The following is a 72,089-nucleotide window of genomic DNA, read 5'->3' on the forward strand; positions in this document are numbered from 1 at the left end:
ACGACGCGGAAAAGATTTGTCACAGATGTTACAGTTCTAAATAAATTTGGTATAGGGAGTGATCATAGAGCTGTAAGAGCAACTGTAAGAATAAACGCCAGAAATGAACGACAAAAAATGATAAGAAAGAAACAACAAATAAAGTGGGAGACCCCAGAAGATATTGATGCGTATAATACTTTCTTAACTGAATCCCTGAACACAAACCAGTCACTAGACATAAACATATTAAATGAAGAAATCACTGGAACAATATTAAAAGCACAACAAAAATACTGTAAAAGAGATGGAGATAAAGAAGAAAAAATAAGCAAAAATACAAAAGATGTAATTAGACAAAGAAGACTTCTAGTAGAACAACAAAAGGAAGATACAAGCGAAATAAGAACACTAAATAAGACTATTTCAAAAGAAATACGGAAAGATTTAAGGAAATATAACACAGAAAAAACCAGACAAGTAATCGAAGAAAATAAAAGTATGAAGGTGCTTAGAAGGAGACTAGCTGATGGGAAAAAGGAAATCATCAAACTCAAGGATAACAACAAAAAAGAAACAAACAATAGGAGAGAATTGGTAAAAATTGTAGAAGAATTCTACAAGGAACTATATAGGAGCAGAAGAGAAGAATTAAATATTACAGAAAATAAAATGAAAGTCGTAAACCAAGGTTCAGAACTTGTACCCGAAATAACAATTGAAGAGTCAAAAAATGCCCTAACGGAAATGAAAAACAAGAAAGCGGCAGGAGAAGACCAAATTGTGATAGAAGCTGTCAAAGTTGGGGGTGAGAAACTTTTAAAAGAAATAATCTCCCTCTTCAATCTATGTCTACAAAAGGGGGAAATCCCGGAAAAGTGGAGAAATGCGACGATAATTCTCATCCACAAAAAAGGGGATATAACGAACCTTGAAAACTATAGACCTATAAGCTTGCTTTCTCACCTTTATAAATGGTTCACTAAGATCGTAACGAAACGCTTGGAACGAAAGTTAGACTTTTATCAGCCCAGAGAACAGGCGGGGTTCAGAATAAGGTATGGAACAAACGACCATTTGCAAACGATTAAGATACTGATAGAAAAATCCATAGAATATAATAGGCCCCTCGTAATGATATTTGTCGATTTTAAAAAGGCGTTTGACACAGTTGAACTTCCAGCAATATTATCAGCCCTGCAACAATGTAGGATAGACTACAGATACGCAAAGCTCATTAAACACATATATGAAAACGCAACTCTAAATGTAAATCTCCACGAACCAACAAATAAGATACATGTAGGACGCGGGATTAGACAAGGAGACACTATCTCTCCTAAGCTCTTCACATGTGTGTTGGAATACTCTTTCAAAAAATTAAACTGGGAAGAGAAAGGTATAAATATCGACGGTGAGTATCTAAACCACCTGCGTTTCGCAGACGATATCGTCATAATCACCGACAATATGCAAGACGCTCGGCAGATGGCCACGGATTTGAAAAGAACCACAATGAATATTGGTCTAGAAATAAATTTAGACAAAACCAAATTTATGACAAATCTGGTAACAAATGATAACATAATTATCGATGGAGGTGCGATAGCGCAAGTATATGACTATAAATATCTAGGCCATGAAGAGAGGATAGGAAGAGATAACCAAACGTGTGAGATAAAGCGTCGAATACAGTTAGGATGGATAGCTTTTGGCAAGTTGAGTAGTACCTTGAAATCAGACTTACCAATAAGCCTAAAGAGAAAAGTATATGAGCAGTGTGTTATACCTGTGATGTCCTATGGGGCAGAGACGCTTACCCTCACGAGACAAACTGCAGGAAAGATGAGAGTGGCGCAACGGGCAATGGAAAGGGCAATATTGGGAATTACGAGAAGGGATAGAATTACAAATGAGAACATAAGAAGAAGAACAAACGTTAAGGACATTATTGAAATTATAGCCCAAAAGAAATGGAAATGGGCAGGCCATGTAGCCCGAATGACGGATAATAGATGGACGAAAAGAATATTGGAGTGGAGGCCAAGAATGGATAAGAGAAGTAGAGGCAGGCCGCCAACAAGATGGAGTGACGATGTAAAGAAAATTGTAGGAAATTGGATACATACAGCTCAAGATAGAGATAGATGGTTTAAACTAGAGGAGGCCTATATCCAGCAGTGGATGGAAGATGGCTGATAGATGATGATGATGATGATATGAGTTTACAAATTTCCCACTCTCCACTTTCAATTGATTAAAAGCTCTCCTTCGAAAAGTTCATATGATCCTCCTCCTTCACATCTTTTCTGTTTAGAACCTCGTTGGAATTGGCGTCGCTACAGTTCATTGGTGGTGACGAATCGAACTTATCTGCAGGAGTCACTATAATATTTTTAACGTTAGCATATTTTTCCTCCTTTGGAGCTTGGAATGATACCGTTGAGTTTTGGTTTTGATAAGTTTGGTTTTTCTTCTCCTTAACCAACTTCAACCAGTTATTGAACTTTGTCACTACCAAATTTTTGTAATACAAATTGGTTTCTGTACTCAAAGACGACGGCATTTTAAAACTTATATAATTTTAATATACAAAAAACACTTATTAACCGTCTTATTTTCATTCACTTGAAATAATATTTCTGACAATTGTTGACTTTTGAAATCAAACACATTCAAATGTTTATCTCGTTAACCAATCGAAATCATCAATTGATGATATCTTTACGTATCGGAAATGAAAAATAAGAAAAAAACGTATTTTCGCGTTGCACATCACGAAATAAAACCGCTATACTTACGATGATTTAACTATCTGAAACAAATAAAATTAAAAGATGTAGACATATATGTAATACCAACTGTCCATATAGGAGTCTTACCTTTATGAGTAATAATAGTATTACCATTGAATTAAGAATATTCTTTATTACAATGATATTACAGTATATGTAGACATCGTAATATAACCAAAATAATATTTTACAACGGTGCCTAGAATATTTTTTGTGTTGAAAGGGAAAACGGCAACATACCAGTACGTTGTGAAGTTGACATCTAGTGTGATTAGACAGCTTAGGTTATTGCGTATCTGTCATTATATTACGTTATAAACATAAAAAGGATAGAACAAAAAACTCTTTTCTGGAAACTGTAAAATAAGTGGAATAACTTTAAAAGCATATAGAATTATGGACTTGCTTATAAACCGTATACCAAGTAGTATTCATGATTATGATAATATCATAATTATATTATAAATATGGATTTGTCAACACATATTATGAGCTGTACTTGTAAATGATAAGGAAATATTTGAAAAATTGTCTAAGCTGTATGAAGGAGATACATGGGATTTTTTTTATAAAAAGCATTGGCCACATAACCAAACAGACTGAATACATTGTTCACGCCGATATAGATAGACGCGCCTTTCGATAACCAAGTTATAAGCTGTTTATTCTAAGTGCATTTAGGCCCTCGAAACCTCTCGCATAGATATCTGATTTTTCGAAAGCTTTGTCTGACTTTTGTATATGTTTATTTAATTTCTTATTTTTTAGACCTTTTAATATGTTTATACTTCTAAATTTTCTTGATTTTTGGAGTCTTTCGTTTTAAAAAAAAATTTTATTTGTATTTCAAAATTTACGAAAAAAAAACGGAATAGGCCTAGAATCAAGAAGAAGAAGAAAATTCAATGAAATAATGTCGAAAAAAAGACAAAAATGATACTAAATATGTAGTTAGTAGTAAAAATTTAATAAAAGAACGTCTAAAAACATACAAAAATATACAAAAACAAAAATAAAAGTAACGTGTAAGTCTTTCATTAAACGGATGTAAAAGCAGACATAATTTATTTGATGTATATGCAGCAAATGTCGCTGTTAGTTTTTTTGTTTATCACATGAAAACAACTCAAGTTTTAATACTACTCGGACCACCGAACGTCTATTTTCGTAAATTCCACTTATTTTACAGTTTCCAGAAAAGAGTTTTTTGTTCTAATGAATTTTCGTTTTTAATTTCGTAATCCGAATTATTTATTTATGCATTGAAAAGTCTCGGATGCATAACTTGTTGTTTTTGGTATTATTAGAATAAAAATATCCTTTTTATGTTTATAACGTAATATAATGACAGATACGCAATAACCTAAGCTGTCTAATCACACTAGATGTCAACTTCACAACGTACTGGTATGTTGCCGTTTTCCCTTTCAACACAAAAAATATTCTAGGCACCGTTGTAAAATATTATTTTGGTTATATTACGATGTCTACATATACTGTAATATCATTGTAATAAAGAATATTCTTAATTCAATGGTAATACTATTATTACTCATAAAGGTAAGACTCCTATATGGACAGTTGGTATTACATATATGTCTACATCTTTTAATTTTATTTGTTTCAGATAGTTAAATCATCGTAAGTATAGTGGTTTTATTTCGTGATGTGCAACGCGAAAATACGTTTTTTTCTTATTTTTCATTTCCGATACGTAAAGATATCATCAATTGATGATTTCGATTGGTTAACGAGATAAACATTTGAATGTGTTTGATTTCAAAAGTCAACAATTGTCAGAAATATTATTTCAAGTGAATGAAAATAAGACGGTTAATAAGTGTTTTTTGTATATTAAAATTATATAAGTTTTAAAATGCCGTCGTCTTTGAGTACAGAAACCAATTTGTATTACAAAAATTTGGTAGTGACAAAGTTCAATAACTGGTTGAAGTTGGTTAAGGAGAAGAAAAACCAAACTTATCAAAACCAAAACTCAACGGTATCATTCCAAGCTCCAAAGGAGGAAAAATATGCTAACGTTAAAAATATTATAGTGACTCCTGCAGATAAGTTCGATTCGTCACCACCAATGAACTGTAGCGACGCCAATTCCAACGAGGTTCTAAACAGAAAAGATGTGAAGGAGGAGGATCATATGAACTTTTCGAAGGAGAGCTTTTAATCAATTGAAAGTGGAGAGTGGGAAATTTGTAAACTCATATCATCATCATCATCATCTATCAGCCATCTTCCATCCACTGCTGGATATAGGCCTCCTCTAGTTTAAACCATCTATCTCTATCTTGAGCTGTATGTATCCAATTTCCTACAATTTTCTTTACATCGTCACTCCATCTTGTTGGCGGCCTGCCTCTACTTCTCTTATCCATTCTTGGCCTCCACTCCAATATTCTTTTCGTCCATCTATTATCCGTCATTCGGGCTACATGGCCTGCCCATTTCCATTTCTTTTGGGCTATAATTTCAATAATGTCCTTAACGTTTGTTCTTCTTCTTATGTTCTCATTTGTAATTCTATCCCTTCTCGTAATTCCCAATATTGCCCTTTCCATTGCCCGTTGCGCCACTCTCATCTTTCCTGCAGTTTGTCTCGTGAGGGTAAGCGTCTCTGCCCCATAGGACATCACAGGTATAACACACTGCTCATATACTTTTCTCTTTAGGCTTATTGGTAAGTCTGATTTCAAGGTACTACTCAACTTGCCAAAAGCTATCCATCCTAACTGTATTCGACGCTTTATCTCACACGTTTGGTTATCTCTTCCTATCCTCTCTTCATGGCCTAGATATTTATAGTCATATACTTGCGCTATCGCACCTCCAGCGATAATTATGTTATCATTTGTTACCAGATTTGTCATAAATTTGGTTTTGTCTAAATTTATTTCTAGACCAATATTCATTGTGGTTCTTTTCAAATCCGTGGCCATCTGCCGAGCGTCTTGCATATTGTCGGTGATTATGACGATATCGTCTGCGAAACGCAGGTGGTTTAGATACTCACCGTCGATATTTATACCTTTCTCTTCCCAGTTTAATTTTTTGAAAGAGTATTCCAACACACATGTGAAGAGCTTAGGAGAGATAGTGTCTCCTTGTCTAATCCCGCGTCCTACATGTATCTTATTTGTTGGTTCGTGGAGATTTACATTTAGAGTTGCGTTTTCATATATGTGTTTAATGAGCTTTGCGTATCTGTAGTCTATCCTACATTGTTGCAGGGCTGATAATATTGCTGGAAGTTCAACTGTGTCAAACGCCTTTTTAAAATCGACAAATATCATTACGAGGGGCCTATTATATTCTATGGATTTTTCTATCAGTATCTTAATCGTTTGCAAATGGTCGTTTGTTCCATACCTTATTCTGAACCCCGCCTGTTCTCTGGGCTGATAAAAGTCTAACTTTCGTTCCAAGCGTTTCGTTACGATCTTAGTGAACCATTTATAAAGGTGAGAAAGCAAGCTTATAGGTCTATAGTTTTCAAGGTTCGTTATATCCCCTTTTTTGTGGATGAGAATTATCGTCGCATTTCTCCACTTTTCCGGGATTTCCCCCTTTTGTAGACATAGATTGAAGAGGGAGATTATTTCTTTTAAAAGTTTCTCACCCCCAACTTTGACAGCTTCTATCACAATTTGGTCTTCTCCTGCCGCTTTCTTGTTTTTCATTTCCGTTAGGGCATTTTTTGACTCTTCAATTGTTATTTCGGGTACAAGTTCTGAACCTTGGTTTACGACTTTCATTTTATTTTCTGTAATATTTAATTCTTCTCTTCTGCTCCTATATAGTTCCTTGTAGAATTCTTCTACAATTTTTACCAATTCTCTCCTATTGTTTGTTTCTTTTTTGTTGTTATCCTTGAGTTTGATGATTTCCTTTTTCCCATCAGCTAGTCTCCTTCTAAGCACCTTCATACTTTTATTTTCTTCGATTACTTGTCTGGTTTTTTCTGTGTTATATTTCCTTAAATCTTTCCGTATTTCTTTTGAAATAGTCTTATTTAGTGTTCTTATTTCGCTTGTATCTTCCTTTTGTTGTTCTACTAGAAGTCTTCTTTGTCTAATTACATCTTTTGTATTTTTGCTTATTTTTTCTTCTTTATCTCCATCTCTTTTACAGTATTTTTGTTGTGCTTTTAATATTGTTCCAGTGATTTCTTCATTTAATATGTTTATGTCTAGTGACTGGTTTGTGTTCAGGGATTCAGTTAAGAAAGTATTATACGCATCAATATCTTCTGGGGTCTCCCACTTTATTTGTTGTTTCTTTCTTATCATTTTTTGTCGTTCATTTCTGGCGTTTATTCTTACAGTTGCTCTTACAGCTCTATGATCACTCCCTATACCAAATTTATTTAGAACTGTAACATCTGTGACAAATCTTTTCCGCGTCGTGATAAAGAAGTCTATTTCATTTTTTGTTCTTCCATTTGGGTTTACCCAAGTCCATCGTCTATGCAATTTCTTTTGAAAGAAGCTGTTCATTACTTATAACTTTTGATTGTGCAGGAAATCTATCAATGTCTGTCCTCTCTCATTTCGACCATCATATACAGGTTTATTATTTTTTATATTGAGTTTGTAAATTTTGATGGCTATATACAGTGTGATTAATCGACTTTTTTTCGTAATCTATCTTGATAAAATTCCTGAAACGACACAAGGTACTCGATAATGGAGTTAGTCAAACTGTGTATTGACGGATAACGATTATTTTCAGACGCAATACCACGTGGCATTTTTCGATTCCGATGCAATGAATAGATCTTGGGTGAAGGCCGAAAATTTGAAAACGTTCTTGAAAAATATCGACGATAACCTTGTGCTGGACGATAAATTCAATAAATTCAAACTCAGGATGGATGTAGCCGTTAAACAGGCTAAAAAAGCCGTCAAAATGAAGCTGCTCAACAGACTGAAAAAGTACAGCTTCATATATAGATATGCGAAATCTTCGAGAAAGACGAAGCGACAGAGATACGCGAGTGAGGATGGCGGCGGTAAACGGAAGAAACGTGAGAAGTTGGGTGATGAGACGGAATCTTCGGCGGATTTCAAGGAAAAATTTTCGTTCTAATTGTTGATAAAAACTTGTTAATTTTTTCAATAAAGTTTGTTAAAAAATCATCTTCATTAGCCATTCGAAGTATTATCCGATCTGGAAATGTTAGTATTGGTATTGCCATTCGTTTTCTCAATGCTCATTTGACCCTTCTTAATTTGCCACTATGCAATTCAATCAAACATTTATTGCACAATTCTATCCATTCCGGTTAAAGATCATTATTGGAGGTATCTTCGGCTCCATTTTCCAATTCTTCATACTTATACAATTCGAAATTATGTATGATTGTATCAATCAAATTCAGAAAGAAATCATTTTCATTTACGATTGAAACGATAAGCATTCTCACACCTTATTTCAACGTTTTAGCTAGTCATCATTATAATCTATAATTACTCAACCAAGTCACATACAATCAAAAGTTTTGAGGACATTACTCGTTTAGTTCGATTTGCACATATAATGTTGAATTTGTACAAAGTGATTAGATTGGTTAAATGGTAAGTGCCTTGAAAGTTCTTATTTAAAAACAAGTGATACGACAAAATTCATTTATCAATAATTTATAATAATAAACATCTCAATGCAAAACTTATTTCCATTAGGCTAGTTGAGAATTTTTAAAAGAAATCCCTAAGAAGGTAAAACCGAATCGTAAGTACATTGCTGATTATTTGAAATATGGTTTTTGTGGTTACTGGCACAGATGACGACCTGCTACTTCAGTGTGTTTTATGTTTCGAGGTATTTGCTGATGAGAGTATGAAACCTTCAAAACTGTAAAGACTTTTCACAAAAAAAAAACATTCAACAAAAAAGAATTCTTAAAGTCAAACTCGATAATGAAAACATTTTCTGGTGAGAAAAATAGACAAGCTACAATTGCATCAAATCGCCTATCCTTATTGATAGCTAAAAAAGGAACCCAACACTTTGTAGGGTAGAGTCTGAAGTTTCATTCACTGAAAAGGAAACAAATATCTTAAATATCTCGATGATTTAATTACAGATAACGAAATAAAACGGACAAAAAGTATTGGACGGACGACTGATGGTGATGGTGCTGTGAAGTGAAGGTTGTAACTTTCAAGTCACGGCCTGAGCAATCCCGACTTTTAACATTCTGTGCGATAAAATGAATGAAAGTGCTGTCAAAATTGTTTGAGCTTCTTAATGAATTATGATTGTTTTTGTTGTAAAATGACGCAACGGGGCATAATTTACCCGTTTTTATTTCCTTATTTCTTCATTTTACACTCTTGACTTTTCTGTTTCTTGTTTTATGTTTTCACCATCATTTTCCTCATCATGGCTCTTCTTCACTTCACTTTCGTCTTGTTTTTGACTTGAATTGACTAATAATTATAATAAATAAGCATATCCTCATTAAAATCCTAAATGTTTGCCTCATGAAGGCACGAAACGTCATATCGAAGATTTGTTGGTACATGTCTATAGTAAATTTGTATTCAAATAAAACTAGTATTTGATATTATTTCATCCAAACATTCTATGCTAGATAAAACAAAAGCATAAACGAATACAGTTACATAGCAATTTTACATAGCTTATATTTTTTCATAAACATTCTCGCCAAAATTATTTTCTTGATCTTTGTTTAGATCAATTGTGGGAAATATTGTGTATTAACCAAATTTAGTAAGAATTAGAGCCAGATTCTTATTGGTTTTTAATAATATTACGATGTATAAATAAATATTTTTGAAACGTAACATGCATCCAGATAATAATAATAATAATAGTTATAATAACGTTTATTCATAAATTTAACAAATACAGTAATAAAATACAATTAAAATTGAATAAAATTGAATAAACATCTAGACATCCACAGAAGTATTGTACATACTTGTATGTGGTGAATATAGGCTGGTGTGCCAAAATTAAAACATAAATACATTTTTACATGATTGTGTTTCAGACATACATTTCGTACATGAGTTTACTCTTCTCTGTTTTTGTTTCAGCATTCTATCATTTTGTGTATTTTTGTTTTGTCTGTTTCTTTAACAAATGTTACTAGTTGGGTTTTGAAGCGTTTAAAAGAAGTTTCATCGATAATTCTTTGAGGTAGTTGCCCGAATTATTTAAATGTCAAGTAGGAGTAACCTTTTTGACCTATTGTTTTAAGTGCTGTTGGTATACAGTATTGATTATTCGATCTTGTCGCGTATCTATGATTGTGGGTGGTAAGTTCGTATTTATTTTTATATTGATGGCATCCTATCTGAATAATGTATAGTTGTCTAACATCCAATATTTGCGTTTCAGTATAGAGTAGTGAGCTTGAATACCTTGTTGGTTTGTTGAGAATCATTCGGAGGAATCGCTTTTGAGTCACTTCGAGGGCATTTAGATAGCTCCTTGAAACTCCTCCCCAGCCAATAATGCCATAATTGAGGTGTGACTCAACCAAACTGTGATACAGTATTTTTTTACATTTAAAGCTCAAAAATTGGCTTACTTGCTTAAATCGAAATAGGATACTCCGAAGTTTTTTAGTTAAATATTCCATATGATGGTTCCATCGTAAGTGATTGTCAATGTAAATGCCCAAATATTTAATTTTTTTTGCAGGTTTTATTTTAAAATCTTGTTGGATATTAAGATTGTATTTTGGCAGAGACGTTTCATGACTACTGAATGGTAAATATACAGTTTTGTCAAAGTTTATTGAGAGTAATCTGCTGTCGAACCAGTCTTTGTGTTTTCCAAGATCACTCTCAATATTTATTTTGAGATTATACCAGTCATCATGTTTGTAGTAAATCACAGTATCGTCCGCGAAGCTGATTATTTTTCCAATTGTTTCCTGTTCAAATAGATTATTTAAGTAAATTACGAAAAGTACCGGCCCCAATACTGTTCCTTGAGGTACACCACATTTAATGTTGATCTCTTCACTCACATGATTTTTGAATTTAGTTTTTTGTGTTCTGTTTGTTAGATAACTTTTGAATAAATTATGAGCTAAACCCCTTACACCCATATCTTCTAGTGTATCTAAAAGCATGGAGTGGTCGACAGTATCGAAGGCCTTTTTTAGATCCAAAAAAAACCCAATAGATGGAGTGCTTGAATCCAAGGATTCGTAGATGGTTTTTGTCAAGGAATGGATTGCATCATTGGTGGATTTTTTTTCTCTAAAGCCATACTGGGATGTCGACAGCAGATTAAAATTTGATAGGTATGTCGTAAGTCTTGTTTTTATAATTTTTTCAAAGACTTTGCTTATTGAAGATAGAAGTGAAATAGGCCAATAGTTTGGAATATTTTCTGTATCCCCATTTTTGAAAATTGGACTTATAAGAGATTTCTTTAGAATCGAAGGAAATATGCCTGATTCGAAGGATTTATTTATGATGTCCGTCAAAGGTTCACATATGAATTTTGTAATAATCTTTAGAGTTTCAGCTTTCATTCCATCAAGCCCGGGAGCCTTTTTGTTTTTCAAGCTAATCATTGTATTTTCAACCTCAGTAGTATTCGTCGGTGTAAGAAAAAGTTAATTTTTATTTATATATTTTTTACTATTGTAATTGGGATTTTGTCGTATGTTCTTTGCCAAAGTTTTCCCCACATTCGCGAAGAAATTGTTAAATATATCAGCAGCATCTTTTGGATCTGTGACGATCTCATTTTTTTCATTCCTAATATTATTTATTATTTTTCCTGTCTTGATATTCAAAATTTCATTAACAGTATTCCAGAGTTTTTTACTTGCATTTTGTTCTTTTTCAACTAATTTTTTATAATAATTTTCTTTAGCAGTCTTTATTTTCTTTCCCGTTTCTTTTTTCTTCGTTAGATAATCATTTTTCAAGTTTACATTATTTGGATTTTTTTTCCATAATAAAAATGAATGATTTTTTTGGTTGATGTGTTTTATCAATGATTTTGTTATCCAATTTTTTCTTTTACGTTGACTATTTTTTAACCGGAAGTATTGAGTTGATTTTTCTACACATGTGTTTATGATGTTGATGAATTTTTCTGTTGTCGATTCGATATCATGCATTGGGTACAATTCATTTTTCCAATTTAAACTATTAATTGTTTTTTGTAATAGTTGTTCGTCTACTTTTTGAAAATATTTTTTGGTTATTGAATTGTTTTCAGTTTCATTCAGTACAATTTGTAACAACGTTATGTAGTGGCCCGTAATTGATGTTGATATAGTGAGAGGTAAGATGTTATTGTAGTTTTGTTGTTTGGTTTTAATGAATATATGGTCAAGACATGATTCAGATCCATTTCTTGCTCTTGTTGTAGTATTAATAGTTGATTGAAAGCCATGCTCACTCATCATATCAAGATAATTTCTTGAATCTTCAGTTATTTTCATCAAGTCGATATTTATGTCACCTACAAATAAGCTATAATAATGTTGATTACTTTCTTTATTTAGAATATCTCCAAGCTGGTCAAGAAAGTCGTCAATTCGACTTGCTGGAGATCTATAGCATGCTAAAATGCAAAAACGCAGTTTACCCATAACCATTACGATTTTCAATAATATACCTCCATTTATCTGAATATGTTCATGCGAATGGTACGAGTTTGTTTTTGCAAAGACGATAACTCCATCATTTTGGTTATAGCTACCTCCATTGTATAGGGTTGTGTAATTGGCCATGTTGAGGAAAGATGTATCTGGGACTCGCCAAGTTTCTGTTAAAACTATGCACTCGAAACATGTCTCAAGTTCCTCAAGATATATTTTTAATTCATCTATATTTTTTGAAACACTACAAATATTAGTATTAAGAATCTTGAAGTTATTCAATTTGTTATTCACAGACAAAACTTCTTTTGCTTCATTTATATCTTTTAGGGGATATGTTGTTATTTTTTCTAGCTTAAAATTTCTTATATATTCATTCATTTGAATGTACCAACCAGCAAACAGTTTTCAATTATTTGACAATCTTTACAATAATTATTTGGTTTTTATATGTATAATAACAAAGTATGGTGATATTAATAAAATTTTTGAAGAAGTTAATTAAGACAGAAAGTAATAATAGTAAATTAACATACATAAATTATTTGATGCTTTGCGTAGAACCTGTGCGTGCTCTAGTATTTATTTTTTTTCCTCCCACAGATGATTGTTCTTCTCTTTTTCCCGAACCGGTTGCCAATTCTTTGGGAATAAATGGTGTTTGCCCAGATGTTGTTTTGGTAATGTTTGCCACTGCTTTATCTCGCTTTGGGGTCCCAGGTTCGCTATTTGATTTCGGTCTGTTTATTTCAGTAGTTTCTATTACTTCTAATTCTTCAGGAGAATATATTTTTCCGTCCACAAATAGTTTGTTTCTTCGTATGTAGCAGTTTATATGTTTATTTGTTTTCGCCAGAATTAGGTGTTTTCTTAAGATCTTGTGCTCCTCTCGCTGGATGAGTGTTAGGTCATTTGCTACGCTTATGTTAGTACCTTTGAGATTCTTTGCGTTTTTAAGTACTTCTGACTTTTTCAAGTATGAAACAAATTCCACTTTGATAGGGGCTCGTTCTTTCCTACCCAAAGAGTAAATATTATTCAGGTCACTCTCATTTATTGTAACGTTTACTAGTCGCCCTAGCTCGTTACAAATATATTCAGGCGTTATTTCTTCGGGCTTGGTATCGAGTCCAAAAATCACTATATTATTCTCTTTCGCTTTCCTTTCAATGTTCTCAATCTTATTCGAAAGATGACGGTTTTCTGCTTCTACTTTATTCAGTTTTCTGTACAGATCTTCGATTTTTAGGGATAACCTAACCTCTACTGCTTCTATGAGTGATTTCAATTCCTCTTTACTTGATATGATTTCTTCTAGTATTATTTCTCCAGTTATCGACATTATCAGTTCTATCACAAAGGGTTTGTGTAGACTAGGTACTATCAAAATTAAAGTATGTTTTTGTTTTAGAATTCCGGTTTATATTATTGATTGATCCGCCACTGTTTATAAATTTACTGCATACAACAAAAGCGGATTCCAAATAGTTAATTGCTTATAAATTACACTAGTTTTTTGTTCATTCGACGATAATTTTGATCTTTCATAAATGCAATAAAAGACCACATATCTTTTTTAAATACAAAAAGATTGCAGATTCACCTCCATATATAGAAAGTTCAGTCAATTACCTTTAAAATGATGTATCACACAACACAACTGACGACCTTCCACCATCAAAAATTCACAAATCAGGAAAACAAAAAAAAATATGTCCACACTCAACGACAAACAATAAATTATAATAAACAAATAAATTGTAAAATTTGACAACATTGAGGTTTACTGTAAGTTGGCTTCAATTATATTCAAACATACCAGCTGGGTTCATCCTTTTTATTCGTTCAAGATCAAAGTAAACCAAAGTTTCAAAGGAACTTCGTAATTCATTATAATGATAGGAACGGAAATGGTATCTAGTTGGAAAAATTACTTATGTTTAAGTTTTATACGTGAAGATTAGGTGAATATAGTTTAAGTATTGAAGTAAATTTTGAAAAAAAATGTATATATTTTTTAAATATTGATTCTTATAGTAGGTATGTACAATTATTTTTCACATTTTCTACACCTTTGATTGATGTCAGAGGTTTGAACTTAATATACCTATACGTACTTGTGTATTTTAAAATGCTCACGTACACACCACAATGTTTTATTTTGATGAATATAATTTAAACAAGCTAAATGCTTTTAAGATGTTGGTAAGTATTTGATTATCTTTTTTAATAACAAGTATAAGCACTACACCAATACTGGAAGTAGTTTACAAATAATTTATTTTTAGTAAGTGAAGACTCACATAGTGAAGTAAAAAAGTAAATTGGAGAAATGAAAGTAATATTTGGTAGAAAATTTTAGCTGAATAAGTCAGTTGTAGTAAATATATTAAAGTTAATAAAGTCGTTATTAATATTAAATTAATTAATTTCTATGGCCTTTTCTGTTCTGAATGGTAACCAACAAACTAATATACCCAGAAGAGAAAATACTAAACATCCCAAATCCGTAAGCCACGAAATGATGTTTCCAATTCCGAATCGACTACTCTTCAAACCCAAGTAATCTCGCATCATTCAGAAGTACAAAGGAAGTACCTTTTCAAAGACGAAAATTCGGGTGTGACGTATGGAAATCATATCAGTTATTATTTTCAAACCACGTAATTTTCCTTTAGGAACTTTGATCGGTAAAGTAGCGAAATTCCATATAGAAAAAAAAATTATTCAAAACGTCTGTGCGTCGTTTCCACTCGAGATTCTTTTTCTATTATTTTTTACGTTCCGTCTCGAGTGGTAAGTGTACATGGTCATTAAGTCTCGCCGAGGGTCGAAATATGATGAAGTAATTGATACTACACTTAACAAAATGGAAAAATGACAATTGAAAAAATATTAATGATATATGAGGTTTCTAAATTAGTAATTGACAATTCAGAAATAAAGTGCGACAGTTTATGGTATCTAAATTTAAAGACAAAGGTCTTTAAGAACTTCTCGTAACAATTTATATCATATATAGATTTTTTTCGTATACGAAGTTTTATTGTCAATAACTTTATCATTATCGTTTGTGATTTTATAATTGATTTTCAAAACTATACAATGACAACGACGTTTTTCTCCTTTTGAATATACGAATAGGTCCTGTTAAGTGTATTTAGTGCACTAGCAGGGTACATGGATGTGCTTCTCAACTCAGATACAGAAAATTCAGGAAAAACGAGTCAACATTTGTCCATACTTTTTTTCTTTACATCTACAACTTTTCTTGAAATAGGGTGTCCAGTAAAAATCGTCGTCTTGTGTTCTTAGTGTCTGTTTATGGAAAAGAACCTTCTTTGTCCCACCAAATCCTATATGTACACAAAAAAAGACTGTTCGTTTTTAGTATGGAACTAGAAAAATCTAGTCTTTCTGAACGCGTTAGACCTCTTCAAACTACTATCATCGAATAAATCAAATCTGGTTTCGTCCAAAAAAGGATAATTAGTTTAGATCTAAAATCTGACGTTCGCGTTCTATAGCCAAGCTTCTGAGAAGTATCCTGGGTATATTTGATGGTGTCCTACATCGGTTCCAGCAAGTTTTGGCGATTTGGATCATTATTTTTATAATACTATCCATAAATGGGTGTTTGCGTTGAAATTTTTTTAATATTTCGTCTGTATTAACAACTTTATATCGTGTAGGTAGGTCCGTTGTTTGATATTTTGCAACCGATACATTTTTCTTTAAAAATAGATATTCTGGACACTTATTTTTATATATTCATCTGAAAATAGACGAAATTTAAGTCGTCTTGTGTTCTTAGTGTCTGTTTATGGAGAACAATCTTGTTTGTTCCACCAAATGCTATCTGTACCCAAAAAAAGACTATTCCTCTTTAGTATGGAAAGACGTTTTTTGGAAAAATCTAGTCTTTCTGAACGCGTTAGACTTCTCCAAACTACTATCATCGAATAAAACAAATCTGGTTTAGTTCAAAAAAGATAATTCTTTTAGAGCTATAATCCAGTGTCTGTGTTTTACAGGCAAGCTCCTGGGAAGTATCTTGGGGGTTAATGGTATCAATTAGGATAATGTTTAAGTCTTTTTGCTTTCGTAGTAAGGCGAGAAAACTTTTCCTCAATGGATAACCATTATCAATATTATTGAAGATTTTTCAAAAGCCAAACATTGATGAAATCTATGCTATAATATCTGATGTTTGAATTTACGAAAATAGACGTTCGGTGGTCCGAGTAGTTTTAAAATTTGAGTTGTTTTCATGTGATAAACAAATAAACTGACAGCGATATTTGCTGCATATACATCAAATAAATTATGTCTGCTTTTACATCCGTCTGCTCTTTGAAATGATATCGACTAAAGCACACGCTATTAATTAAAATGGTGTCATGCCGAATTTGAGATTAAAAGACATTCGCATAGTCTAATGACGTCCTCGACGCCGCCCGTCTCCGCCACCGGAGAAGTCCCTAATTGTTTTTTTTTTCGTTATAACCTAGACATCCGACTGTTGATAGTGAGAACTCCAATGTCGAAACGGTTGATTGTGCAAACGTGATTATTATACGAGGTTTCTTACAAAAGTTCTTATAGATATTTGGAGAATCGGAGGTTAAAAATTAAACTCGTAGATTGAATTATTTTACAATTTTCTTATTTTATTGTGCGACCAGTAAAAACCACTTGGAAGCTTAATTCTGTAGAATAAACTAAAGTCTCGTAATATATGTCCATTCGGTCAGAAATACCGAGCTCGAGTCTACAACTGCTTTTCTATATTTAACAACGACCGTCTGCCGTTTTTTATCCTATTCCTTTTGCCATCATTCTAGGTTATTATGGCCCATAAAACGTTAAACTCATTCTAAATAATCTCCATGTTTATTAGAGACGAAAAGCACAACGGGTGGTAGAGAGAGCTGCATAATCTCGACGTATTTATATATATTCCCTTAAGGGCTCACGGAGGTATTATCTTTATATTTTTCCGTATTTTGTGCTTTGCCATAACTTTTCTACGTCGGATTAGATGAATTAGTAGTTTAACAATGTTTGTATGTGTTTTTTTTTGGTTGTTTTTTACGATACAAGATGATCAATTAGATTACGTAAAATTTCTTTAACGAATTTTTCTAAAACTACTACTACTTGGAGATAAAAATGTCATCGAAAAATAAGTAACGAAAATGTTAGTCTCGTCAAATCCTAACGACGTCCACAAACTCCTTGTCTATAAAAGAAACAAAATTTTTCTATCTTTTTATTGGGGTGGTTTACTCCCCTTGTGGTTTTTGCTACAGTTTTTTCTTGGTCCTGTCTTCTCCTTCAATTCGATTTCTACAGGTATTTCCTCATCTGTCTTTCTTTCTTTCTAGACCATAGAGGTATCTATTATTCTTCTTACAAATTCTCATTATGTGTCTCGCCAAATTTAGTCTTTTCTATACTTCATATTTTCTCCTCCCAGTTCTTCCTCTATTTCTTAATTTTTTTGCAATCTTCTTCTTCTTCTTTTTTATGTATGACGGTTGTTTCCACGGCGTACGCAATCCTAATAATTGTCAACAGCTTTTTGTTGCGACTAATGCGTCTTAGTACTTCGTCGTTGGTGATTCAGTCAGTCCAAGGTGTCTTAAAGATGCGTCTATAGAGCCGTGTCTCAAATTGTTTGATCGTTTGAGCTATCCAGGTGAAAATTTCTTTTTCTACAGAAGGACTGACCACAAATAACATTCCATGAATTCTATTCAGACCTGTAGGTTTAGATTTATGTTTGCAAACATTGACAAATACTTTTCGAACCATTTGATCTTGATTTCTTCATCTACAGTTTCAAATGCGTATTTCTGTGTCCTTATACAATATACAGTACGATGTGATGTAATCAGAGAAACTGAAACTGCAGTTCTAGGACTTTAGGAAAGTAGGACTTATAAACTAGCGGGAAAAAAAACGAAAAACAGGAAGTTGTTGAAGGAAATGATCGAGGATTTTAATGTAATTATAATATTGAAGATAGATTCGACGTTTATGTGTGGATTTCGATTCAAATTTGTTTTTTTTTTGTCTTCCAATTACCTGGAACCGCGTATGTTAATATAATGGACCTGATAATGCCCCTTTTCTTACATTTGCATTGTGCAAATACAAAAAATTTATGCATTAAATTTGCACTCTTCTATTCAGAAGTTCCCTCATTTTTCCACATTTTACACAAATATTCTTTCGTTTCCTAAAAATAATTCTTAACACACAAAGTGATTTGCGAAATCTAAATTTGTATTTACATTAGTTACTTTTTTTTTGAGGAAATCCATTTATTTTTATTAGCATTTTTAGACCGCGCAATCCGATTCAAACAGTGTCTAATTGAATCTGACACCGCTCAGACGTATAAAAAAGAAGAAGGATATTTCGAGGTTACAATAAGTTTGTTGGATACAAATAATCAATTGTAATAAATAAAATGTTTTTTTTGAGGTTAAGTTAGTTAAATTTGACATCAACGTCGTTCGTATGTCAAATATTGATATAAATTGAAAACCGATATGTCTAGATTGAGAAAAGAGAAGCGTTGCTTTTGCGATGCAATTAAACCGGGTCCTTTGAGTTATAAACGCAAAATTATGGAAAATTTGAGAAATGAGACACCCGCTACGGATAGTAATAACGATTGTAGTAGCATTCCAACGAGTTCGAGCGCTAGAGATAATTCTAAACCAACACCCGAAGCTACCAAAGAAGAAAACATCAAACATCGAAGAATGAAGAGATTTAAAATGCAATCGGACGGTGTTATTACATCTATTAATTGCGGTACGTCTGAAGATAATGAGTTTTCTTATAAAAAAGACAATGTTAAGGATAAAACTAAGAATAGCGAAAGAGTTTTGTTAATTGAAGCACAAAATGTAGTTATTCAGAATCATTATTATACAATTTCTTAAACTATTTCTATTATTCGTATTTACTACCAACTCCGGGAGTTTCTTTTCCAGCCTTTTTCAAGGTAAGTTCATCCTCAAACTCACTCTTATTTACCGATACCTTCCATTTGTACCTAACCATAGTTATTAACCTCCAGTTTCTCACCCCTTTTCTTTCCAAATCAATCTGCACATCATCTAATATCTTTAGATCATTATAATCGATCATCCAACTTTTATTTTCATTCTTTTCTTTCATTGTTTCTAACATAAATGTAACATAAACTTTTGACTTTAAACAGCCCCTCGAAAAAAATTCGCAGCAGTTAAATTTGGTGACTTATAACCTATTTCGAATTTTCCAAAACTTGAAAAAAACTCGTGGGGGTACATGATAGATTTTTGCTCAAAATTACATTATAACAGACTACAAAAATATTTTTCGTACGGATGTTTGGTACAATAAACTCTATTTGTAGAAAAATCTGCGGGACTTTGAGCCGTAAGGGATTTTAAATTATTATAAATGTAATAACGAGGGAAACTTATAGTTTTTGTATGCACAACTCCGCGCGCGATTTCCCAGGTAGCTGTGTCAGAAATATACGTGACCACAAAACTGCATTTTCCAACTATCATATCGCTTGTCCAGTTCAAGACTGGTTTATTTCAAAAAAAGCGATTTCTCAGGAGAGCTGATTAAATTTTATGCTTTTCTCTTCAATTGATATCCGATGATTGCATTATCCGAATCATCACAATAAAAGTACTCCTCTATAGATTTACAGAGGTTTTCCCCTCTCTCTATACTATTTTTTTTATGAGTAATTATGAGCAAAACTCCAAGATGATCCTATCTTGCACCGAAATATTTCAGGTTTTTATAGATAACTCCAGTTATTAATCATTCAAAAGCTGTTTATTTTTTATGAAAAAAGTACAAAAATAAGAACAAAAGTGTAAAACATAATAAATATCTTCATGAATTCAAAAATCCTTGAGACTAGTGAGACATTTTTAGTGAAAAAAAGTCATGAGTCTTTATTCTCAGTGGTAACTACGTCTTTCTTCAGACTAGGTAGGCACTCTTATCACAAATTGTAGACAAAAAAAAACATTTTCATTATTTTAAGATAATCACAGCTTATTTCAAAATATGACTTTGTACAATAAATGCATGTAAAACTTTATATCTAGATACTACAAAAAGAGAAAAAAAAATACTGTGCCAATTCGTTTCCTACTGAAGGAACTCAACAATACAATTACTTGGAAAAAAATGCATGTAAATACTTTCACAACTGGATACTTAAAAAAAGAGAGAAAAAAATATTGGGCTAATTCGTTTCCTATTGTAGGAAATCAACAATACAATTGCTTTGGAAAAAAATGAAAATAATAATAACAGTATAAAATAACAAAAATTGTAGGAAAACCAAGGAAGCGATTAGTTTGCACCTTTTATAAATTTTTGTAAAACTCTTTGTAACACAGAGGCATGACAGCTACACCAGTGGTTTTTTTCTGGAAATCAATATCAATAACCCTAATAAATATATTATCATAAAAAAGAAAAAGTTGTAATATAATCATTACCATGAACACGAACTATTAAAATTAATATAGATAATCCTAAAGCACCCTCACATACTCTTATTGTTAAATAAATTATAGAAAAAAAATATTCATAAGTTATATTTCTTAAATATAAAAATAATCTAAAATATAAAGAAATAACAATAAATTCTAAACTTAATAATATTATCAATAGATGCTTTCGATTTAAAACAAATATTAATCCACCAGAAAAAAATATTACTATTAATAAATATATTAACATTAAAGTTTTAATAATTTAAATAAAATATTGGTCTTGTAAACCAAAAATAAGGTTTCTTTTAAAACTTCAGATATAAATAATATTTATCATTAATCTCCAAAATTAATATTTTATTTAAACTAATATCTGATATAATTTTATTTTTTCCAATATTATTCATATTATCTTTAATATTTATTTTTATAAGTCACCCTTTAACCTGTGGTTTAATACTTTTACTACAAACTCTAATAATTGCCTTAATCAGTAGACTTATAAGTCTAAATTACTGATATTCTTATATTTTATTTTTAATTATAATTGGAGGAATATTAATTTTATTTATTTACATAACAAGAATTGCTTCTAATGAAAAATTTAAATTTAATTTTAAATTATTACTAATTACTATATTCACAATAATTTTATTATTTATTTTAATATTTCTAGATCATTATTATATAAATATTATAGTACAAACAATTGAAACAAAATCATTTTACTTAAATAAAAACCTTAACTTATCTATAATAAAATATTTTAATTTTCCAAACTATTTAATTATAATTATAATAATTATTTATTTATTTATTACCTTAATTGCTACTGTAAAAATTACAAACTTTTTATATGGACCCCTACGACAAATATTTTAATGAAAATACCCATACGAAAAAAAAATCCATTATTAAAAATTATTAATAATTCATTAATTACATTCCCAACCCCATCAAATATTTCATACATATGAAATTTTGGATCTTTACTAGGAATCTGTTTAATAATTCAAATTTTTACAGGATTATTTTTAGCAATACACTACTGTCCTAATATTGAACTAGCCTTTAATAGAGTTGCTCATATTTGTCGTGATGTAAATTATGGTTGATTATTACGAACTCTCCATGCAAATGGGGCTTCTTTTTTTTTATTTGCTTATATATTCATATTGGTCGAGGAATTTATTATAGATCATATAATATAATAGAAACATGAATAATTGGTTTAACAATTTTTTTTTTAACAATAGCAACTGCCTTTTTAGGATATGTTCTACCTTGAGGTCAAATATCTTTTTGAGGTGCCACTGTTATTACTAATCTAATATCTGCAATTCCTTACTTAGGTAATATATTAGTACAATGAATTTGAGGAGGATTCGCAGTTGATAATGCAACTCTAACACGATTTTTTACATTTCATTTTATTTTACCATTTATTATCTTTGCTTTTATAATTATTCACTTATTATATCTACATCAAACAGGATCTAGAAATCCTATTGGTACTAATAGTAATATTGATAAAATCCCTTTTCATCCTTATTTTATCTTTAAAGATATTCTAGGTGCTCTGATTATAATTTTTTTATTAATCTTTTTAACTTTAAGAAATCCTTATTTACTTGGAGATCCTGATAATTTTACCCCCGCTAACCCACTAGTAACACCAATTCATATTCAACCTGAATGATATTTTTTATTTGCTTATGCTATTTTACGATCAATTCCTAATAAATTAGGGGGAGTAATTGCATTAGTTATATCAATCGCTATTTTATACTTACTTCCATTTATTAATAATAAAAAATTCTTAAGATCACAATTTTATCCATTAAATAAATTTTTATTTTGAACATTAGTATCTATTATTATTTTATTAACATGAATTGGAGCTCGACCAGTTGAAGATCCTTATATTTTAACAGGTCAAATTCTTACAATAATTTATTTCCTTTATTATTTAATTAATCCTATCACTTCATATTTTTGAGATTTAATTATTTTTAAATAGTTAATGAACTTGTATAAGTTTATATTTTGAAAATATAAAAAAGAGATTTTAATTCTCTATTAACTTATACTAAAAATAATTAACTAAATTATAAGAATAAAAAAAAATATTCTTATTCTACAAAAAAAAATTAAATAATTTAATGAAATAGGTAAATAACCTTTTCAAGCTAAATATATTAATTTATCATAACGATACCGAGGTAAAGTTCCTCGAACCCAAAGCCAAAAAAAAAGATAAAAAGATAATTTTAAAAAAAATATAAAACTTATTAAATTTGCCCCTATAAATAAAAAAATACATATTATTCTTATAAACAAAATATTTCCATATTCTGCTAAAAAAATTATTGCGAATCCTCCTCTTCTATATTCAACATTAAATCCAGAAACTAACTCTGATTCCCCTTCAGCAAAATCAAAAGGAGTACGATTAGTTTCAGCTAATCTTGAAACTAACCATATAAAACACAATGGTAATAATAAATATATAAATCAAATAAATTCTTGATATTTAATTAAATCAATTAAATTTACACTTAAAATTAAAAATAAAAACGATATCAAAATTAAAGCTAATCTTACTTCATAAGAAATTGTTTGTGCAACTGAACGGAGTCTCCCTAATAATGAATAATTAGAATTTGAAGATCAACCAGCCAATATAATTGTATAAACACTCAATCTCGAAACAGCTAAAAAAAATAAAATCGTTAAATCTAATATTAATTCTAATAAATGGTATACATATTCATATAAATAAAGATAATAACAAATTAAAAATAGGAGATAAATAATATAAATTAAAATTTGCCATAAAAGGATAAATTTGCTCTTTACTAAATAATTTAATAGCATCCCTAAAAGGTTGAATCAAACCAATAAACCCAACTTTATTTGGGCCTTTACGAATTTGAATGTAACCTAAAACTTTACGCTCCAATAATGTTAAAAAAGCAATCCTAATTAATACACAAATAATTAAAATTAACCTTGAAATTATAATTATTAAAAAATCTTTTAATATCAAGTATTACTTGTAATATAAATTACATTTAAAGATTCTAAATCTATTGCACTAATCTGCCAAAATAATTAATTTTATTCAAAATATAAAAATTATTTTTTTCATTTGGTCCTTTCGTACTAAAATGTTAAATTTAATTAAAGATAGAAACCAACCTGGCTTAAACCGGTTTAAACTCAGATCATGTAAAATTTTAAAAGTCGAACAGACTTAATTAATTAGCTTCTACACCAATTATAAATTTTAATCCAACATCGAGGTCGCAATATTTATTATCGATTTGAACTCTTTAATAAAATTACGCTGTTATCCCTAAGGTAATTTTATCTTATAATCAAAATACTTGGATCAACTATTTATTAATTAATATAAAAATATAAAAAAAGTTTATTAAATTTTTTAATCACCCCAATTAAATAATTTTTAAATATAAAAAAATTAATACTAAATCTTTTATATAAAAAATTATAAAACTCTATAGGGTCTTCTCGTCTTTTAATATTATTTAAGCTTTTGAACTTAAAAATAAAATTTTATAAAAATTAAATAGAGACAGTCTTTTTTTCATTCAACCCTTCATTCCAGCTTTCAATTAAAAAACTAATGATTATGCTACCTTAGCACGGTCAAAATACCGCGGCCATTCAATATACTCAGAGGGCAGACCAGACTTTAAATTTAACACAAAAAGACATGTTTTTAATAAACAGGTGAAAAAATATTTGCCGAATTCCTTTACTTAACCTAATAAAAAAATTTTAAATTTATAAATTTATATACTAATTTTATCATTATTGCTAAATCTTTTATATTTAAATTTACATTTTAATAAAAAATTTATAGTAAATAAAAATTATATAATCTCAATTATAAATTATAACATACTTCAAAATATGAAAATTTTTAATCCTAATTTTATAATTTAATTATTAATGTACTAATAAAAATTTATTTTTAAGCTCATCCCTAAAAATATTAACTATTAATAATATAAAAATATTAAAAAATATTTATATTAATTAATAAATAAATTAAATTTTTTTCTTAAAAAACTAGATATATTTAAAAACGAATAACATTTCATTACAAAAAAAATATTTAAAATTATTTATTCTACAATAAAAATTTTAATTTTTTAGCTCTTTTAAATTCGAAAAAATTAAATATATAAATATTATTTAATAAACCCTGATACACAAGGTACAAAAAATTAATTTTTCTTTTTTTAATAATAAAATTTTCTTTCACAATACAATTTACTATAATTAAATAAATTTTTTCTTTTTTAATAATAAAATAAATTTTACTTAAATTAAAAATTTATAACTTAAAAAAATAATAAAATTTTTATTTCAAATTAAATTGAATTTCACAATTAACTTTTTAATGTAACTAAAATACTTTATAATCAAGCTCTAATTTGTAGTCTAGATTCACTTTCCAGTAAATCTACTTTGTTACGACTTATTCCATATTAAATGAAAGCGACGGGCGATATGTGCATATTTTAGAGCTAAAATCATTTTAATTAATTTATTAAAATTACTATCAAATCCAAATTTAAATCTTTAATAATAAAAATTATCCAAAAATATTTTTATTGTAACCCATTACTTCTTATATATAAATTGCACCTTGATCTGATAAATTTTATAATATTAAATTCTAAATATTTATAATTTTAATAAAATATTTAATTACGATGATATACAAACTAATAATATAAGTAAATTAAATCGTGGACTATCATTTACAGAACAGGTTCCTCTGAAAAGACTAAAATACCGCCAAAATTTTTAATTTTCAAGAACATAACTATTACTAATTCAATACTTTTAATTACATTTAAAATAATAGGGTATCTAATCCTAGTTTATAATTTAAATTTTTAAACTTCATTAACAATTTTAAATTTTAAAATAAAATTTAAAATTTCACTTATTAAATTCTATATTAAAATTATTATTTACAATTAATTTTTATCAATAAAATTAAATTATATTATTTGTATAACCGCAACTGCTGGCACAAATTTTGTTAATAATACTTATTATTTCTAAATCTAAATTTCTTTAATATATAATTTTAATCACTGTAAAATTCTTCTATAAAATAATTTACATATAATAAAAAATAACACCTAATTTTTTAAGTTAAAATAAAACTTTTTAAAAATAAACAATCAAATAAACATAAGATAAACTTCCTGCCCATTAACATTTTTCTCACTGACCAAAATTAAAAACAAATTAATTCCAAAATTTATTTTTTAAATTTTAACCTAATATTTTAATTTAAAATTATATGAAATAAAATTTTTCATATATGAGATCCAAATTATAATTTATATAAAATTCTATTCTTTAAATTATAAATCATAATAAATTAAGTCGACTTGCACCCCTTAATGCAAGCTACAAAATAATTGATTCAATTTTTCAGTTAAATTAATCCCGTAAATTAAGTCGACTTGCACCCCTTAATGCAAGCTACAAAATAATTGATTCAATTTTTCAGTTAAATTAATCCCGTAAATTAAGTCGACTTGCACCCCTTAATACAAGCTACAAAATAATTGATTCAATTTTTCAGTTAAATTAATCCCGTAAATTAAGTCGACTTGCACCCCTTAATGCAAGCTACAAAATAATTGATTCAATTTTTCAGTTAAATTAATCCCGTAAATTAAGTCGACTTGCACCCCTTAATGCAAGCTACAAAATAATTGATTCAATTTTTCAGTTAAATTAATCCCGTAAATTAAGTCGACTTGCACCCCTTAATGCAAGCTACAAAATAATTGATTCAATTTTTCAGTTAAATTAATCCCGTAAATTAAGTCGACTTGCACCCCTTAATGCAAGCTACAAAATAATTGATTCAATTTTTCAGTTAAATTAATCCCGTAAATTAAGTCGACTTGCACCCCTTAATGCAAGCTACAAAATAATTGATTCAATTTTTCAGTTAAATTAATCCCGTAAATTAAGTCGACTTGCACCCCTTAATGCAAGCTACAAAATAATTGATTCAATTTTTCAGTTAAATTAATCCCGTAAATTAAGTCGACTTGCACCCCTTAATGCAAGCTACAAAATAATTGATTCAATTTTTCAGTTAAATTAATCCCGTAAATTAAGTCGACTTGCACCCCTTAATGCAAGCTACAAAATAATTGATTCAATTTTTCAGTTAAATTAATCCCGTAAATTAAGTCGACTTGCACCCCTTAATGCAAGCTACAAAATAATTGATTCAATTTTTCAGTTAAATTAATCCCGTAAATTAAGTCGACTTGCACCCCTTAATGCAAGCTACAAAATAATTGATTCAATTTTTCAGTTAAATTAATCCCGTAAATTAAGTCGACATGCACCCCTTAATGCAAGCTACAAAATAATTGATTCAATTTTTCAGTTAAATTAATCCCGTAAATATAAAATTTTAACCTTAAAAATTAATAAAAATATAACTCTTTAAAAATTCCTATTAACAAAAAAAAAATGAAGGTTTTTTATAAAAAAAAGTAATAATTAAACTATCATTTCAAATAATTTTAAAATCCAAATTAACTAACTAAAATAATAAAGAAAAAATAATATTTTTTTGAATTTTTTATTAAAAAAATTAAATTTTATAAAAATTATTTCTAAACTTAAACTTTTGATAATTTAAATAAAATATAAACATAAAAACAAATTATATCCTAAAAATTCTATATTTTTATTATTTAATTATTTGAATTTTATATAAAAATAAATCAATTTTTAGCAAATTAAATCTTTTAATCATACAAAACCTTATTTTATTATTAAAAAAAGAGGTTTTTTTTTTATAGGTAAATAAAAGTTATATTAATTAAAGAATTATTTAATATTTAATTAATTTATATTCTTTATAAATTTATACATGATATATTTATAAATATACTATGGTTTAATATAATATTAATAATTCTCCATTCATAAATTAATAATATGGTGAATAAGATCTAAATGATTCTCTTTCTGAAATTTTCAATTTAAGTCTTTAAACTTTGTAATAGTTTTCTATATATATAACAATCGAATTAATTCATAAGTTTAATAGTTTATAAATTATTATTATTTATATATATATAAAGTTACTAGAAACTATTAACATTATTAAAGATCTCATACTAAATATACTCTTGGGTGATATATACATTTCTATTATTTTAATTAATTAAACATTTATATTAGAAAAACCTATATGCTTAAAATTTTCAAAGAAAATTTTCATGATTCATTGACTTTTACCGTTAATGTAAAAAAAATTTACAAAAAAATGCACAAAATTCTGATGCAAAAAATGTGCAAAAAATGCACAAAATGCACATTTTTTTTTCAAAAAAAATATTTTTTTTTAATTACTTTTTTTGGTAAATTGAAAACTTTATGTTTAACTAAAAACTTGTTTTTTGAAAAAATAATGGTGTGCCTGAAAAAAGGGTAATTTTGATAGAATTAATTATGTGTAATACACCTTCATTAACCCCCCCCCCCAAAAATTACACTTAATAGATTAAACTATTTCTTTTAACATCAAAAGTTAATATACATCTTATATTAAAGTGTAAAAAGGTAAGCTAAATTTAAGCTACTGGGTTCATACCCCATTTATAAAGGTTTCTTTCCTTTTTAATAATAAAATTATATAAAATTCTATTCTTTAACTCAATAATAATTGGAACATTAATTTCAATTTCAGCTTATTCTTGATTTAATATATGAATTGGCCTTGAAATTAATCTTTTAAGAATTATCCCCTTAATAAAATCAAATAAAAATATTTATCCTGCAGAAGCAGCTTTAAAATATTTTATTACCCAAGCCTTAGCCTCTACTATTATTTTATTCGCTGTAATTATAATATTAATTTCTTCAGATTATATCCCTAATAATTCTGATATTTGATTAATGATAATTCTTAATTCAGCATTACTAACAAAATTAGGAGCTGCTCCCTTTCACTCCTGATTTCCTGAAGTAATAGAAGGATTAAATTGAATAAATAGTCTTATTTTATTAACATGACAAAAATTAGCTCCTATAATTTTAGTAATATATAATTTAAGTATAACCCAATTTTTAACATTTGTAATTATTACTTCCTCTATTGTAGGGGGAATTTTAGGGTTAAATCAAACAAGATTACGAAAAATTATAGCTTACTCTTCAATTAATCATATTGGTTGAATACTCGCAGGAATATTAAATTCTAAGTTAATTTGATTAGTATATTTTATTATTTATTTTTTTATTAGGTTAAATATTATTATTTTTTTCATAAAACTAAATTTATTTAATTTAAACCAACTTTTTAATGCACTAAATACAAATAAATTAATTAAACTATTTTTTATTTTAAATTTTTTATCTTTAGGGGGTCTACCCCCTTTTTTAGGGTTTTTACCAAAATGACTCGTGATTAATAATTTAATTTTAAGCCAAATATATACTCTAAGTTTAATCATTACAACATTAATCACCTTATACTTTTATATTCGATTAACATTTTCTTCATTAACTATCTTAATAACAGAAAATCTAATTAAATCAACAAAATTTAATAATTTTATCTTTTTATTTTTAAATGTATTTACTTTGCTTAGCTTATGCCTTTGTACTAGAATCTTAAGTATCTTATAAGGATTTAAGTTAAGTTAAACTATCAACCTTCAAAGTTGATTATAGATTTTATCTAAGCCTTAAAAATTATTTACCTTTAAATTTGCAATTTAATATCATATTTGAATATAAGACTTGGTAAAAGAATAAAATATTCGTAAATAAATTTACAGTTTATCGCCTGAACTCAGCCATTTTACCGAATAAATGGTTGTTTTCAACAAATCATAAAGATATTGGAACATTATATTTTATTTTTGGAATCTGAGCAGGTATAGTTGGAACTTCCCTTAGAGTATTAGTACGAACAGAACTAGGAAGAACTGGAACTTTAATTGGAAATGATCAAATTTATAATGTAATCGTGACTGCCCATGCATTTATCATAATTTTTTTTATAGTGATGCCAATTATAATTGGAGGTTTTGGAAACTGATTAGTCCCCTTAATAATCGGTGCTCCAGATATAGCCTTCCCCCGAATAAATAATATAAGTTTCTGATTACTACCTCCTTCTTTATTTCTTCTAATTATAAGAAGAATCGTAGAAAGAGGTGCAGGAACTGGATGAACAGTTTACCCCCCTCTTTCATCTAATATTGCACATGGAGGATCTTCAGTAGATTTAGCTATTTTTAGTTTACATTTAGCTGGAATCTCCTCAATTTTAGGAGCTATTAATTTTATTACTACTGTAATTAATATACGACCTAAAGGTATAAATTTAGATCGAATGCCTTTATTTGTATGAGCCGTTGTAATTACAGCAATCCTTTTACTATTATCTTTACCAGTTTTAGCAGGAGCTATTACTATACTATTAACTGATCGAAATTTAAATACCTCTTTTTTGACCCTGCTGGAGGAGGGGATCCTATTTTATACCAACATTTATTTTGATTTTTTGGACATCCTGAGGTTTATATTTTAATTCTTCCAGGTTTTGGTTTAATTTCTCATATTGTAAGACAAGAAAGTAGAAAAAAAGAAGCTTTTGGAACCTTAGGTATAATTTATGCTATAATAGCAATCGGTTTATTAGGATTTATTGTTTGAGCTCATCATATATTTACAGTAGGTATAGATGTAGATACTCGAGCTTATTTTACATCAGCTACTATAATTATTGCAGTGCCTACTGGAATTAAAGTTTTTAGATGATTAGCTACTTTTCATGGATCAAGAATTAATTATAGACCTGCAACATTATGAGCACTAGGATTTATTTTTTTATTTACAGTCGGAGGATTAACAGGTGTAGTTTTAGCTAATTCTTCAATTGATATTGTATTACATGATACTTATTATGTTGTAGCTCACTTTCATTATGTTCTTTCTATAGGAGCAGTATTTGCAATTATAGCAGGAATTGTTCAATGATTCCCTTTATTTACAGGTCTAACCTTAAATAATTTTTACTTAAAAATTCAATTTTTTATTATATTTATTGGCGTAAATTTAACATTTTTCCCACAACATTTTTTAGGTTTAATAGGAATACCGCGACGATATTCAGATTATCCTGATATTTTTACTCTATGAAATATTGTTTCATCAATTGGATCTTTAATTTCCCTTATTAGAGTAATCTTTTTATTATTTATTTTTTGAGAAGCTTTCTCTATACAACGAAAAAGAATTAGTTCATTAAGAATAAATTCTTCAATTGAATGATTACAATTTAACCCTCCAGCAGAACATAGTTATTCCGAATTACCAATATTATCTGCTAATTTCTAATATGGCAGATTAGTGCATTGGACTTAAACCCCAAACATAAAGTTTAAACTTTTTTTAGAAATTTCAACTTGAAAAAGTTTCATATTACAAGATAGAGCATCACCTTTAATAGAACAATTATCATATTTTCATGATCATGCTTTAATAATTTTAGTAATTATTACTGTATTAGTTGGCCAATTATTACTATCACTATTTTTTAATAAATTTTTACATCGTTATTTATTAGAAGGTCAATTAATTGAAATTATTTGAACTATCTTACCGACTATTACTTTAGTTTTTATTGCCATTCCTTCTCTACGATTAATCTACATTTTAGATGAAATTAATAATCCAATAATTACTATTAAAACAATTGGACATCAATGATATTGATCTTATGAATACTCAGATTTTAAAACTATTGAATTTGATTCATATATAATCCCAATTAATGAAATAAATTCATTTAACTTCCGTCTTTTAGATGTAGATAATCGAGTAATAATTCCTTTTGAATCAAATATTCGAATATTAGTTACGTCTGCAGATGTAATTCATTCATGAACAATTCCTTCACTAGGAGTAAAAATTGATGGTACTCCAGGACGATTAAATCAAACAAGATTTTCAATTAATCGATCAGGATTATTTTATGGTCAATGTTCAGAAATTTGTGGATCTAATCACAGATTTATACCAATTGTAATTGAAAGAATTTCACCTAAATATTTTTCTAAATGAATTATTAAAATAATTGAATTATCATTAGATGGCTGAAAGTAAGCAATGGAATTTTAAATCATCTATAATATTATAACGGATATTTCTAATGAAAAATTTAGTTAATTTATAACATTAGTTTGTCAAGCTAAAATAATCACTTTGATAATTTTTAATTCCACAAATAATACCATTGTACTGATTAACATTAATATTTTTCTTTTTAAGAATTTTCTTTTGTTTTAATAATTTAAATTATTTTAATTTTTTTTATAAAATTAAAATAACTGAAACTAAAATTAATAAAATAAATTTTAATTGAAAATGATAATAAATTTATTTTCATCATTTGATCCTACTTCAAACTTTAACTTCTCATTAAATTGATTAAGAACCTTAATTGGATTAAGAATTATTCCTCCATTATTTTGATTAGTCCCTTCACGATTTAATATTTTTTGAAATAAAATTGTTATAACTTTACATAAAGAATTTAAAATTTTAATAGGAAATTATAAATCACAAGGAAGAACATTAATTTTTATTTCCTTATTTTCTATTATTTTATTTAATAATTTCTTAGGTTTATTCCCTTATATTTTCACAAGAACAAGACATATAACTTTAACATTAAGATTAGCTTTACCATTATGAGTAAGATTTATAATTTACGGATGATTAAATAATACTATTCACATATTAGCTCATTTAGTTCCTCAAGGAACTCCTCCAATTCTTATACCTTTTATAGTATGTATTGAAACTATTAGAAATGTAATTCGACCTGGAACTTTAGCTATTCGTTTATCAGCCAATATAATTGCTGGTCATTTATTAATAACCTTATTAGGTAACACAGGACCTATAATAACAATTACCTTAGTAAATTTATTAATTATTGTTCAAATCTTACTTTTAACACTTGAATCGGCAGTTGCTATTATTCAATCTTATGTTTTTGCTATTTTAAGAACTTTATATTCTAGTGAAGTAAATTAATGTCAATACATAAAAATCACCCCTTTCATTTAGTTGATATTAGCCCATGACCCTTATTAGGAGCATTAGGAGCTATAACTACAATAATAGGATTAATTAAATGATTTCATTTATATAATAATAACCTATTAATAATTGGTTTATTAATTACAATATTAATTATATACCAATGATGACGAGATATTGTTCGAGAAGGAACTTACCAAGGATTACACACTTTCCTAGTTACTAAAGGTTTACGTTGAGGGATAATTTTATTTATTACATCTGAAGTATTTTTTTTTATTTCTTTTTTTTGAGGATTTTTCCATAGATCATTAACTCCTAGAATTGAACTAGGATTATTATGACCTCCTAAAGGAATTCAAACATTCAACACAATTGAAATTCCTCTTCTTAAAACTTTAATTTTATTAACATCAGGATTAACTGTAACATGAGCCCATCATAGATTAATGGAAAATAATTTTTCTCAAGGTCTCCAAGGATTAATTTTTACAGTAATTCTAGGAATCTACTTTACAATCCTTCAAGGATATGAGTATATTGAAGCTCCATTTTCTATTGCAGATTCAGTTTATGGTTCTTCTTTTTTTATAGCAACAGGATTTCATGGATTACATGTAATTATTGGAACAACATTTTTATTAATTTGTACAATTCGTCAATTTTTAAATCATTTTTCTTCTATTCACCACTTCGGATTTGAAGCAGCTGCTTGATATTGACACTTTGTTGATGTAGTATGATTATTCTTATATATTTCTATCTATTGATGAGGTAGATAATTTATATAATATAAAAATTATATTTGACTTCCAATCAAAAAATCTAGATTCTAGTATAAATAATTAAAATTTTAATAAGATTAATAATAATAATTTGTTTAATTTTAATACTATTAACAATTATTTTAAATTTAATTTCTAAAAAAAGTTATTATGATCGAGAAAAAAGAAGCCCATTTGAATGTGGATTTGATCCTAAAACTTCTGCTCGTCTTCCTTTTTCGCTCCATTTTTTTTTAATTGCAATTATTTTTTTAATTTTTGATGTTGAAATTACTTTACTTTTACCATTAATTATAACAATAAAAATTTCTAATATTTTAAATTATTCAATAATTTTAATTATCTTTATTTTTATTTTATTATGAGGATTATATCACGAATGAAACCAAGGAGCATTAAATTGAATTAATTAGGATAATAGTTAATTATAACATTTAAGTTGCATTTAAAAATTATTGAATAAATCAATTTATCTTAAATAAGAAGCAAAGTATTGTATTTAGTTTCGACGTAAAAGTTTGATTTTATATAAATCCTTATTTTTAATTGAAACCAAAAAGAGGTCTATCACTGTTAATGATAAAAATGAGTTATTCTCCAATTAAAGAAATAAGAAAATCAAGAATAAGCTTCTAACTTAATTCTTAAGCAATGAAATTTTGTTTTTATTTCTATTTATATAGTTTAAAAAAAACATTACATTTTCATTGTAAAATTAGATTTTTTCTTATAAATACTTAAAAGTCTTTGACTTCCTTAATTTCTTCAAAATTACACTCTTTATAAGCTATTTAAGTAAATATTTAATAATAAAAATATTAATCAAAAAATTAATAATAATAAATAAATTTTTAAATGATTAATTGAAAATAATTGTATTAAAGTTAACATTTTTAAATTTTTTGATATTTGTTGACCACCATAATATTCTAATCAACCTTGATCAAAAATTTTTAAATATAATTTTCCTATATATAAAGGTAAATAATTAACTCCTAATGTAGATAAATAAGGTATATTTCATATTATACTTATAAATAATCTTGAAGATAAAAATTTTAAAGTTAATAATTGATAAGAAAGCTTAAATTTAGCTAATTCATACCCTAATCATCCACCAATTATAATTACAAACAATGTTAATACTTTTATAAAAAAAGTTAAACAAATAAAATAAGGTGTAGAAAAAAGTATTCATGAAAATATTCTGCCTCTAAAAACTACAAATAAAATTAAACCTCTTATTCCTTTTAATATAATCATCCTTCTTTCCTGAATAATATGTAAAGATATAAAATTAAAGTTTCCAATTATTGAATAATAAGTTAAACGAAACCTATAAGAAACAGTTAATCCAATAGAAATATAAAAAATTAAATAAATATAAATATTTAAATAATTTATTGATATAAATTCAACCACTAAATCTTTAGAATAAAAACCTGATATAAAAGGTAAACCACATAAAGATAAATTACAAATATTTAAATAAGTGCATGTTAAGGGTAAATGTTTAACCAACCCTCCTATAAAACGAATATCTTGACAATTAAATAAATTATGAATAATATTACCAGCACACATAAATAATAAAGCTTTAAATAAAGCATGAATTAATAAATGAAAAAATGCTAATTTATATTCTCCTAATGCTAAAATTGATATTATTAAACCTAATTGTCTTAAAGTTGATAAAGCAATAATTTTTTTTAAATCAAATTCAAAATTAGCTCCTAAACCTGATATAAATATTGTTATTGATGAAATAAATAATAAAATTATTATTAAATTACTTCTAAATGAAAAATTAAAACGAATTAATAAATAAACTCCAGCAGTAACCAATGTAGAAGAATGAACTAAAGAAGATACAGGAGTAGGAGCTGCTATTGCAGCAGGTAACCAAGATGAAAAAGGAATTTGAGCCCTTTTTGTTATTGCCGCTAAAACTACTAAATACCTAATTAATTGTATAACATAATTTCCTTTTATAATTTCTAAGTAAAAAATAAAATTTCATCTACCAAAATTTAATATTCAAGCAATAGATATTAACAAAGCTACATCACCAATTCGATTTCTTAAAGCAGTTAATATTCCAGCCCTAAAACTTTTTAAATTTTGATAATAAATAACTAAACAATAAGAAACTAACCCTAATCCATCTCAACCTAATAAAATAGAAATTAAATTAGGTGAAATAATTAATAATATTATAGACAAAACAAATATTACTACTAATAAAATAAATCGATTTTTATAAATATCCCCAGCTATATATTCCTCTCTATAAAAAATTACTATAGAAGAAATAAATAAAGCAAAACTTATAAATAATAAAGATATTCAATCTAATAAAACGACAAAATAAATATTAGTAGAATTTAATATTATAAAATTAAACTCTAAAATATAAGTTAAATTTATAACCAATAAATATAATGAAGCACCTAATAATATTAATCTCAAATATAAAAATACTATAAAATAAATATAACAAATAATCTAAAATCTTTATTTTTAACTAATATTTTTATTAAACTATTTAGATTAAATTCATTGAACTAAAAATTCTAATTTTATAAATAATAAATTTAAAGGTAATCAATGTAAAATTATTAATAAATATTCACGAATTAATCCCCTATTAAATATATATAAACCCGAATAATATTGACCATGTTGAGTGTATGAGTATAAAAATAATGAATAAACAGCTCTAAAAAATGATATTAAAGATAAAAATAACATACTAAATAAACTAAAAGATAAAATTCTATTGATTAATATAATTTCTCTTATTAAATTTAATGAAGGAGGAGCTGCTATATTAGAAGAAACTAAAAGAAATCAAATTAATCTTAAATTAGGTATAATATTTAATAAGCCCTTATTTAAATATAATCTTCGACTATGAATTCGTTCATAAGAAATATTAGCTAAGCAAAATAAACCCGAAGAACATAAACCATGCGCTAATATTATTAATAAAGCTCCTCATAACCCTCAATAATTTAAAGTTATAATACCTGCTAAAACTAAACTTATATGAGAAACAGAAGAATAAGCAATTAAAGATTTTATATCCCTTTGACGAACACAAATCAAAGACACAATAAAACCTCCTAATAAACAAATTATTATAAAAAAAATATTTAAATTTATTAAAAACTGCTTAAAAATAAGTATAAAACGTAAAAGCCCATATCCTCCTAATTTTAATATAATACCTGCTAAAATTATCGAACCAGAAATAGGAGCCTCTACATGTGCTTTAGGAAGTCATAAATGTAAAAAAAATATTGGAATTTTAACAAAAAAAACCAAATTAATACATAAAAATATAAAAAAAGAAGATAATTCTAAATTTATACAAATAAATATAGTTAAATAATATTTTTCTCTTAAATAAAAAATTATAATTATCATAGGTAATGATATTAACAAAGTATAAAACAACAAATAAATTCCAGCTTCTAAACGTTCAGGCTGATATCCTCATCCTATAATTAAAATTAAAGTAGGAATTAATCTAATCTCAAAAAATAAATAAATTTAATGAAGAAAATGTTAAATAAAGACTTAATAATAAAATAACCAAAATTATTAAAAATAAATTATAATATTCATTATTAAAATACAATTTAACTCTTGCTAAAATTATTAAACTACAAATTCAAAAACTTAATAAAATTAAACTATAAGATAATATATCTAATCCCAAAAAATATGAAATATTAAAAACTTGAAAAAAACCTCTATAATTAAAAATAAATCTAAAAGATAAAATAAAAAAAAACCATTGTATTAATCAGAAATTTTTAAAACTCAAAGGAATCAATATCAATAACCCTAATAAATATATTATCATAAAAAAGAAAAAGCATAGCATGAGCTATTGGAACGGTGCTCCCGTTGGTAGCATAGCTTTCGTACAAGAAAAAGGTTGGATGACCAGTGAAATTTTTTGTAGATGGCTAAAGCATTTCGTGAAGTATACGAAAGCATCTAAAAACAATAAGGTTCTTTTGCTCCTAGATGGGCACAGAAGCCATAAGAGTCTCGAATCTCTTCAGTTTTCAAAAGAAAATGGGGTAATTGTGTTCTGCTTCCCGGCAGATTGTTCACATCACGTTCAACCATTGGACGTAGGATTCTTCCGTCCTCTTCATACGTATTTTGATCAAGAAATTCAATTATGGCTTCGTCAAAACCCGGGGAAGGCAGTGACTCAATTCAAAATAGCAGGTCTTCTCAATCAAGCTTATTTGAAGAGTGCTGTACCATCAAATGCAATAAATTCGTTCAAAAAGACTGGCATTCATCCTTTCAATCCTCATGTCTTCGAGGACTGGCAGTATGCACTAGCTTTAGCAACGGATAAGCAGATTCCCGAGGCTCAAGGAGATATCATCGAGAACCAAATGGAATTAGAAATTCAAACCCCATCCACATCTGGTCTTAACATGTCTTCATCGTCAGTTCTCGACATTTCTGTGAAGGAAATTTGTCCTCCCCCTCAAACTGTAGCAATTGGTACTGATAAAAAAAATGCAGAAGAAGGGGAAAAACTGGTCATTTGAATTCAACACCAGAAATTCATGAACTCAAAGAGAAGGTTATAGAAAAGGAAACAAAGATAAGAAAACAACAAGCCAGGATAGTAAAACGGAAACTTGTCATTGAAAATGACAGTTCTGATGAAGATGAATCCGCCTTAGAGAACTTTTTGGAAAATGGACAAGATGACTCAGATGATGATGCTAGCTGCCTTTACTGCAATGAGTTATTCTCGCACTCACGTGCAAAAGAAAAGTGGATTCGTTGTCAAAAATGTAACTCGTGGTGCCATAATGAGTGCGCTGGTGTTTCCTTCCATTGCAAGTCTTTTATTTGTGAGCTCTGTACCTAACGTGATGTTAATTTGTTCTATATTTTTTCTAATAAAACTTTAAAGACATTTTTTTTTCATTTATTTTAAAGGGGTCCGACATGGGCAGATGTGTGCCAATGATGGACCCCTCGACTACTTTTTTAAAAATAGCTATGATATTAAACAGGAAATTATTTGGCAGAAAAATCTTCCTATACTATAATAAACTTCGAGCTAAGTATATATTTTCATGTAAAAAAAAATTAATAAGTCCAAAACTAAAAAAGTTGTAATGATATTTCCTTAAGGGGTCCATCATAGGCACATTTCCGCTAGTTCTACAACAATAATTGACAGTTTATATATCAAAATTGACCGATCTGTTTTGACATCTGTCATAATTACTGAATCGTTTATTATAATAATGAACATGAATATATTGAGAAGAAGAACCAGCGATACTTCCACGCAAACGGAATGTACATTCCCCATTGTATTTTTGGAGAAATTACCTCGAGTACCACCAAGATTCGTGAGTCCAGTTGAAAGAAGCGTTGAAGATTTGAAGGTACCTATTATGTTAAGCGAACTTTCTAGTTCTAAACAAGATCTCAAACTGGGTACTATTATTGAAAACGATAACGAAGATACGATAATACCTCAACTAGAAGTAGCTTTCGATGAAGACGCTGTCAATACTTCTAATCGTGAAGAAAAACCAGACAATGATCCCGAAAATTTAGATGATGTTGGAATAGTTACTATTAGAGCTCATACTGTTATTATTAACAATCATTTTTTCAAATAAATAACTTTAATTTGTTAAATTGTATGAATAAATTTATTTAAATATATATGAGTTGTTGTTTTTTGAACATTATACAAAATTATAGTTTCTGAACATCGTCGTTACTTTAACAGCTTCATTTTACCACCGTCTGCAACTTTTATTACGAATTTCCATGTTTTATATAAAAGTACACTGAGAAACATGTAACAAATTAAAAATTACCTACTCTAACTTTTTAATTGTTGATATTACGAAAAAAAATTATTCTTTTTTAAATGTTTTGCATGGTTTAAAATCTAAAATGCAATCAACAGATTTAGAAAATTTTCACTCGTATACGAGATATGATAAAATTATGAATTTCATTCAACTTAAACTAACAAAACGCTGCAATTTGATAAAAAATCGCTTAAATTTTTATTTGTTTTGACTATTATTTGCTCTTTTTCTATTTAGATGCGTTTTGAAACTTCCTTTTCTTCTTTTCTATGATGTTTTGTTTGTTTCTAGACCGTTTCTACCATAGTTTTTCGAATATATCTTTCGATTAAATTGATGAGTTTTTCAACATTTTTCTTGGTATAGTTTTTTAACGTAGAATTCTGCAATATATGATTCTATTTGATATCGGGGGTCGTAAAAAGCACTTTTACGTCCCGTTGTAACATTCATTCTTGAATCTTTTAGATACTAGCTAGGGAAAACCATGTATAGCGATGTTTTCAAAATGAGAAGTGAGAAGAAAACGATTATCTTTTCTGAAATCTCGTGGATCGTTCAGTTTATTCATAGCAAACATACTCGACATGTACATCGTGTTATAACTGAAAATTTTGACATTAGAAAGTTGAGTACAAGATGGATGCCGCGTTTGCGCACATTGAAACAAAACCATCGACGCGAAAATGTTTCCATCGAGCGTTTAACAGAAATAAAACCGTTTTATGTTATAGATGAAACGTGGGTTCATAACAACCTCCGCGAGATTGGGTTTCATCACCGAATTCTTCAACATTAGTTTAATCTACGTCGAAAATCGTAGTAAACAACACGTTCGCCATTACAATGACAGATTTCATATATTCACATCAGTGTTGCCGTATCACGAAACTAAATATAAATATTAATTTATACATTATCATTTTTGGATTTCTTATGTTAAAAAAATGTAAACGAGTTTTGTTATTATGTGGTGATCCACTAAGTTTTTTAAGAAACGGTCTTGCACAGAATTAGTAGAGGCAATTTGAAGATAATTCATGCAAAAAACTGAAAATCGCTTTATTTTGAGTTAGACCAGTCTTGTACTGGACGCGATATGTTAATAATCATGTCGAAGCTGCGATCAAAGTACTGCTACTAAAAGATATAAAAACGGAACTTAAATTTTGCATATACCTCGTAGTATTTAAAGCCTCGTGATATTTCTGACAATTCCGGTATTAAGTTTAATCACAAATTCAATCGGATGAAGATTTAAATTAATTAAATTTTGAGTCTTAAACTGGTATTTGTTTAAACGTAATAGCACCCCAAAAGCCGTTGGGTTATAAAACGACGACGCGCAGTCATTACCATTTTTAAATTACCCAATGAAAAAAAAGAATTGAATAATTGACGTTTCTTGAACAGAGACGATTTTTCAAATTTCAAAAATGTTCATTTGTTGATTATTTAAACCTACGAACTTTTGATTTGAGATTAACTCAACAATTAAATCACCCCGCGTTATTCAAAACGTACCGTTTTGATACTGATTTCGAGCTTATGATGTTATTAATCTTTATTTTGTACTTTCTTTGGTTGTTGTTGATTTATGTATGTTAAACGATTTGACCATACATTCCTCAATTTTTTTTCTTTGGTTCAACTTTTTTTATTCCTTTTTTATTTATTCAATGAGTCTTTCTCGCGCGTTTTCAGTTAGTGGTTAAACGAAATGGGTCATGTGGATATTTTTTCATTGCAATTTCAACTAAACACTGTCCCAGTTCTACCAGAAGATTAAGTAGTTTAGGAGTTATTCCCGTCGCCACGGCCGTTTAAGGGGATCATCTTCATCGGAAAACCGTAAAATAGCCGCATTACAACGAAGTCCTGTATCACCTTCCAGACCATTTCCGTTTTATCGTAAGATATATGGAATATGCGTCAGAAAGTAACTTTTTTTTAACTCTTTCAATTTGGACTCGCAGAATATGTTACCAATAAAACGATTGTCGATGTGATTACAAAAATAAATATATTGTATGAAAGGAATATAAAACGACGATTGTTATAATGATAATCCACTGAAATGTTTACCTGCAGTTTTTGAAGACGACAACATAGTTATATAAATGCGAATCAATCAGTGTATTTGTGAATGTTGTCGAGTTAGCTGAGGAAGCTTTACAAAGTCTTCTTCAAGATCAAAAATCCATAGTGATTCTACGAGGTCCAGATTCGAACAACTTTATTCAACAAAATCCCCCCCTAGAGCAGTTTTTCCAAGACTTATTCGACAGGTAGAGTTTCACAGAACTTCAAGACAGTTTTATTTAGAACATGGTTCTGTGTTGTAGTTAAAACTTTCATTCATTCGACGTAGAGGTGGTTTTCCTTTGGTTTTGTAACAATTTTGATATATTCTTCTTTGAAACCAATTGGTGAGTCGATTGCTTATCACTTTTTGAAAAGAGAAATCACTAATTGAGATGCTTTGCGTGACCGTTCAGTGGTTTACGTTCATTTTTCAAATATTACGAAGATACGAATGAAATTTTTAATAACATGATGACTGTTTTATCATTTTCGAGTGTCGTTTCAGATCTGAATGTTATATGCAAATCAATATTATACACCGTATGGATATTGGGGATATTATTTCAATTTTCATATTTATGCATGCGAACTTTTTCTTTAACAAAACATTGAAGTATCTATTGAAAGAAAACCAAATAAATATCTACGTAGGGCAAAGGATAGAGGAACATGTCCGCCGCAAAGCTGCGGTTCGTTTTAATACTTTCCGGTAGTTGCTATGCATAGATAACGTCCCCCCATAGATATAACGAATAAACATGGACGTCGTTAAATAATTATTTACTAAATTTGTATAAACACATTCCATAATCGGAAATATTTCCGATTATCAATTTCGACACCTCATGGATTTTATAAGTTTATAGGTAAAATAAATATTGTTCACGGTGGGTTCAAGAAGTAATTTTCAATTAAAGTTCAAGCGATCATTTGTTAGCGGTACCTACTCTCTGTATTTATCATCAGTTAATGAGATTCGTCTTTAGAAACTTTGTTTTTCAAAAAACAAACTATAATTTGTCTTTGGGAGTTGCCATTTCAAAAAAAAACACAATTCGTCTTTAGAAACTTATTTTTTTAAGAAAAAACTGACATTTGTATTAACGAACATTCTTTTTGAAAACCAAAAACATTTGAACAATTATGAACCAAAATTAGTATTTAGAATATTCCGTTTTTGAAAAAACAAACCAAAATTTGTATTTAGAAACTTTATTTAAAAAAAATGACATTTGTCTTAAGAGACTTTCTGTTTCATTAGAAACCAAAATTTGTTTAAACAAACCTCATTTTTCCAAAAATAAGATGAGATTCGTCTCAAGAAATTTTGTTTTTCGAAAAGCAAACCAAAATTTGCCTTCGGGTATTGCCATTTCGATAGAAAACAAAATTCGTATTTAGAAATTTCTGTTTATGGAAAAACAAACCAAATGTTGTGTTTAGAAACTTTATTTTTCAAAAAAAAATAGACATTTGTCTTAAGACACTTTTTGTTTCAATTAGAAACCAAAATTTGTTTGTACAAATTCCATTTCTCCAAAAATAAGATGAGATTCGTCTTTACAAACTTTGTTTTTGGAAAAGCAAACCAAAATTTGCCTTCGGGTATTGCCATTTCGATAAAAAACAAAATTCGTCTTTAGAAACTTTGTTTTTCGAAAACAAAAAAATATTATCACAAGAGACTTTCTTTTGCAATTAGAAACCATATTCAGAAACTTCAAAAATAAACCGACGTTTGTTTTCCAGAACTGTCGTATTCGAAAAAACAAACGAAATTTGTTTATAGAAACCGTTTTTTTCCAAAAATAAATTGTCTGTTATCATAAAAAAATGTTGTGGGTGTTTTATTTAGATAGACAGACAAACCAACGAATTGATTAAATAAAGTTTGTAAAAAGAAAAATTTCTAGGAACCAGAAATAAGTGGACTTAGGGAGAGATACATAACCTCTAAGGAAAATAAGATCCGAGATTATTTTATATATCATATAAAGAGAAATTTCAGTGTAGTGGGTACTCCCACAAATACCTAGCCTGACCTAAATATGGCGGTAGTTATTTGAAAAATATTAGAAAGTACACAATCTATACAAAACTTTTATTTGAAAGGCGTTAGCCTAAATAATATGAAAGCTGAACTGAATTCTACGCAGGGCGAGATTGCTAGTTCGTTATAAACAGTAAAATATTGTGTAGCAAAGTTTATACGAGACCGTACGACCTTCGAAGACCAAATGTTTCAATATTGAAGACTCGATCGTGATGGTATTGATATTTTACTGTAGATTTTAGTTAGTAGATTGATTTACTTTAATTTTTAATTTAATTAAAATCCGAAAGATAAATAAAAAGCTGACAGTTTTCTTTGCAGAGTAATGTTCCACAATTTCTACTAAACTGGTAAGACTAACGAACAATATAAATCAGCTTAACGTCGTGGCATTAATCTAAACGCCAGAAGGGATTAAATTTTGGACTAAATTGGTATACCTTTTAAACGGTTGGGATTTTTGAGTCCTTATTTCACACTTGACCGGAAGAAAGATGTGAATAATTGCTTAGGAAAAACTTTTTTCTTATATTTCAAGCCACATTTTCTGGAAATTCGAATTTCATTGCGTAATGTAACGCTTTGGCATATCTTGACAATCAAAACGATTACCACTTGAATAATCGATCATAATCGATTATTATTTAATCGTAGCTAATCGATTTTTAGCCAATTACGTTTCTCAATTCGTAAAACTTAATATTAATTTAATCTAATTCAATACTCAAACTTTCTATTGGATATTGTTTGTTTTATTAGGTGTTCGTGATGTTTTTTTATGACTTTTTGAAATTTAAGATATCTGTTTTATACGGATTATTATACTGTTTATACGAAATGTAGAAGTTTATAGATTGACGCGCATTTCGATAACCAAGTTATATCATCTTCAGAAACTGAAGATGAACTGTGTATTCTAAGTGCATTTAAGCCCTCGAAAGCTCCTGCATAGATATCTGATTTTTCGAAAGCTTTGTCTGACTTTTGTATATGTTAATATTTAATTTCTTATTTTTTAGACCTTTTAATATGTTTATACTTCTAAATTTTCTTGATTTTTGGAGTCTTTTGTTTTAAAAAACGTCAAATTTTTATTTGTATTTCAAAAATTACCAAAAAAAAAACGGAAGAGGCCTAGAATCAAGAAGAAAAAGAAGAAAATTCAATGAAATAATGTCGAAAAATAGACAAAAAGGATACTAAATATGTAATTGTTATTGAAAATTTAATAAAAGAACGTCTAAAAACAAAAATATAAAAAAACAAAAAAAAGTAACGCGTAAGTCTTACATTAAACGGAGTCAAAGAAAAATATTTAACAGTGTAATATTTATTTTAAAAAATGGTAGTTTCGTTGTTGTTGAGTTCCAACCTAAAATTCATCACCTTGTATATGTTGAAAACGATAAAAAAATCAAAAATAATTGCTAATAATGGATAGAACAAATTTTTAGGAAGATATAGAAAACCAAACACGTTTATCGGTTAAATAGTCACGCCCCGATTCACATCAATTTGCTTTGGGTTTCGTGATACGGCAACACTGATGTGAATATATGAAATCTGTCATTGTCATCATAAAGTTTGACATTTGTAATGGCGAACGTGTTGTTTACTACGATTTTCGACGTAGATTAAACTAATGTTGAAGAATTCGGTGATGAAACCCAATCTCGCGGACGTTGTTATGAACCCACGTTTCATCTATAACATAAAACGGTTTTATTTCTGTTAAACGCTCGATGGAAACATTTTCGCGTCGATGGTTTTGTTTCAATGTGCGCAAACGCGGCATCCATCTTGTACTCAACTTTCTAATGTCAAAATTTTCAGTTATAACACGATGTACATGTCGAGTATGTTTGCTATGAATAAACTGAACGATCCACGAGATTTCAGAAAAGATAATCGTTTTCTTCTCACTTCTCATTTTGAAAACATCGCTATACATGGTTTTCCCTAGCTAGTATCTAAAAGATTCAAGAATGAATGTTACAACGGGACGTAAAAGTGCTTTTTACGACCCCCGATATCAAATAGAATCATATATTGCAGAATTCTACGTTAAAAAACTACACCAAGAAAAATGTTGAAAAACTCATCAATTTAATCGAAAGATATATTCGAAAAACTATGGTAGAAACGGTCTAGAAACAAACAAAACATCATAGAAAAGAAGAAAAGGAAGTTTCAAAACGCATCTAAATAGAAAAAGAGCAAATAATAGTCAAAACAAATAAAAATTTAAGCGATTTTTTATCAAATTGCAGCGTTTTGTTAGTTTAAGTTGAATGAAATTCATAATTTTATCATATCTCGTATACGAGTGAAAATTTTCTAAATCTGTTGATTGCATTTTAGATTTTAAACCATGCAAAACATTTAAAAAAGAATAATTTTTTTTCGTAATATCAACAATTAAAAAGTTAGAGTAGGTAATTTTTAATTTGTTACATGTTTCTCAGTGTACTTTTATATAAAACATGGAAATTCGTAATAAAAGTTGCAGACGGTGGTAAAATGAAGCTGTTAAAGTAACGACGATGTTCAGAAACTATAATTTTGTATAATGTTCAAAAAACAACAACTCATATATATTTAAATAAATTTATTCATACAATTTAACAAATTAAAGTTATTTATTTGAAAAAATGATTGTTAATAATAACAGTATGAGCTCTAATAGTAACTATTCCAACATCATCTAAATTTTCGGGATCATTGTCTGGTTTTTCTTCACGATTAGAAGTATTGACAGCGTCTTCATCGAAAGCTACTTCTAGTTGAGGTATTATCGTATCTTCGTTATCGTTTTCAATAATAGTACCCAGTTTGAGATCTTGTTTAGAACTAGAAAGTTCGCTTAACATAATAGGTACCTTCAAATCTTCAACGCTTCTTTCAACTGGACTCACGAATCTTGGTGGTACTCGAGGTAATTTCTCCAAAAATACAATGGGGAATGTACATTCCGTTTGCGTGGAAGTATCGCTGGTTCTTCTTCTCAATATATTCATGTTCATTATTATAATAAACGATTCAGTAATTATGACAGATGTCAAAACAGATCGGTCAATTTTGATATATAAACTGTCAATTATTGTTGTAGAACTAGCGGAAATGTGCCTATGATGGACCCCTTAAGGAAATATCATTACAACTTTTTTAGTTTTGGACTTATTAATTTTTTTTTACATGAAAATATATACTTAGCTCGAAGTTTATTATAGTATAGGAAGATTTTTCTGCCAAATAATTTCCTGTTTAATAGCATAGCTATTTTTAAAAAAGTAGTCGAGGGGTCCATCATTGGCACACATCTGCCCATGTCGGACCCCTTTAAAATAAATGAAAAAAAAATGTCTTTAAAGTTTTATTAGAAAAAATATAGAACAAACTAACATCACGTTAGGTACAGAGCTCACAAATAAAAGACTTGCAATGGAAGGAAACACCAGCGCACTCATTATGGCACCACGAGTTACATTTTTGACAACGAATCCACTTTTCTTTTGCACGTGAGTGCGAGAATAACTCATTGCAGTAAAGGCAGCTAGCATCATCATCTGAGTCATCTTGTCCATTTTCCAAAAAGTTCTCTAAGGCGGATTCATCTTCATCAGAACTGTCATTTTCAATGACAAGTTTCCGTTTTACTATCCTGGCTTGTTGTTTTCTTATCTTTGTTTCCTTTTCTATAACCTTCTCTTTGAGTTCATGAATTTCTGGTGTTGAATTCAAATGACCAGTTTTTCCCCTTCTTCTGCATTTTTTTTATCAGTACCAATTGCTACAGTTTGAGGGGGAGGACAAATTTCCTTCACAGAAATGTCGAGAACTGACGATGAAGACATGTTAAGACCAGATGTGGATGGGGTTTGAATTTCTAATTCCATTTGGTTCTCGACGATATCTCCTTGAGCCTCGGGAATCTGCTTATCCGCTGCTAAAGCTGGTGCAAACTGCCAGTCCTCGAAGACATGAGGATTGAAAGGATGAATGCCAGTCTTTTTGAACGAATTTATTGCATTTGATGGTACAGCACTCTTCAAATAAGCTTGATTGAGAAGACCTGCTATTTTGAATTGAGTCACTGCCTTCCCCGGGTTTTGACGAAGCCATAATTGAATTTCTTGATCAAAATACGTATGAAGAGGACGGAAGAATCCTACGTCCAATGGTTGAACGTGATGTGAACAATCTGCCGGGAAGCAGAACACAATTACCCCATTTTCTTTTGAAAACTGAAGAGATTCGAGACTCTTATGGCTACTGTGCCCATCTAGGAGCAAAAGAACCTTATTGTTTTTAGATGCTTTCGTATACTTCACGAAATGCTTTAGCCATCTACAAAAAATTTCACTGGTCATCCAACCTTTTTCTTATACGAAAGCTATGCTACCAACGGGAGCACCGTTCCTAAGCTCATCGTTCATCCTTTGACGAGGGTAAATAAGAGCAGGAGGGATGTAAGTGCCCATGACATTCATTGCGCACACTACGGCCACGTGCTGCCCACGCTCTGCACTGCTGAGTGCACCAACTTGCTTCCGACCTTTTGAAGCGTAAATTTTTTGACATTTCTTTTGGACCGTAGTCAAACCTGACTCATCCATATTAAATATATTTTCGGGGGGAAAGTTGTACTGCTCCAGAGTGTTAGATAGTGCATTGAAATAGGCTTGAATACTAGGCTTGTTAAAAGCCTGGGCTCTAGCTAATGATGTACTTTCTGGACTACGCAAAGAAATTCGTGGATTGCGCTTCAGGAATCCCCTCACCCATTTCCAACCTGCCATTTTTGTTTCACGATTGAAACGATGCTCTATTTTATTTTTTTCGGCTACTTCGAATACCATCCGCCGCAAATCTTTAGAGGTTAAACCAAAAAAACGTGTTTCCATATCAATAATATATCCTGCAATCTCCTCTTCGATGGCTTTAGAGAAAATTGCGGTTCGTCCTCCCAAATTAACCTTGGAACTGTCCTGTTTAGCCAAACGCCTTCGCAAAGTTGTTTTGGGAACATTGAAGGTCTTTGCAGCCAACTTAAAGCCCATACTGTGATCTTGTACGTTCTCAATAGCCTGTCGCATATCATGCTCGTCCCACTGTTGTCTTTTTTTGGATGCCATCTCTATAAATGGAAAAGAAAAACTACTAAAACAATATATTTATTTTGTTTATTTCAGTTCCAATGATGGACCCCTGGTCCATCATTGGGATCCGTTAAGTAGTCCAACATATGCCATATTGCATAAATCAGATAAAAATCTTTTTTTGCTCTCCGCCATAACCTCAATTTTTACTCGCCAATCAACATGCAACAGTTCTATCAAGCTGTAGTAACAAAATCAGATTCTAAAACAAAAGTTATCTAACATCATGCCATGCTACTTTGTTATATCAATACATACCAATTTCAATTTATTTATTTATTTTCACAAAAACGGTTTAGATTCGCAAGAGCGCTTGTAAACAACTGACTATAAGCATCAATCAACCCAACCAATATGGTGGTAGTGTAATATGCGCGGTAAATTTGAAAATATAGCTAGTGGTTCATCATTGGCGGGGGTCCATCATAGGCACATTTCCCCTGGATATTAGAATGTGGGTTATTTACGTAAAAAAGCAAACACAAATTTTGAGTATACGGAAAAAAATTTTGAAATGATAGTTATAGATCTTTCAATTTTTTACAACTTTGTCATTTAACTTTTTTTTATTAGACTTCTTTAAGACTGCCAGAAATCAAGATAAACGGTTTTTCATCGAACTATTATTTTTTTGTTTAAAAAATTCTTCTTCTTTTAATGCTTACCCATTAATGGATGTTCGCTTCTCTATCTCTAGCGGTATGGATCAATGTCTGAATATCTTATATACTCGTCCACTGCCTCAGGTTCCGCAGCCATGACATCCTCTTCCGTCCCAATCCTCTCTTACCTTCAATCTTGCCCTCGACTATCAGCTGAAGGAAATGATATTTATGGCCTCGCATTATTTGGTCAAGATATGCAAACTTTCGTTTCTTCACGATGTTAAAGAGTTCACGGTCTTTATTGATACGCCTGAGAATATCCTCATTCCTCACTTTGGCAGTCCATGGTATCTTCAGGATTCTACGATATACCCACATTTCGAATGCCTCTAATTTGTTGATGTTTTTCACCTAAGTGTCCAACCCTCCATCCCGTAAAGAAGCACTGACCAAACGTAGCAACGCACAAGTCTCAGTCTAAGATCAAGATCAAAGTCGGTACATGTAAATACATTTTTAAATTTTATGGATGTACTTCGAGCTTGTTCAATTCGGCATTTTATTTTACCGTCCGACCACCATTCTTCATATAGCCATGTTCCTAGATATTCAAATTTTTCTACCCGTTCTATAGGTTTTCCATTAAATATATGTTACTCTAGATATTCTAAACGTATTCGCTTCCCTAGTGATAATCATCATCAGTTTTTTTTATGTTGATGTTTAATCCCATGTTTTGGCTATGTCCGCCTACTATATTAATTAGTTGTTGTAGGTCATCTATATTATCTGTAATCAGTACTGTGTCATCGGCGTAACGTATATTGTTGACCCCGACTCCATTGACTTTGGTTCCAATGTCTCTAGCTTCAAGTGACTCTCGAAAGATGGCTTCAGAGTATATATTAAACAGGAGCGGCGACAATATACAACCTTGACGTACTCCTCTGCGAATCCGAACTTGCTCAGTTAGACCATGATTTACTTTAACTTGCGCTTTTTGGTGCCAGGACAGATTTTCGATACAACGAATGTCTTTTTCGTCCAAATCCAATTTTTTAAGGAGCTGCATAAGTTTGTGATGTTGAACTTTATCGAAAGCTTTTTCGTAGTCTATGAAGCATAGACAAACATTTTTTCTTTGGTCATAGCAGTTCTGTACAAGGACCTGTGTTGCGACTAAGGCCTCTCTTGTACCTAACCCCTGTCTAAATCCAAATTGCTAGTCGCTTATATTATTATCACATTTTCTATATAATCTCTGATGTATTATTCTTAGGAATATGTTTAGGGAGTGGCTCATAAGGCTAATTAGCCTATGATATGATAGAAGATCCAGTTAGACATTCTTCTGCATCGAGTTCTCTGGTCTGGTCTGGTCTATTGTCGTCAATAAGTTTTTCTACATAGTCTTCCAATATCCTGTATTTCTCATGATCTTCTATAACTATCTGGTTGTCCTGGTTGGTTATTATGCCCAGACTTCGTTTTTTAAATATACCAGCGGCTTCCTTTAATCTTTTATGGATGTTGAAATCATCGTGTCTTCGTTGCAGCTGTTCTATTTCGTTGCACTCGTTTTTAAGCCATTCATTTTTTGCAACTCTAATTTTTGATCTTATGAATCTCTGTAAGTCTCTGTACTCATTTATATCCTTTTTTAGTTTTCTACGCTCATCTAATAAGAGCAAAATTTTATCGGTAATCCATTTTTGTTTTTTATTTCTAGATTTGAATCCTAGAACACTTTGTGAGGTATTTCTTAAAACACTTGCTATTTCTACCCATGATTTTGACGGGTCATACTCTTCGACCGTGAACTCTACGACATATTTTATCATGTTTTTGGATATTATCCTATATTCTATCCTATTTATATATATTATTCCTACCCCTTTTCTGTGATTTCTGTCCTGGTTTCCTGAATAATAGAAGACACCATTTTCGACGGGACATATTCCAGAGTTGGGCCACCAAGTTTCTGCAACTCCTAGAATATCTATCCTGAGTCGAGATTTGCCAATTTCCCAGCTTCGAAAAGGCTTTGGGTATTCCAAGTTCCAATTTTTAAAGTTGTACGTAAGTTTAGTCTTTCTTCTAAGACATTCAAGTCAGTCCCCCCCGGAGATCCGATCGGGGAACTATTTAAGACTCAGGAAAATTTTGCTCGAATGAATCCATGTGATTCTCTTGGGAAAAATACACTAGGTTGTTTCCCGTTGCCTTCCTAGTTTTGCTTCAACCGCTCCTAACCTGGAGAACAGACGTTGTTTGCAGCCGCCCACTCTAGGTCAAACGCTGCGTGGGAATCTTCTTAGCTTCATCGCATTGAGACCTTATCGGCATGGGTGGCCCTACCTATAGCTACGCTACCGCCGGCATCATTCCCTGGATATAAGGTTACTGATCCCTCTCACCAACGACAAGGTTTTGATTCCCCTAGAGAGGGTTTCAAAAATTATCAACCAAGATTTATGTGCTGATGAATTATTATCTTTTAATACGAGGGCGGTTCGAATATAAGGTAACAAGCTTCACTGGTTACATATTTTTGGGATTTCTTCAGAAGGTTTTTTATCCTTGGACAACTCGGACAAACTCCTCCATCGAGCTTCAACTACTTCGCGAGCTCTTAAGAGTTGATTCGGAGAGACGTTTGGAGTTTTGTCAAATCTTCATGAGGAGTTATGATGAAAATCGATTTTTTTTCATAATTTACTAGTTTAAAGTTTTGTTTCCCACTATAATCTGGCCGGTCGGTAGTGAGAGCAATAAAAACGCGTAATCGGCTCATGGGATGCTAGTGGTACCTTTTATAACGATTCGTATTGGCTGAAGCATTGTCTGAGAAAGTCAAGTTAACACAGCTGCACGTTACATTAATTTACTATTGTTATATTCTAAAAATCTTATATTAATAATTATTTGAAGCTCTTGTTTTATTATGTTATTTATTTACTTTGATAAAAATTAAAAATTAAACTACATTTCTAACATGCGCTTTTACAGTAAGAATTATGTGACTGTATAATAGCGCATGTTAAACATGTACTTTAGCTTTTATTATTCTTTAATATGTGGTATTACAGTTATGTTCTACATTGACTATCCTCTATTTTAAAATAAATTTTATTGTTAAAAGTGGCTGTGATCGATATTCATGGAACTAAATTTAAACTGTCTATTTATCAAGGTCGTTTATGTAACAGCTGCGCGAATTAGTTCTTATTTTGCAAAATATTTTGGTAGTTTCAAATCTTCCGCCTGGCTGTGGGCGTGACTTGAGGAAGATTGTCACATTCGAATGCACATCGCTTTACTATAATTGTATATGCCTTTTACAAATTCTTGTTGAGTTCATGACTCACTCATGTTTGTGCCTTTTTGCTGTTACGTCTTCGATTAGTTGCCTTTAAGTGTTTATTATCTGTTTTACAAATGGATGATTTGATGGCAATGCCACCACTATCACCTCCTAAAAAAAGGGTGCAAAGGCATCTGTCATTAGAGGAGAAAATAATGATTACAAATGTCTTCAAGGCAAATCTGCTACAAAACCCAAGCAAGACTAAATCTCAACACGTTGAATTTGTAGCTATGGCAACGGGTAAGTAATCAATGCAATTAGTCTACCGCATGTAAATTAATTCAGTAATAAAGGAGTAGTTTGAGTTACCGTATTATTTTAAATATATAGATAAGCACATGGCTTAATATTACGTTATTATTTTAGGTTCAAGTAATGCATCAGTATATAGAGTCCTTAAAGAACACAAAGAAAACATTTTGACGGAACCTAAAGAATATTCTAGACGATTAGAAGAATCGTACATTCTGTTTTCTTAATCAACGAATTGTGAACTGTCCAAAAAATAATGATGGCTATTGATCGGCATGAAGACTTGCCGACCTTAAAGAAAACAACCCTGAAAACTTTACTCGAATATTTTGTTCATTGCAGTTTCAAGGGCCGTTCTAGGAACTGTGTTTTGGAAGAAAAAAAAACGAAATAATTAATTGGAGAAGATTTCTAAGGGATATTAAAAAATTCGAAGAGGAAGGAAGAAAAATATATTATCTTGACGGGACTTGGGTGAATGCCGGTCACACAGTGAACAAAATATGGACTGATACTATAGTCTTAAGTGCACGAGATGCATTTATCCGTGGCCTTTCAACGGGCTTAAAAAACCCGACGGGCAAAGGACAAAGATTAATAATCTTACATATTGGCTCCGAAAATGGTTTTGTAGAGAATGGTCTAGATATGTTTCAATCCAAGAAAACGGGTGACTATCGTGAGGAAATGAACTCAGATAGGTTCGAGGGTTGGTTTAAGGGAATTTTAAATAAACTTGAGGACGGATCAGTCATTGTAATGGACAATGTATCCTACCATTCCAGAAAATTAGACCAGTGTCCCACAAGTTCAACAAGAAAAGCGGACATACAACTGTGGTTAAGGGAACGAAATATTAATTTTGAAAACAATATGGTGCGGGCAGAACTATTGGCATTGGTTAAAGAGAATCGGCCATTAGTCCAAAGATATGTCGTTGATGAGATGGCCAAAGAGAAAAATGAAATTGTTTTACGTTTTCCACCTTACCATTGTGAATTCAACCCAATTGAACTCATATGGGTACAAATCAAGGGTGAGGTGGCAAGGAAAAACACAATATTTAAAATGAGTGATGTCCAAACTTTATTTACTAAAGCTTTAAATAAAGTTACCCAAACCAATTGGAGTAAGGCAATCCAATATGTCCGCTTTTTTCGAAATATAATGTGGGACATTGATAATTTAATGGAAAGTGGAACCTCTAATAATAAATTTAAGAGCTGATTCGTCCTCGTCGGAATCAGATTCCGATTTAGATTAAAATAAAAATTCATCCGCCCTTATATCCCTCTCAACCACCTTTTTTGAAAACAAAGAATTTATTCAGGAAAGGACCTTGTGTTGTTTATAAAGATTATTATTATTATTTATATCGTTTTTTACGTATTTACTTTATAACCTTTGATACGTATTTGAATAAAACATACAGCACGACATTCCTTTCTTAGATATTACTTTACAGTATTAGGTACCCTTACATTTTTATTTAATATACCATAAATTTGAAAAACTGTCTAACTATTTAAGGTTAGGGAAAATAAACTTACGGTTAAAATAATAATTATATATATTTATAAATACTTTTAAAAAAATCAAGGCAACGTGTGAAATATGTAGGTATAACATTTAGTAGTTAACTAAGTGAACGAAGATTTTAATGTATGAATGCTATGCAATTGATAAACAAAAGTATTATTTATATAATATGATATTAAAATAAAGTATTTAAAATTCAAATAGAAATGTTAGTTTGAAAAAAGCATTTAAAATTCAATTCAAATTTGCCACTAAATGCCTTTTAGTGTTGTGTATGGTGTGATTCAGGCTTACATTTTCTCTCTCGTGCACTATGCACGTGATTACTCTCTGTAATGAGCGGCCATACTACAGATCGTGTCAAAACACACCACAAAAATAAAATGGTTTTGTAGAGAATGGTCTAGATATGTTTCAATCCAAGAAAACGGGTGACTATCGTGAGGAAATGAACTCAGATAGGTTCGAGGGTTGGTTTAAGGGAATTTTAAATAAACTTGAGGACGGATCAGTCCACAAAAATAAACGATCCTTATATATTGAATCTGAATGTAAGAAAAAAGACTTGGACCAAATAATATCTCTCGTGTTTCATAAAAATCTGTTCAATTAGGAAAACTATCAACGGATTTTCCTCCTAAAAGCTTTATAGCCTTCATATTCTGTCATATTTATTATTTTAATCCGCGTTGAAAGTATTTATATAACGAAAATCCGGTAGGATGTCTTTTTCGTGTTTACGTTTTGTCATTTTGCAACGAATTTGTGAATACTTTTCCGTGATTTTTTTAAATAAAGTTTTTACCACAATTTCGTTCTACTTTTTATACCCTAATATGACAAATATAAACCCCATCAGTTAGCTATTAAAGCAATGAACGTTATCAAATTTATGTTTTCAATATGAAGATTGATTATTTTTGTTTTCCTGTGTAAATGCGAAATTAACTAAATTCTACAACAACACGCACCATATTGCTTTCAAATTAAAATGGTTTATCATAAAAATCATTGTGTAATAGAGACAAGGTGTGTTCTCGCGCACGACCAATGAAAAAATCTTTCAAAACGCCACCTTATTGGAAATGCAGCCAATCACAAGACTGCGCGGATTTAGATGTTGGATGCTATGATGACACAATTACATTCATTTATTGTTTGTTTGTTTTTTTTTCACGTCAATCAATGTTTGATTTAAGAAAATATAAAATTTGAGTTTGAGCTAAATAATTTAAAATAATATAACTGTCTAGGTTATTATTTTCAAAACAACAATATTATGATTGCATGGCATTATGGCGGTGTTTCGGAAGTGCGTAGAACAGGTCGAAAATTGTTATACATATAAAATATAGTTTTTCTATTTTCTTCTACTGATTAATAGACGGCGCTAGTCGAATTCACATCACGATATTCAAAGGAGATATAATGCAATATTCGACGAGTTATTAGCCAGGAAGTTAGTTGGTTTCTTTCTTGAAAAACGTCTGAATACATTTTAACGTTAAAGTGATACAAAATTACGAAGTTAATGATAAAAATTGACGAACCAAATAACTGTAATTGTCATTCTTTTGTTGCTGTAGATGACCGGCACCCAGATCGTCCTGTGACTGTTTCAACATTACTTCCATTAAACAATAACTCTGAGGGTCCTTCACCTTATCTTACTCTTCTTCAATTTCTTGTTTCTTAGACCTTTTGATATATTAATACATCTGAATGTTGTTGACTTTAGGTCTATTCTGTTTCAAAATTATAATTTATATCAATAGAAATAAGCAGATTGTCAGTGTCAATATCATATTTTGATAGACTTAAAGAGAAGTCGAAACGTCAACATCTATCTTTCTTTGAAAAACTATCAAAAAAAAACTAATTTTGAAACAGAAGAAACCTAAAATCAAAAACATTTAGATGCATTTATATTATATATATATATATATATATATATATATATATATATATATATATATATATATATATATATGAGAACTGAATTGGAACAACTTCCAAATTCAGTGGTAAGTTCAATAATTACTCATCTTGTATTGGATATTGTGAACAATTTGAAATTTTTGTATCTCTTAGATAAACCCCAACAAATTGGTATTGTGTGTTACATATCACACAATTTGATTTGAACTATACGACGATGTATTGATAACTTGGTAGCCTAGACTAGTTCCATGCATAAATAAAATATTGCGTTACCATAGCAACGAACAATAACTTATTAAATGTGTTAGTGTTAAGTTTTACGTCAAAAACTTAACACCAGAGTTATGCAATAAATTGAAAGAAAAAATATGTTCACCGAAATTGTGAAAATCGAAAAATTGGAGTATCGAGCCAAGTTCATCTACTATTTTTTTCTCTGGATTCTTGTCTTAATAAATACATCAAAAACAATTTGAGATAATTCCATAGAAACTCTATGTTTAGATAGATGTTTAAATGAGTGAATTTTGAAGTATATCTATTCTGTCGTAAGAGTTTTCATTCAGTGTCTTAGTTCTGTCTGAGAAACTTAGAATAACTTTACCTTCAACTTCAAGTAGAGTACATGGATATGCACATAGCTTCTCAACTCGGATACAGAAAATTCAGGAAAAACGAGTCAACATTTGTCCATACTTTTATCCACTACATGTGTTCAGTAAAAATTGAAAATCAAGTACTCGTCTGCTCCCGATTTTTCCAGGTTCTTTTTCACATTTTCCCAGTCGAAATTTCGTCAATTTACTATCACCCTTCTATTATGATCAATATTAATTTTAGAAAATACATGTATAATACAACAACCAAATTTTTTTAGTTTAAGTAATTCTTCGCTCACTGCTGTTTTTGAGAGTCTTCAAAAATTTTCTATCTAGTCTTTTTACGATAAGCAATAATATTCTAAATCTATCTATTCTTTAGGATGAGCAATAATATTCTCCCCTAATTGTGACGGGAAAAAATGTTGAGAATCTTTCATTTGTGCATCGAGATTATGCGAAAAAAATTGCTATTTTCAAGTTGTTTTATTGGAATTTATTGAAAAATAAATAAAATTGATTGATTTGGACATAAGAAAAATTATCGGCTTGACAGTCAAAGAATAAATTTACGTCATATTTATGAAATTTCTGTGCCAAATGGAATTGACGGAAAGGGACATAAAAATGATTGGCAATGCGGTCAACGTGTTAATCATGGAATTACTCATATTTATGACGCTTTAAGACGATATAATTGAAATTTTTTTGGAAATTTAAGGAAAAGGCATGAAAATGATAAAATTTGGCATAAAAAATGATTTGCATGAAAATAATGGAAAAATAGGATATTGAAACAAACTTTATTGAGAAAATTAACAAATTTTTATCAAAAATTTGAACGGAAATTTGAATTCCAACAGAAAATTTTTTTAAAAATAGAAAACAAAATCGGGATAGTGAATCGAATAATAGAGGTAAAAAATTATTTAATTACAATAAATATATGTAAAAACTTATGGTATAGGGTAAGTCCGGGACAGATGGCCCAACGTGTGAGATGACCCATTCCAATATTTCCGCAAATTTTAACTTTACGTTTAGCGTTACTTTAGCCACCTTCTAATATTCATGTCGTGCATACCGTGCTCCATTTTTGAATAAATTTAGTGAGTTTTTGGGTAAGTTATTACAAAAATTTTATTTTGCATGCCTTAAAAATAATTAAGGTCCGTTTTAAGAATAATTGTTAACTCCAACATAGTTTTTTTCGGACTTATTCATGGCAAATCTTAAGTTTGGGATTGTCTGAGGTTATGTTAAGATGACGAAAGTTTCTTTATATCCTAGCACATGCGAGATATAAAGTGGGCCATCACTCCCATGCATTTGGGACAGATGGCCCAATGGACATTCGGGTTAGTTGGCTCTCGGGCCATCTATCCCGAAGTGTGTAGGTACTTATTACAGTGCTTATAATTTATTGCAGATTTTAGAATCATGCCAACAAAATATATTAGAAAAGGGACAGTGCAAAGGGGAAAATGGACTGAAGCCGACCTACTCCGGGCTGCAGAAGCAGTTAAAAACGGTGTGATGGGCTTGAGAGAAGCATGCCGCACTTTCAACAACATTCCTCCTCCAACACTTAGAAGGCGACTTAAAAAAAATGACTTTATTAAAAGAACTCTTGGACCGCCTTGTATCCTTGGCATCCAGAATGAATTAAAAATTAGGTTTCATATACAAAAGTTACAAAAACACGGATTTGCGCCAACTCGTGAAAATGTCAGAGCAATGGCGTTTCACCTGGCAGATCAGCTTAAAATTAAACACCCTTTTAATAGAGACAGTAAACTTGCTGGTTATGACTGGTTACATATGTTTTTTTACAACGACATCCAGACTTGAGTGTTAGAAAAGCTGAGGGTGTATCACTAGCTCGATGCAACGGTATGAATAAAGAAAAGGTCTCGGCGTACTTTAATCTGTTAGAAACAACATTAATGGAGGCCGGTTTAGTAAACAAGCCTGGTCATATATTTAATATGGATGAGACGGGTCTCCAACTTAATAATAAGCCAGGTTATGTTATTGCTCAGAAAGGCTCAAAAAACGTTGCCGCAATAACATCATCAGAAAAGGGAGAAACAATTACAGTAATCTCATGTTGTAATGCAGAAGGTTTTTACATACCACCAGCTTGCATTTTTAAGGGCAAAAATCAAAAAACCGAGTTTGAGGATGGTATGCCTACGGGTTCTGTGGTTTACATGAACGAAAAATCCGCTTATATTAATACGGATTTGATGTTTACCTGGTTAAAAGAACATTTTGTTCCACGTAAACCAGACGGAAAAATTCTACTTTTACTGGATGGTCATGCCAGTCATTGTAATTCGGTAGAAATGCTGGAATATGCCGATGAACATAATGTTATTCTGTTTTGTCTACCTGGTCATACTACTCAGTTCCTTCAACCCTTGGACAGGTGTTTCTTTAAAAGCCTGAAAGCCTTTTGGAATAAAGCTTGCAATACATTTGTAAAAGCAAATCCTGGTAGGAAAATTTCTCGTCTGCAATTTGGTCAATTGTTGTCGGAGGCGTGGTCAAAAGCAGCAACTGTTGATAACGCTGTGTCGGCTTTTAAATCTACAGGAATCTGCCCATTTAATCCTGGTGCTATACCAGAGTATGCCTACTTGGATTCTGAAGATGAAAAATTAGATCCCAATACTTCTGCAGGTTAGTATAAATTTAGAGACCTCTCTTTAAACTAATTTTTTACCTTTTAGTTTACGCTACTGAATCTAATAATACCACTCAAACAAAAGACGATAAAATGCCCTCTACTTCAGCCTTAGAGTCAGAACCTAAACCGGAGCTGATAAATACCGATAAAAACACTCCCGAAACACTTCTTAACAAATTCTTTCCGGTGCCCAGCTCTTCATCAGCTAGCATTCAGAAAGTACGAAAGAAGTCAGAGCAAGTGGCAGCCGTTTTAACATCCCCAAGTCACATTGAAAAAAAAAGATCTGCTTTTAAACAGAAGAAAGAAGAAGATCAGAGAAAAACATCAAAGAGGAAGGCTCTGCATGAAAAAAAGAATAAAAGAAAAAATCAAAAAATTGAAGATGAATCAACAGACGATGATACTGATGCATTAGATGGGTTAGTGACTCAGTCTGATGATAGTCCGGACGAAGATGATGCAACAGAATGCCTTGGATGTGGTGAAAAATATAATGTGACCACGAAAGCCGATGATTGGATTCAATGTCTACACTGCCAGAGATGGTTTCACGAAAGTTGTTCGAAATATTTGAACCTATGTGACCTTTGTGGTGAAAACTTATCAAAGAAAAGGAAGTAGAAATACACATTTCTGTTGGGTCAACTCACCCTATATCCTTGGGCCAACTAGCCCATAGTATGTGGGAGAGTTGGCCCAGACAGTATTAAAGAGAAAAATTTTTTTTTCATTACCTGTTTGCCTTTTCTTTAAAACTAGTTTATAATCTAATGTTTTATTGGTTCTTATTTGTAATACATATTTTGCGTTTAAATATTCGTTTTAATTTTGATTTTATCTCATTTTAAAAAAATCGGAGCCAACTCTCCCGGACTTACCCTACATGTTGATTGGTTGATTGTACAATAAATCGACACTGAGGACATACAGACAGCTGCCGAAAATTTGTTGAATGAACATATCACAAAAGTGAAAGTCCTTGAAAAATACTATGAAGATAAGAAGAATATTCACATTGAGAAATCCAAGATATGTACTACTACTCACTATTACACTGTCTGACGCCTGTTTCGATGTTCTTCGTTAGTCTCTATGTATTTTGTACAAAACAAAAATATATTACCGAGTATAATTGGATTTAAGATAGTCAATTGATTGAATTAGTAAACTCACTAAAGGCATTGAACAAAATATGTAATTTGATCCATTTGGACTATTTCTTGAAAGAAAGTCTATCATTACTCAGATTGAATTAGAACAACTTCCAAATTCAGTGGTAAGTTCATTAATTACTCAACTTGTACTGGATACTGTGGACAATTTAAATTTTGGTATCTCTTAAATAAATCCCAACAAATCATGTGTTTTTATATGAAGCCCCGTAGTGATGAAAAACTAACTTTCGAGTAGATAAACTCAAATATTTGAGATTCCTAAAAACCTCTTCGCTTTTCTTAAGTGATGGGATGTTAAAAAATGTTTTTAAAAAATTTAAATTCTAAACATCTATCCCCACTTTCATGAATAAATTCAAGGCATTTTTTTTGTAAATTAGTTTTTCCTTGTCCTTGCAAAATGGAGTACCCAATAGATCCCTTGCTTCGGGTAATTCATAAGTATTCATGTTTGTTTCCTGTTTTATTTTTTTTAGTGGAACCTCAATATCAGTGACATTATTAGAACAAGAGAGTCTCACTCTTGGAAGCACTTAAAGTTTCAGATGAGTGTAATAATTCAATTTAGGAAAATTTAGATGAAACGGATCTTTCAGACTGATGTAAAATACAGAATATGCAATAAATATGCATATTGATGAGTATGATGTACACAAGCTAAATGCTTTTAAAAGGTTGATAATATCTAATACTAAAGAATGAATCACGTCAAGAAATGCGGACTCCCTTATTTCTTCATTTTTCTTCCGATCGAGTAACGTATGTCCTGTTATTGATCTCAAAGGTACATGTGCGATATTCAGGATGTAGTAAGATGGGCAAGAAGCCATAGAAGAGAATGGAGAGACTATGTTGACAGAATCCCAAATGTACGGTTAGCAAAAATTGCAAAGGAAAAGAAACCATACACATCTCGACCTCCTGGACGACCACCTATAAGGTGGTATGAAAGCTGGTCCTCAGCATCTCAACTACTCCTGACAAACCCTTGATGAAAATACAGGACCTAGTCCTAATGTAAGAAGAAGGAGAAGAAGGAATAAATGAATCTGTTAATGTAAAACGGTCGATCAAATTTAGATTCTGGTCCACATTTCTTAGAAGCACATTTTAAGCATTCTCCAAAGCAACCATGGCATCTTAAATTCATGCAGTCACAAAAATCCATTTCTAATTTATTTTCATAAGATGTTGACGGCATTGCCGCGTCAAACGGGATCGATGTTTCTCGTGGAAGAATGTCGTTATTTTTCTTCAATTTGTACACTAATGTCTCTGGATGGCGACAGATTTGCGGAACCATATCGAAATGGGTTTTTTTCATTTATTTCAATCGGTGTCTTATACTGATTCGATGTCGGTAAAATTGCGGAATATGTTCTTTCTTCATGTATTTTAGTTTGTGAACCATTTTGACTAGATGTCAGTTTGTGGTTTAGTTGTAAGTGGATATAGATATGGAGGGCTAACGTTTTCACTGGATCCATTGGATATTAGCGGGATTGCGGAATTATACCGAGACATCTTAACTAGACATAATTTTTTCCTTGGAGATTTATCGTTATTTTCCTCTTGTAGAATTAAATGGGATTGATGTTCCTCGTTGAAGGTTATCGTTATATTTCCCAATCTGCACAATAGTCTCTTCTCTATGGATGTTGTTGGACTGGTAGCTTCGAATCGAAACGGTCTTTCTTCACTTATTTCAGTTGCTGTCTCATTTTTACTCGATTTTAGTAAACTTGTGGTTTGACAGTAAACCTCAATGTTGTCAAATTTTACAATTAATGTTAATTATATGGACGCATGTTACGTTTCACAAATATTTATTTATAAATCGTAATATAATTAAAATCATGATGAATCTGGCTTTTGTTCTCACTAAATTTGGCCATTTTATCGTTTGCGATAAAATGGCCGCCTTTGTTTGACTATTTGGATTTTTTTCAAGTGACATTTTAGTCTTATTTTTTCCATTCCATAGGGGAGTATCAGTGGAGTAACGCAACCTTATTTGTTAATAAATCGATTAACTTTTTACAATATAAAATAGTAGATTTCGTACGAAGGTAGAGCAAAGACAAAAGTAGCTAGATGCATTAAAAATACAGGAAAAAGATTTACCAGAAGAAGTTTATATTTGTGGATCTCATTTCAAAGTAGACAATTTTCATTGGAGGAAAATCCTGAAAAAATAGTTTTATAAAAGAATGTGTGATTGATAAAAGAATTCGCTTATTTACAGAGAAAATTGTTTTCGGGCAAAAAGTTATGTTAAATTTGGGGATATTAAAACAGGTACTTCTTGGCAGTGTTTAGACTCAACATCTGAAAGGTATTTATTGTCCGTTGGAAAAATGTTGTTAATGCATACTTATTGCTGATTTTGTATTTTACATCAGTCTGAAAGATCCGCTTCATCCAAATTTTCAGAAATTTAATTATTTCACTCACCTGGAACTTTAAGTGCTTCTGAAAGTATGAATAACTCTTGTAACCAACAAGAAAAATGTTCTTGTTGGTTACAGCAACAGTTCAGTAGTTCTGATTTCGATACACCGATGAAGGTCAAGAAAAATATGAGTATTCTGAAAAATAGAGTGACTCTTCAAAGAAAATCTCTCTTCAAATTAAATTCAAAATCTGTGAAAAAATAGGTTTTACGGAAATTATTGATAAATTTGCCACTCACAAAGCCAGAAATATTATTTTATAATTAGGTAATTATAATGATTAGGTACCTAGTCTAGTTTGTTTTTTATTTTGATAAAGTATTTGGTTGATATTATATAAGCTGGCCAAAAAAATGAAGTTTTCAAATTTTATTTGCATTTTTTCTCATGAATCACTTCTTTACAACGATTGTGACGTAGGAATACGATAAAAATACATAAAAATACGTAACTATCTAATCTATTTTTTCCTAAAAACTGAAAAATGACAAAACTGCAGCATAACTATCAATTTAAAGGCATGTGACCTTGAACAGAAAAAGAATTTAGCCATCGGCGTTTGATAATGCAGTGAAGGTTGTAAATTTTATCAAGTCGCAGCCTAAGCAAACCCGACTTTTTGCCATTCTTTGCGATGAAATTAATGAAAGTGCTGTCAAGATTGTTTGGGCTTGATAATGAATGTTTTTGTTGTAAAATGACGCGATGGGGCATAATTTTATCTTTTTGATTTCCTTATTTCTTGTTCTTTCTTTCTTCATTTTACACTTTTGGCTTTTCTGTTTCTTGTTTTTTGTTTTCAGCATCATTTTCCTCATCATGGCTCTTCTTCACATTACTTTCATCTTGTTTTTGACTACTGCTTTCCCCATAATCTTTCAACACCCGAGTAATGATTTTAACTTCATATTAATCACCGAATTTCACATCTCCATGTATTTCAATTTTATTCCAGAGTCAATATACATTATTCGAGTATCCTATCACATGAAGTTTCATATTTATCTTGTCTATTTTTGAGGTATTCTGTAGATTTTTGGATTAAAAACGATGGATCAAAACACATAATACACTGAGAATGATGAAGCAGACTTAACGACAATTTGTAATTGTTTTCCCACAGCCGAAAGCAAACATGACATTCGAACATAGAAGTTCCACGAAAAAGGTGAAAATTGAATTTTAAAAAATTGATATAAACATATGATTGCATCGTAGCTAGTTTCAAAGAGAATGAAATATTCGAAATATGTGTATTGGGGTAGTTTTAAAAATAATAAATTGATATAATTATATATTTTGTTGTTGAACTAAGTGGTTTTTAAAATATTTATTTTGTCAATCTATTACGAGAGTTCAAAATATCAAATAAATCATTAAAAATTAGAACAAATTCAGCTGTAGCACCCGCATTATGGAAATATTTATTAATATCTGTTCTCGATAAATAAAGAAGGGCATCTGGTGTAGTTTTACTTAAAATTTGGGTTGTCAATTAAAGTTTCATTTTTTCCTTTTCATAAAAAGTATGACTTGTTTTAATTTTTGTTACCACCCTAAGTCCTTCATGACATTATTCTGTAGAGTTTTGTAAGTAACTAATTTAACCATATGACTGGAATAGGGAAATATAAAAAGCTTTTCTAAAGATTAAAATTAAGACTAATATGTCACTTGAACAATATCTAAACACTCAAAAATATTTCACTCCAACAAATCTATTCAAAATGCTTTTTCAGTATTTAGTAAACAAAGGCAGCCATATTATCTCAAACGAATACAGAAACATAGCGATGTTGCATAGTCTATATTTTTTCGTAAACTTTTTCATCAAAATCATTTTTATGGTCTTGAAAATATTTTTATTTGGGAAAATAACGATAAATCTCCAAGGAAAAAAACAGAGCACTGAATGAAAACGTTAGCCCTCCAAAAAAAGAAGAAAGTATCCGATTTAAATCCGTCAAACCTACAGCATCCAGTCAAAATTTTCCACAAACTGATATAAATAGAGAGAGATCATGGCGACTTGATTCCGCAAGTCTACAGACATCTAGTCAAAATGGTTCACAAACTGAAATACATGAAAAAAGAACATATTCCGCAATTTTACCGACATCGAAACATTGAAATAAATTGAAAAAAAATAACGATATCCTTCCACGAAGAACATCGATCCCGTTTGACGCCGTCAACATCTTATGAAAATAAATTAGAAATGGATTTTTGTGACTGCATGAATTTAAGATGCCATGGTTGCTTTGGAGAAAGCTTAAAATGAGCTTCCAAGAAGTGCGGATCAGAATCTAAGTTTAATCAACATTTTACATTAACAGAATCATTTATTTACATTTTGAAAAGGTTATCACAAACCCTTTGATGAAGTAAAAATCTTAATTATGTTTTCTAATTGTTTTGAAGAAAAATGTTCACATATGTGTTTGACATTGAGGTTATGTAGATTATTCTTTCATATAAGAAATACATGAATTTTTTATCGATCTGGCTTTGTAAATACTATTGCCAACCTCTTTATTGCAATTTCTGTATTTTACAACAATGTCTGAAAGAGCCGCTTCATCTAAATTTTCCTACATTGAATTACTACACTCATTTGAAATTTTAAGTGCTTCTAAGAGTAAGACTAACTCTTGTAACCAACAAGAAGAATGTTCTAATAATGTCACTGATATTGAAGTTCCAATGAAAAAGAAACAGGAAACAAACATGAATACTGATGAAATATCCGAAGCAAGGGACCTATTGTGAACTCCATTTTGAAAGGACATTGGGGTAGCAAAAAACTAATTTAATAAAAAAATGCGTCGAATTTATTCATGAAAGTGGAGACAGATTTTTCAAATTCAAATTCATCAAAAACAGTTTTCAACTGTCATATGATTTAATTAGTTAGTAATTGCTTAGCTGCTTACAAAACTCTACAGAATGTTGTTATTGAGTAGAGATTGAGTTCACTAATTCAAACAACTGACGATCTTAAATCAAATTATACTCGATAATATTTTTTTTATTTGTACAAAATATATAGAGACTGGAAACAGGAGTCAGACAGTGTAATAGTAAGTGTGGTAATAGTAGTAGTACATGTCTTGGATTTTTCAATGTGAATATTCTTCTTATCTTAATAGTATCTTTTGAGGACTTTTACTTGTGCGATATGTTCAATTAACAAATTTTGAACAGCTGTATGTGTTGTATGTCCTCAGTGTCGATTCATTGTACAATCAACCAATCAACATGTATACCATAAGTTTTTACATATATTTATTGAAATTAAATTTTTACCTCTATTATTCAATTCACTTCCCCCATTTTGTTTTCTATTAGCATCTTCATTAACTAATCGAAGTATTATCTAATGTGGAAATTTTCAATATTGCCATTCATTTCCTCAATGCTTCTTTGACACTTCTCAATTTGTCACTGTGCAATCCAATCAAAAATTCATTCCATAATTGCATCCATTCAGGTTTCAGTTTAATATTGTAGATATCTTCGGTTCCATTTTCCATTTCTTCATTCCTATACAATTCGAAATTATGTATGATTGTAACATTCAAGTTCAGTTCAAATGATAAGCATTCTCACCTCTTATTCGAACTTATTCTTAAAGTCACACTCAGTAATGAAAACATCAATTTCTTGTGAGCAAAATAGACAAGCTACAATTGCATCATATAAGCCTATTCGAATTAATAGCTAAAAATAGAACAGCTCACTCTGTAGGGTAGAATTCGAAGTTTCATTCACTGAAAAGGAAACAAAAAAAAATCGCTCAAATTCACAGTTACAGTTTTAAAACAAACTTTTCACATCAACTTGATGAAAGTACTGAAGTTGCTTGCTAAGCTAATCTATTAGCCTTTGTTAGGTTTTGACCTCAATTAAAGCATAAAAGAAGAACTGCTTTTTGCAAGTCTTTATCATCAAAACCACCAGGGGAAAAATTTTTAAGTATCTCAATGATTTAATTACATATAACGAAATAAAACAAAAGGATGGACGGAAGACTGATGGTGCTCGTGCTATGAACTGAAGGTTGTAACTTTCATTAAGTCACGGCCTAAGCAATCCCGACTTTTTGCTATTCTGTGTGATAGAATGGGAAGTGAGCTCAAAGCATACCAGCTTCATTGTGAAGTAAGGTGGCTCTCAAGAGGTAAAGTGCTCTTAAGATTGTTCAAGCTTCTTGAGGAATTAATATTTTTCTTTTTCATATCCTTATTTCCTATTCCTTGTTGTCCTCGATACTATTTTACTCTTGTTTTACTCTTATATATTTTACATCGTAGCTCATACAATACATTCTACTACATTCACGTGCATTTTTCTTCAACTTAACCTCTTACTATCTTCTTCTTCTTTTTCTTAAGTATAAGGGAAGCATTACATTTAAGTATCACAACACCCTCTCTTAATGCTGACCTTATTCTTATTCTTAAACATTTATAAATATGTATTAAATGGTTGGAAATCGGCAAACTATCAGAAATGAATACTAAATCAATACTCTCTCTTTTCTAAAAGATTATACAAATAGAAATTTTGTCCCACATTTACCAACAAAATAATCATCCTAAGTCTACATACAAAACTTTGCAATTCCTATCTTAATTAACCAATCCTAATCTTAATTTATTCAGACAAAATTGATCCTTGTTTTGGGCCTTTGTTAAAATATCTGCCAATTGGTTTTTGCTATTAATATACTCCAATGTCATATGCCTTTTATTAACAACATCACATACAAAATTGTATTTGAGATCTATATGTTTCAATCGCTTGTTGTTCTCAGGATTTTTTATTAATGATATACAACCCAAGTTATCCTCGTATACCTTGAAACTGTCAGTAACTACATTAAAATCTATTAATAGTCTTTTAAAATATAAGCAATCCCGAACTGCATCACATAAAGCAATTAATTCTGCCTCAGAGCTGGAAAGTGAAACGCAGTTCTGTTTTCTAGTTACCCATGCAACTATATTCCCGAATACTTTAATAACAAACCCTGTGATTGACTTCCTATCCAAAATATCTCCTCCCCAATCTGAATCTACAAAACAAACCAATGGTGTTTGACTACATGTTCGTTCATATTTTAAATAAACACTCACAGTACCCTTTAGGTATCTCAACAATCTCTTCAGTCCAATCCAAGTTTTATTAATATTTTTATCTTGATATTTGCTAAAATAGTTGATTGAGAAACATATATCAGGGCGTGTGCCCAACATTAAGTACATTAGACATCTAATTAAAGGTTTTACAGGTTTAGTATCTAATTCATCATTTTCACATGTGCTAATTTTAAATTTTGCTTCCATTGGAGTTCCGCATGGTTTACAATTGTCAAAATTAAAATGCTTCAGAATTCCCTTCACATATTTTTCTTGACTCAACTTTAAAATGCCCTTTTCCATGTTGTAGTGAATTTCAAGCCCTAAAAAATATTTCAAGTCTCCTTTGTCTTTCATGTCAAATTCTTTCATAAACATATTTTTATATATTTCCCAGGTCTGCAAGTCCGGTCCTGCGAACATAATATCATCTACATATATCAATAGATATAATAAATTGTTACCATCCTCTTTTGTATAAAGGCAATAGTCAACTTCTGATCTTTTGAATCCCAAATTTATTAAATAATTATTGATTTTTTGATTCCTGCACTTGCTTGCCTGCCTTAAACCATAAAGTGCCTTGTTCAACTTGAAAACATTATTCTTCTCGCATTTTACGCCCTCGGGTGGTGTAATATAAATGTCTTCTTTTAACTCACCATTCAGAAATGCTGTTTTAACATCAAATTGCTTAATGAAGTAATGGTTTTGATTAGCAATGGATAATAGGGTTCTAATAGTAAACATCTTAGCAACTGGTGAATATATTTCATCATAAATAAATGTGTTCTTTTGTGCAAACCCACGCACAACTAACCTTGCCTTATATTTGTCTTGCATTTTCTCTTCTAGTGGCTTTTTTGTAAATACCCATTTTGTGTTCAATATTTCTGCATCTACTGGTGCTTTGACCATTTTCCATGTTTCATTCTTATTTATTGAGTCCAGTTCTCTCTGCATTGCCTCTATCCACATTTGTTTGTCATGTCTTTCGTTTATTTCTTCAACACTCTGCGGAGCGTTTTCTATGTACGATATAGCATCAAATGCCATGAACATTTCAAAGTCTGAATACTTCTCTGGCAATTTTATTCTCCTTTTTTCCTTTACATTACTATTATTTCCATCTACATCCAGATCTAGTTCTGCTTCTTCATTTTTCTTCATATTATATTCCTCATCGAAGTCTTCAACATCTTTTCTATTTTCTTCATCATCAATGCAGATACTTATATGTTTGGTTTTAAAATAGAACTCATTTTCATTAAACTCTACATTTCTTGATACAATGATTTTCTCTTTTTCTATGTTCCACAAACGATATCCAGTGTTGGTATATCCCATCATTATACACTTTTCTGCTTTGCCATCAAATTTATCTCTAAACTGTTCCGGAATATGGGAGAATGCTGTGCATCCAAATACTCTCATATTTTTAATGTTCGGTTTTATACCGTTCCAAACCTCAGCTGGAGTTTTATTGTTTAAATTACTGTGTGGACTCCGATTTAATACATAGGCTGCCACTCTAACTGCCTCATTCCAAAATCGTTTTGATAAACCAGCTTCTTCTAATAAAGCTCTAGCTTTTTCTACTAGACTTCTATTATATCTTTCACTTTTCCCGTTCTGTTGAGGAGAATATGGCGTAGAATAATCTATCACTGTTCCATTTTCACGACAAAAATCATTAAATTCACCTGAAATATACTCACGACCATTATCGCATCTTAACACTGACAATTTTAAGTTAAACCTAGCCTGTACAGCATTAACAAATTCCTTAAAACATTTAAAAACTTCATGTTTACCTTTAATCATAAAAACTTGAACAAAATTAGAATAGTCATCTATAAATGTTACAAAATACTTTTCTCCCTCATGACTAATGGGTGTTATTGGACCTACCACATCTGAATGTACTATGCCTAATATCCTAGTTGCTCTGATCCTGGTGTTATAAGATAACCTCGTCATCTTACCCTGTATACAAGATTCACAAAAATTGATTTTATTGATTTTCAAATGTTCTAAGCCATTGACCATATTTCCTTTAATTAGTTTTTCCAAATTTCCATTACAGATATGTGCTAATCTCTTGTGCCATAGTTTTAATTCATTATTTTCTATTTCAGTGTTTAAGCATTCATTAAAATTTACCTCAAAACTAATTTCATATAATTTGTTTCGTTTTCCAATCCCTACTAATTCTTCATTACTATATAAAAATACTTTGCCCCTTTCAAAAACTACTTTGATGTTGCCAAGTTCCAACTGTTTTACGGACATCAAATTTCGTCTAAGATTTGGTACATAAAATACATTTTTAATAGTACATTCAATTCTTTTATCATATACATTACTAAATACTTTAATATTTCCTACACCTATTGCTTCAATAAAATTATTACTTTTGGCAACCGCTATCTTAATAGGGTTATTCAAAATCATATAATCAGAAAAATAGTCCTTGCTGTTCACTAAGTGATTTGTACAACCGCTATCGATATAAAATAAAATGTTTCTGTTACTTACAGATTTGTCTTCTTCAGTATTATTTTGAGTCATGAAACATATACCTGTGTCAGTGTGTTTTTCATGTTCAGCTAAATTACCTCTAGGCTCTTCTGTTTCTCTTATTTTTCCATATCCTGTTCTGTTACCTCCAGTACTTCTTGATCCATTTCCATAGTTATTAAAATTTCCTCTTTGGTTATTAAAGCTTCCTCTATAATGTCCCCTTTTATTGATCGAAAACCCTCTGTATCTACCTCTTCCTCTGTATACATTACTTCCATTATTATTTCTTCCACAATCTCTTTTATAATGCCCTTTTTCTCCGCAGGTGTAACATACTCCTGTGTTTGCCATAAATGCTGCTGGCTTTACATATTCTTTTCCATTTTTGTTCAATTCTGTATCACTACTTGCTTTTCTTCTTTCTATTTCAGCACGTAATTTTGTTTTTACTAAATCTAATGTTAAGTCTTCAGGTGGTATATTTTCTAAAATGGTGATTACTGTTTCCAATGTATGGGGCATTGCCATTAATAGGGTACAAACTAAATCTTCTTCCATCAAATCTGCTCCTGTAACTTTCAACTGACGCACTGTTTCATCAAATTCTGTTAGAAATATTTCTAGATTACTTGGTTCTTTTAATTTCATACCCATGAGTTTCTTTCTTAATACCATTTGGCCTGGTATACCTTTTTTCTCATATCTCATCTCTAAAGTGGCCCACATCTTATAAGCAGTATTCTGTTCTCGAATCAATTCAATTTGTG

General features: G+C 30.0%; 5 protein-coding genes and 6 pseudogenes across 5 annotated transcripts; 6 read left to right on the forward strand and 5 right to left on the reverse strand.

Moving 5' to 3' along the window:
- Positions 1-12,931: 12,931 nt before the first annotated feature.
- On the reverse strand, positions 12,932-13,732 carry LOC130903060 (uncharacterized). Its single transcript, XM_057815322.1, has one exon. It carries the CDS (start codon positions 13,730-13,732, stop codon positions 12,932-12,934), a length of 801 nt encoding a protein of 266 aa, XP_057671305.1.
- An 8,166-nt stretch (positions 13,733-21,898) lies between these two features.
- On the forward strand, positions 21,899-22,940 carry LOC130903061 (cytochrome b-like; annotated as a pseudogene).
- A 110-nt stretch (positions 22,941-23,050) lies between these two features.
- LOC130903059 (NADH-ubiquinone oxidoreductase chain 1-like) lies at positions 23,051-23,934 on the reverse strand (annotated as a pseudogene).
- A 5,848-nt stretch (positions 23,935-29,782) lies between these two features.
- Positions 29,783-32,013, forward strand: LOC130903055 (cytochrome c oxidase subunit 1-like; annotated as a pseudogene).
- On the forward strand, positions 31,413-32,220 carry LOC130903062 (cytochrome c oxidase subunit 2-like; annotated as a pseudogene).
- A 152-nt stretch (positions 32,221-32,372) lies between these two features.
- Positions 32,373-33,701, forward strand: LOC130903057 (ATP synthase subunit a-like; annotated as a pseudogene).
- Positions 33,062-33,850, forward strand: LOC130903056 (cytochrome c oxidase subunit 3-like; annotated as a pseudogene).
- A 911-nt stretch (positions 33,851-34,761) lies between these two features.
- On the reverse strand, positions 34,762-36,208 carry LOC130903058 (NADH-ubiquinone oxidoreductase chain 5-like; the record flags this gene model as incomplete). The annotated part of the gene is given in 1 exon segment (XM_057815320.1): positions 34,762-36,208. A coding segment is annotated over 1 exon segment (1,245 nt), but the record flags the coding sequence as incomplete, so codon positions are not given.
- A 195-nt stretch (positions 36,209-36,403) lies between these two features.
- On the reverse strand, positions 36,404-47,448 carry LOC130903063 (NADH-ubiquinone oxidoreductase chain 4-like). Its single transcript, XM_057815324.1, is given in 2 exon segments — positions 36,404-37,390; positions 47,299-47,448. Coding segments are annotated over 2 exon segments (1,083 nt in total). The 3' UTR covers positions 36,404-36,457.
- An 807-nt stretch (positions 47,449-48,255) lies between these two features.
- On the reverse strand, positions 48,256-49,008 carry LOC130903064 (uncharacterized). Its single transcript, XM_057815325.1, has one exon. It carries the CDS (start codon positions 49,006-49,008, stop codon positions 48,256-48,258), a length of 753 nt encoding a protein of 250 aa, XP_057671308.1.
- Positions 49,009-58,775: 9,767 nt separating this feature from the next.
- Positions 58,776-60,651, forward strand: LOC130903065 (uncharacterized). The gene is made up of 4 exons (XM_057815326.1): positions 58,776-59,127; positions 59,181-60,020; positions 60,071-60,246; positions 60,328-60,651. The coding sequence occupies exons 1-4, from the start codon at positions 58,776-58,778 to the stop codon at positions 60,649-60,651; spliced, it is 1,692 nt and encodes a 563-aa protein (XP_057671309.1).
- The last annotated feature ends 11,438 nt before the right edge of the window (positions 60,652-72,089 follow it).

The sequence above is a fragment of the Diorhabda carinulata genome, chromosome Y (assembly GCF_026250575.1).
Source record: "Diorhabda carinulata isolate Delta chromosome Y, icDioCari1.1, whole genome shotgun sequence".
NCBI classification, from domain to species: Eukaryota; Metazoa; Arthropoda; class Insecta; order Coleoptera; family Chrysomelidae; genus Diorhabda; species Diorhabda carinulata.

Coding starts and splice junctions, on each gene's coding strand:
- LOC130903065 (XM_057815326.1), top strand. CDS start 58,776: ATGCCAACAAAATATATTAGAAAAGGGACAGTGCAAAGGGGAAAATGG. Junction 59,128..59,180: donor ACACCCTTTTAATAGAGACA/GTAAACTTGCTG, acceptor AACGACATCCAG/ACTTGAGTGTTAGAAAAGCT. Junction 60,021..60,070: donor AGATCCCAATACTTCTGCAG/GTTAGTATAAAT, acceptor TTTACCTTTTAG/TTTACGCTACTGAATCTAAT.
- LOC130903064 (XM_057815325.1), bottom strand. CDS start 49,008: ATGGCATCCAAAAAAAGACAACAGTGGGACGAGCATGATATGCGACAG.
- LOC130903060 (XM_057815322.1), bottom strand. CDS start 13,732: ATGTCGATAACTGGAGAAATAATACTAGAAGAAATCATATCAAGTAAA.